This window comes from Amphiura filiformis, chromosome 18 (genome assembly GCF_039555335.1).
Source record: "Amphiura filiformis chromosome 18, Afil_fr2py, whole genome shotgun sequence".
NCBI classification, from domain to species: Eukaryota; Metazoa; Echinodermata; class Ophiuroidea; order Amphilepidida; family Amphiuridae; genus Amphiura; species Amphiura filiformis.
Window position 1 is genome coordinate 31,160,841 of NC_092645.1, and position 67,922 is coordinate 31,228,762.

Consider the following 67,922-nt stretch of genomic DNA (forward strand, 5'->3'; position numbering starts at 1 on the left):
CGATGTTCATAACACAGCTCAATACGTGCATGGCAACACGTTTAATGCACATAAAGGATAGTGTCGTAGTACAACCGAATTCTAGCTATTCACAATAAAGGGCGCCGCCAGCAGGTTTGCGATGTAATCGTGATGTATCATGGGAAAAGGTCGACATCAAGTCCGCGCAATACGAATATTACCATGCTATTACATAGGAACACGTGACAATATTTTTTAGTTTGTCAAAATAAAGGTGTTACACGCGAATCGATACTCAATAATACTGTGATTTGAAATGTGCACAATTAATTTTTTTCTCTATCGATTTGCGTGTAATACCGTTATATTGACAAACTAAAAAATATTGTCACGTGTTCCTATGTAATAGCATGGTAATATTCGTATTGCGCGGACTTGATGTCGACCTTTTCCATGATACATCACGATTACATCGCAAACCGCTGGCGGCGCCCTTATTGTTAATAGCGAGAATTAAGTGACACGCATTGACGACATTGGTAATAAATTGCAGTTTTCTTCGTTTTACCTCAGTTGTTCAGCTTAAAATCAAAACGGGACATATCTGACAGTAAAAGCTAACATTTTATGGAAACGAAATACATGTAGGCCTACTAATCTATTTTATGGAAATGTTATAATGGGCGCACCTAGACAAAATAGCTTGCTCGTGATTCTAAACACCTTCTGAACAACATATCCAAAAAGGCCAAAAAAGGACATAGTAGGAAAATGGTAATTCGCATATTTCAGGTCTCAAATGTCAAAATTGGGCAAATATAATGGATTAAACCATTTGATTGTATTCCTCTCATTATCAGGGTTCATAAAAGTATAGTTCGACCTATATCCGATGCACATTATTACATTGGCTTTTCCATTACCGTGTGCAGAAACCAGCTTTACTTTGTTGCACCTGTCTGTTGTACGGTATATGTTATTTCTGATCACGGGGAGCAAGTTGAGCACAGATTTATACGCCCGCGTCATTGACTTACATAATGGCGGCTACAAACAGAAGGATATTAGTGCCGCTTTAGGAATTACATAAGGTGCAGTTTCTAAAATTTTAAAGAGACGTCGAGAGACCGGAACTATACACCTACACCAAGGTCGGGTCGGGCCCGAAAGACAACCGCCAGACAAACAACCGTGCATCAACGGAATTGGCAAAGTCTTCAGCTAAGACCTTAATTTTGGTAGATTTTTTGACGCACATAGGCCTATATACTATCAACCAGCTTCAATCAGCACAATACTGCCCCAACAAACCCAAGACATTTTCAACATCATTATCAGCTAGATAGCCACACTAGCTCTTTGCTACAAGATATCTTTTCATTGTACACTTTATACTTCTATGCATTGTATTATCTCTCAACTTGGAACCACCTCAATACATATTTTAAACATTTTCAATTATCCTACACAATACATGGATCAAATCTCCATTTATAATTATTTTACTATATAACATTTACTTTGGAAAGTGTCTGCATTTCTATCTCTAGGTACTAAGTAATCGTTGTAAACAACTCGCACCCTTATAATTATATAGCATATAATGTATCGGACTTCATTAGTACAGTAATCCAAAAATCTTTGAAAACTTTGATGAGTTTTTGAAAGGGCGCATTTTTGTACAAATATTTATTTAGTAAAGTTGACTTTCCAAGCATTCGTCAACTAAATTGTACTGCTGGACCTCGTGCAAGTTTATAGCGGAGCTAATGTCCAGAGTAAACTCATCAGAGCTAATGTCCAGAGTAAACTCATCAGCATTAAAGTGTCTGAATGACCTAGGTTTAACAATTTTGGGAAGAGCCTTTTTATGATTATGCTTTGTGATAGTGTAAATTAGTTAATAGGCACTTATACCTACATGACAAGGAAAAGGAAATTGTTAGGCATATAATATTTGATTTTCTTATAATGTTTAGAACCATCTAAAAAGCGACGACACTATAACATTCATTCATTCAAGACGTATTAATATAAGAATGGTTTTCTTCTGCCACGTTTATGTAAGCGTGATTGTCTTGAAGGGAATTAAAAAAATTATGATGTTCGTGGTCATAATTCGGTACAGTGACCTGTGGATCAAGGTATGTATGCTCGATGTTAGTGATAATTGAATCACTCTCATCAGAAGATCTAAAATTCTTTGCTGTCGTCACGGTCATTGGGGCGACATAAGCATACTCATGTTCAATATCAATAGCGTTTTCCGCAGCATCCTTTGGGAGGTCAGTTATTATCATTAATGGTGTGATCCGCTGCCTGGCCAACATTTGCCTTCAGGGCTAATGGAGCTTGTTCATGTGCAAAAGCATTGTTCTCATATTGAGGTGTGGAATCAACTGTTTAGAAGTTGCTTGCAGTGATTGGTACGGTTCATGGCCTGATGAGTCGACATGTGGATGAGCCGATGTGTTGTCGGAAGGAACATATGTGGAGTAAGCTTCAGGAAGATTTCCTTGAAGTTCTGGGTCAGATGTGTCGATGGGTGAATGCTGCGATTAAGCAATCACTTCGATGTAGCCACCCTGGTCGGTTGGTACTGTTACACCATCACCCACATTTTCATTTCCCATGTTTTCTAATGGAATTTCATAGCCTGATGCGTCGACGTGTGGATGAGCTGATGAGTTATCAGAAGGAACATATGTGAAGTATCCAACAGGAAAATGTCCCGGATGTTCTGGGCCAGATGTGTCGATGGGTGGGTGTTGCGGTGAGTCGTCCGTAGAAGGAACATATGTACAGTAAGCTACAGGATAATGTCCTGGAAGTTCTGGGCCAGATGTGTCGATGGGTGGGTGTTGCGGTGAGTCTTCCGTAGAAGGAACATATGTGGAGTATACTACAGAAGATGCCCTGGAAGTTCTGGGCCAGATGTGTCGATGGGTGAATGCTGTGATGAGTCCTCCGTAGAAGGAACGTATGTGGAGTAAGCTACAAGAAAACGACCTTGAAGTTCTGGACCAGATATGTCGACGACTGTACGCTGCGACGAGTCATCTATAGGAGGCCTATATGTGGCGTATGGTTCATATTTAGGAGGTTCTTGAAGTTCTGGATTCTTTCGCCTGAAAATAGATGACAATAAATCTATAGGAGGCCTATATGTGGCGTATGGTTCACATTCAGGAGGTTCTTGAAGTTCTGGATTTTTTCGCCTGAAAAAAGATGATAATAAAAACATAAAACATTTATCGTTCGTAATGCGGCACACCTACACCAAGTTTGTAACGGGGAAGTGTGTAAAGGACAACCAATGGTGTATGTGAAGTGTGTGTTGGACATCTTCGGTTGACCGTCGTGGTCTTAAAACCCATTTAAGTCCATGACTATGTCTGTTTGAATAATTAAAAGATTCTTGGTTTTCATGTAATTTACCCATGACTGGCGATACTTATAACGATACTTCCCATAGCTATATCAAGCTGTCATACTGCAGTTACTGTTCATTTTCCTATGCACAATACACAGTGCTCTCACCATTGACGCGTGACCTCTACAAACAGTGTATGTTATAGGTATAGGCCATTGCCTAGTTAACGTCACTGTGTGAAAAGTAACAGGCCAATATGTTTTGTACTCTCTGAAATTCTAGAAAATATAGTTTTGTAACATGTCCTAAATTTTTAGCTAATTTAGATATTTGGAAATATTCGCACTTTGGTGATTTAGTATGGAAGGGCACGCATGGCCTGCAAATTCCCTGTGTAAATCGAATGCAACTTTTAGTGACTATCACTCACTTGTAGACCGCTCTCTTCCGAAGGGCATTAAAGCTAAACCACTTGACGGACATTTTTTGTACTTGATGTCAATCAAGAATTATGCATATATTACATGTAGGCTAAACACTGAGTAGGTGGGGCATCTGCAAATGTTCGTATCTCCCTGATATGTAAGTGGCAAATAACAGCAAAAAAGTCCCATATCTGTCCATAACTTTGGTCAGTGGAGCAAGACAGGGGATTTCAAGTGGGTGATTATTGATTGGCAAGTGCCATATTTGGGCATAAGTAAAGTCCACCATTCAATGTGAAGAATCTGCTATAGACTTTATCGATTGATTTTGCTGGAGTAATTTCCTGTTAACCAGGTTTAAGTACTGCAAAGGTCGAATCATGTTTGCTGTGCAGAATAACTGCACTATGTTGATTTTAAATGGTGTCACAAAAAAAAAAAAAAAAAGGGTTTTTTTGTTGAGGATAACGTAACAATTCCAAAACATTACCAAGCGTGTTTTTATGATTTATATTAGAGAGATTACGATGTTCCATGCACAGCACGTGGAACGTGCGTATTAACGTGCGATTAAACGGTGGCATATGTAATAACGAAAAGTTAGCTTTATTTGATTTTAGAACATGCATAACACGCCCCTTAAAATTGATTTGGTTTTTAGTGCTTCCCGAATATTATTATTACAAAAAACCTAATATTTCTGTAGTTTTAATTAATTTCTAATTGATGCTTTTAAATTAAAATTTTGTTATCTGAATTAACAAGGGAGGACAAATGGTAAAAGGAACCGCCATTCCAATGTCCGCGTGTACGAAAATAGCGTGGCCTTGGACACACACAATGGGTTAGGGCTATTGTGGTTTGGAAAACCACTCCCTGCAAGATTTCTTTGATAATGTTATGTTTCAACTAGTTTTCCTCAAGTGTGCCATTCGTTGTCGAAGGAAACAATTTACATGATAAAAAAAACTAGAATTGTAGCTGAATGGTGGAAGGTCCGACTTTCTCAACAGGCCTATATTTATTGATTTATGAGCAATCTTCTACAATCCGTAAAACAGGCAGTAACTCTTGAACAAAGCAATATTTAATTTTGTCGGAAAGGCTTCACACACCATATATTGAAAATTCAAACAATTGGGATAAATGAAACATATGTGGAAATTTATTTTTCGACATGGGTGTTTTTTTAAATTGGCCAACCTTTAAGCGCGCACTTTTCAATTTACTGTTATGCTTGCATGCACAGTGTGGCAGAATTATTGTGTAGCCACTGTGACATCCCTAATAATAAGGATTTATGTTTATGTTTATACTGCACCTTGATTTGAAAAGTATCAACAGGAGAACTAATTATTATCAGCACCATTCATACTGCAGTTACTGTCCGTTTTCCTATACACAATACACAGTGCTCTCACCATTGACGCGTGACCTCTACAAATAGTGTATGTTAGAAGTATATTGCATTTACCTAGTTAACATCACTGTGTGAAAAATAACCGGCCAATATTTAAAGTATTCTCCAAACTTCTAGCAAATATATTTCTCTAACATGACCTAAAATTACAGCTAGGTTAGATGTTCAGAAATAGTCGCACTTTCGTAAAATATGAGTGAGGGCAAGGCATAGCTAGCTCATCGCTAGCCAACTCCCCGTGTTAATTGAATGGAGATTTGACCGAAAATATTGAGCTATATTGGTAACGGACCGCTCAGTTCTGAAGGATGCCACAAAAAAACGGTACAAGCTACATTTAAAGTATTCTATGAAATTCTAGAAAATATAGTTTTGTAACATGTCCTACATTTTTAGCTAATTTAGGTGTTTGGAAATAGTCGCACTTTTGTGTTTTAGGAAGGATATGTAAACGACAGATAACACCAAAAATATGAAGAAATTATTTCCAAACCGTGTTAAGTCAACAATCATTATGTTGCTCATTTTCAAGAATGCTGGTTAACAAAAAGCAGACCATTGTCTCATTTCGTGAACAAAGGTCCACATATCATTGTTTCCTTTCGTTTCCTTTATAATCGGTTACCCAACTGAACCTGTATTATACCAGCTCATTGCGATACCGCACATATAAAACAGACACATGTGCACAACCAGAGAAGATCCGATTTAATCAGTTGAGCTGTTTCAATGAGTGTTATCTTGGTTTAATAGCTTTTAATGGGGTTTAAGTCCTGCAAAGGTCGAGGTGAATTCTACTGTAGACATGACTGCATCATGTATTGCTACTAACGTGTAACCAATTATCATACCTATATACATAAAGGGAAAAAGAAGAAAAGCAGTCAATCAATCAATCAATCAATCAACAATCAATCGATCCATCGATCGATCGATCGACAATCAATCAATCAAGTTTTGAGTTAAATTACTCCAGTGGTTTGGATATTAGAAGGTACTTGAGAATACAGGTGCTATACTACCGTCGGGATGATGCTATTGTTTTTGCGAGAGACTGTTTATCTGGTCAAAAATTTTAACCTATAATTGCTATATCGTATAGCACAAAGTTTTATAAAATAGTACACAATTTCAACCCAAGGTTAATTACTTAAAAGGTGTTCATAGTATCCAACAATATACATTATGCGTTGAACATAATACATGTCCCAATGTGGCCCTAAACTAAACTATGATTAAGTTCAAACACTCTATGGGACTGGTTGCTAGATTATACCAGTAGAAATTTGGCGAATTTGTAACAAAAAGGCTAAAAAACTTTTACGGTTTATATTTTGTGAAAAAGATATGATTTTCCAGCAAACACAAAAACGTTTTAAAAACGTTTTAAATAAGTTATATTTTGGCTTTTGGTTTAGGTAAAAACGTTTTAATAACATTAAAATGTCGGGTTATATAAAGGTCATGATAACGTTTAAAAACGTTTTGTATGAAAACACACTACAACAATATTTTAAAAAAAAAAAAAAAAATGTTATTGTAAACTATTTTTGCAAACATTTTTGCCAAATATTGTGTCAATACTTAAATAACATTATGTTAAAATATTTGAACCCAGCAAACACAGAAATGTTCTTAAAATATTTTTTTCAAAACCTTTTAATAACATTTAAATGTCGGGTTATATAAAGGTCATGAAAACGTTTTTAAAACGTTAGTGAAAATATTTTGGGCAAACATTTTTCGCAAAATATTTTTTCAATCCCAAAATAACATTTTGTTTAGAATGTTTTGTATTAAGTTTTCAAGAATGTATTTGGAATGTTATTAAAACGTTTTTATACCCTTTATATAACCCGACATTTAAACGTTTTCTGTAAAACACTTTTGTTTGCTAAGCAGTACATTATCAAAAAATGTTTTTAAGGTTATGAAAACGTTTTATACTCTTAATATACCCTCTATATAACCCGACATTTAAACGTTTTCTGACAACCTTTTATAACCTTTTGCGAATGAGGTCGAAAACGTTTTGTGTTTGCTGGGTTACTTGGTTGGGTGGTCAAATAAAGTTTATTAATTTCCAGAGCACTGAAAGCTTCATGTGGACTAATTCACTGCCTATAGGTTTGCTGTTATGTAAGGAAATGCGATAACATTGTCTTCAACTGCTAAGTGGTGCAGCCTGTTTTGTAACAATGCTATGTGATCAGCATTGGGCATGCATTGTATACGTATATGTAACTTCATGTATATCAATGATATGTCTGTAAGGAAATGTGAATAAAGGTTGTGTTTATCTGCTACATGACATGTACCCGTATGAAAACGACCTGTTATATTTCCTGCAATGCTCTTATGAATCCGGAAGCCGACCCCTGATTCACTCTTGTCCTTGGTTCCAATTTGGTAGAAATGATGACTCTGTGAATATTTCTCCTCGTCTTCGGACTTCACCCAGTCCGATGATGTCCCATTTTAAACCTTCGAGTTCTTCTGCAAACTCCAATAGTCTTTCGCCCTGCAACAGGCATCTCGCGTTATATTTTGCGATGGTCAAGTTCTATTTGTGGCCTGTTCTTACCCAGGGATATCAGAAGAAGAAGAAGAATCAGAAGAAGAAGAAGAAGAAGAAGAAGAGTTGCGCAAAGTCAATTGGGTTTAAATGCCCGGTGGTTGTTATTGTTGTGCAGCCAAGAGAAACATGCAGGTGTACAGATCATTTGTCCTCGTGGTTAGGGTTCCAATCCTGTGCATGTGTGAGTTACATAACACGTGACCTTTGGTAAATCTGGGCAACTATCTCCTTACATATGCTAGGTTTTACTTGATAAAGAGAATAGCAACATTAAAATGGATACTCCGCAGTACACGCCAGAGCAAAGGTCCTTCCTTGTTGCAGTGTACCATCGCACCCAGAGTCCAGCAGAAGTGCTTCGGGGATTCCGTTAGCAGTACCCAAATGCACGTCCCCCTTCACGTGGCGCTATTTACAAAAATGTTCCGAAGTATCAGATAACTGGAACGAGTCCTAATCTGAACCATGCGCGTATTTTTTTTTTTTTTTTTGGGGGGCTTTGGGGGCTGGGTTAAAGCAGGGGCGGCCAAATCGAAGGGGCGGCGGGAAGAAGAAGGGGCGGCCAAAAAAATGAGTAACGAAAAAAGGGCGGAAAATGTGGAAAAATTGTACTATACATGAAAATGTGTTGCTTTTAGGGCGGTAGCGCCTATAAATCCTTTTTTTTTTTTTTTTTTTTTGCTCTTCACTTTTTAAACGACCGTAAAAAAAATTGGGGCAACCTTTTCGGGCTGTTGAGGAAGGGGCGGCAAAATTGGATTTTCTTCAGCCCCCCGGGGAAGTGGCGGCCACGGTACGCCACTGTGAACAGAGAACATTGTGGTCGCCCCGATCTGGAAGGTCTGCTGCTAATACCCTAGCAGTCCGTAACACTGCAGGCGGGGCAAGCAGGAGGTTAAATTAGCTGCTGTCGAAATGGACTTGGAATACCATTTGCAACCTTTAACAGAATAATTCGTTTATGATTTGCTATTTCATCACTATCAGACGAAAAAGAGAGATCAACTTCAGCAAACAGATCACCAACGTCGCACTGTGTTATGTCAGTGGCTTCTTGCCCGTCCTCTACGTTTCCTGCAAGATTTCATCATTGGTGATGAAGCAGAGTTTGCATTAAATGTTTTCACAAGTCCTCCTGCAGACCGTGATGAACTTCAGACGCATAATTGCACAAGTTGACATTCTCAGGCAGGACAGACCTCTCATTAGACGTGGTGTGAACGCCATCTTGAGAAGAGCTGAAATCTGCATACAAAAGAATTGTGGGTATGTGGAAGACTAAGACTAAAACTGTCAATAACTGTAAACAGTAAAGAAAGTGGTGATACTTTTTTTGTGATTTGTTTGTTGTTTTGATTTTAATTGACTTCGCGCAACTGCTTTTTGTACTCGTTTCACATAAGTAGCCACCAAACCCTTATTATTGGTCACACGCCAGTGATTTTTCAGCTATAGGACGACAAGATGTTGATTAAGTTATCAACTAGAGAATTTTGACCACAGACCTCATACTTTTTAATCTAGCGGCATTTTGCAAACTGTATACTTAATTTTGATACATCCTGTATGATAAAAGGATATTAGTGCAGAACAGTCAATATATAAACAATATGAAAATGGTATTTTTAATAGTTCCGGATAAGGGTTACATGGTACAAAAATACATTATAAATTTAATACAATATGCGAATATATAGTTTGTTTTTAGGTTGCAAAACTTGATTTGACCGGCGTTCATCTACATGTTTTAATCGCCTAAGGAGCAACATATTACATACTTGTTAAGTTTTAACATGGAATTTTAAAATTGTGCGCTTTGCGCATTATTTAACATCTTTCTATTCGAACTGTGATTATGTTATTTTTTCAACGGGGCATTGTGCTTTGGACGAATTAAAATATTGTATTACACAGACTGTACTCGAACATAGTAGTTTTAATTAATTAATAATTATGCACCCTTTGATCACATACAACTTGGATAAAATGTGCCTAATTTGATGAACACAATGCATGGTTGGTTAGAATAATTTTACACGATAGTAAAATGTTAACCAAAAAATAGATAAATTCGCTCTCCCAGTGACTAATCAGGTAAAGGCGGGGCAGATGGGCCATGGTAAAAGACCTCGTTACAGTCGGTTCAGATCGGTTCCGATAAGGGTAATAAAGCTCGATTGTTGGCTACACTTGCCTGTCTGTAAAAAATACCCCAGTAAAATGCACCCACTGCACCAGTATCGCTGGCCAAATACGCCAAATCCCTTGGTCCAAGCAAGGTCACTGTGCCTGGCCGAAGTTTCTTCAGCTGTTAATGCCCAGACATGCTTGACATTAAAAATGTTGCTTAAATCAATTTAACCAACTTTGTGGGCACATTTTAAACAATTTGAATAAAATATGTCAATTATTAAACCAACGTTGGTAAAATCTTAAAATAAAATGTTTAAACCAGCAGATCTTTTAATCAGTGTCCTGTCCAATCGCAACTTTATGGTAAAAACATATCTTGTGTAGTAAAAAGGATATTCTCTTATTAATCACGTAATTATCAAGACTAATAAAAGGTTACAAAAATATAGTCATGCGAATGTGTGCTATAAACAATTTCGAGAGTCTGTATGCCCTTTTGTCCAGCTGTTTAGAGGTTTTCTTTCTTGGAGGGGGGGGGGGGTAATAGATAGTATTATTTCGATTCATGTCTTTTATTTCAATTCTATTCAAATTAAATTCACTTGCCACTAAACATGCTAAACTTATTAAGATTCAATTCCAATTCTATTCTCTGCTTCATATTTTGTATTCTCTCTTTTTTCCTTTTTTTATTGATTCGATTCAAATATATTTAGATTTTCATTCCAATTCGATTCTCCACACCATATTTTAAACCCATATTATAACATTTGCAGAGGAAGACGCCCTCACTGAATTTTTTAATTCCTTTTTTACACGATTAAATTGTACTTTATTAAACCAATATACCCTGCAAAAATCAAGACTCTAGGTGCTGTAGTTTTGTCAAAATCCGAGATTTTGAATAAAACGCCGGAACCGGCGCTTTATTATTACGATGGAATTATTAGTCGAACGCATACACGATGTTCATAGCACACAGTACGTACACGGCGGGACGGTGTCATATACACAACAAAGGGTAGTACCACAACATAACCGAAGGAGTGGTACGTATTGGCGACATGTGGGCTGGTAGTAAATTCCAATTTTCTTTGCTTTGCCGTAGTTGTTCGGCTCAAAAATAAAAGGGATATATCTGACAGTAAAAGCTAACATTTTATGACAAATAAATGCTAATCTATTTTGTTTGGAAATGTTATAATATGGCTTTAATGCAGTTCCAATTCGAAAGATCATTCAAGTTTCTTTTGGAAATCAATTTACCCTTATCATGCTTGTAGTATACTGAATTAAATTGGAATCGAAATACATTACAAAATATTGATTCCAATTCAATTATTTCCCTTGTTAAATTTAATTTGATTCGATTTCAATTCCATTTTCTCTTTCTCAAAATCATTTCGATGCAATTCCAATTCAATTTTTCAACACAAGTTATTTCGATTGAAACCCAATTAATTCTGACGATTCACAATACGATGCGCCGCCAGCGGTTGCTCTTCCGGGTCGACATCGTCGTTCTGGCCATCATTGAATTTTCACGCGAGCGTGATAATTATAATGTTGAAAACAGCACGGACGATTCCGTGTGATCAATAGACAGAAAATGGATCTACTATAATTTTAAATTACTGTTTTGCTGCGCATTCGCGTGTAACGTCGTTAATTTGACATTTAAACACACAATGACAGCATGTTCCTGTGTTGTATTCGTATAACGCGGGCTTTGAATGTCGACATTTTCCCATTATGCACTGCGTATTTTGGCATTTCCCCCAGCAAACGGTGGAGGCGCATCGTATTATGAACCAACCGAATTCTTGATTAAGTAAAATAAATTCAATACAACTCCAATTCAATGCATCGAAATGCAAAAATGACAAAAAACAATTTGAATTAAATTCGGAATCTAATGCATCGAAATAATACTAGTAGGAGAGCCAATGAGCAACTATTTTACGGATTCGACACACTTTTTTGAGTTTGACGTATAGAAACAGGATTTCGTTGAAATCGCTTTGATTAAACCAAGTATGTAAACAGAAGCTTACTTGTTCTTCCCTACTTTATCTAAATGAGGAAACAGTTTGGCAGTTAAAGAAAGAAAGGTGATCCGATATATTTGGAAAACTTTACTCTTTAAAACTGATTTATAAAATAAAATGTCGTCTTGTTTCTTGTAAATGTGACTAATATAATACCTTATGGAATTATTGACATATACGAGTGTGATACTTGTAATCTACAGTGTTTTTGTTAATGATAATCATCATGATCATGTAATAAATTAATATAAAATAAAAGACCCTATTATCCTTATTAACATATTGAAATTAAGCGTTACAAATCTGTGTATTTCCGAAGATATCATCAGAAAAACTATCGAATTAGTCTCGAATATAGTATACGACAGTCGAGAATAATTCGACAGATAAATGTAACAATTTGGAACGCCTAATTTCAATCAGCAAAAATATGAGCTTTCATCTGACACCAACATTTACATTTTGATGGGGTAAAAATCGGGATATTGAGGCTGTCAATCGGGTCACACACCCTAAGTATAAGGTAGATTTTCTCTGGGTATCTTTTGTTATCCACGAGGCGTAGCCACATCGAATAGTATGATGCATTAATGATGATGGAATGAGATACATGTGATATTCACATACATCAGTTACATACATCAAAACTATACATGATTTTGTTAATGTTTACTCTCATATTTTCTATACAAATCGGAAATGCTTGAAAATATTTCTGAGACCCTTGATTGTACCAATTTATTTTTGACATTTAACAGTCCTTGAAGAAGCCTTTATTAACATGATTAAGGTTAGCAATAACTTTTATAAACTGTTGCGATTTGGTAGTTCACAGCATCTTGCAAATGGTAGTGAGCTTTGGCAAAAATTGCATCGCTCAATTCATAGCAAGCTTGTAGAATAATCTAAATATCACAGATATAATATTGTAGGTACTGTGGTTCTTGAGTTATGGGCTGAAACAACAACACTTTTGTAAAACGTAGATAACTCATTAGCATCAATAAATTAAGCAAGTTTTCAAAGTATATGATTTGTAGTATGAACTTTTGCAAAAGATGAAAGTGTTATTTTTCAATCATTGTTCTTATCATATTAAATATTTAGAACTTTTCAAGCCGAGTAGGATATAAACAGTTTAATAAGGCCATCTTAATTAAATCCTGTGTCTCAAAGCTTGTGAGATATTGAAAACCTAATGCGAAATGCGGGTTTTTTTTATTGTATTTGTTTATGTTTATTTTTTTGTGTCAGTTCAGGATTTCGGACAAGAATTTTGTGCAAAAATTATCGAATGTTGCAAATGTTGGAATAGTAGACAAATAAAGTCACTGCTAAAAACTATTATTATTCTCTTTTATTGTTTTCGTGTCCAAAATTTGCAAAAAAGTTCTGAAACTTATGATCAAATATGAATTTTGGGTTTTATTTTTGCATTTTTCTTTTTGAAAAATAAAGACATAAAAAAATGAATTTCTTGATTTTCAAAGAGGACTATGCGCACGATTTTACTAACGCGCGCGGCAGCTTTGAGACACGGGATTTCATTTCATTTCATTTCATTTCATTTTATTTGCCAGATAAAAAACATTAAACATACAGTAAAACACATACAATGATTGCACAATATTAAAAGTATATAACATTTTCAATATACCAGCAATTAACATGAGTTATTTTCATATAGGAGTTATTAAAAGGCAAGACTCCAGTCCATGATGAGGAATCCAAGACTCCCTCGGTGTGCAAAAACAGGAGAACAAGACACAGAGCCTCTGGCAGGGATAGCCAAGAGTAACAAAAGTCACTTTCAAAGTGGCTAAACCTAAAAACTCTGCAAAAACAACACAGCAAAACAGAGATCACACCGAAGGAAACAGGATTTCTCCCCATGAACAAGAGTGGGGTAAATAAATAAACTAAACAAGAAACACTCTATAAAAATCAATTCCAGCTGAGATTTTGGAAGTGCTCTTTGGAAAAAGAGCTCTTAAATCTTAAGATTTAATTAAGATGGCCTATGAGTGCTGGATTCGAGAACATTGCACCAAAATTTGTTCGCAAAAAGTATCATATAGTAAAAACAGCGATAATATTTTCGAGTGCCGACTGATTTTGCTTGATCGCAAAATGATCTAAAGGCTTCTAAATAAAAATAACCACTTTAGAATGTTGGCAACTTTGCAAAAAAAAAATTGTGTTCTTAGACTGTTACATCTCATTCATGTGAAAATAGCGATAAACAAACTACATGTCACCTCTTCCGTGCTAAACTTTTAACTTTTATTTTGCGAGCTCGGCTCAATTTTTCCTGAAATGTAAACAGGTATTTGTAAAAATCAAACCAAGGAATTATGGATGACTGTTTAAAACTATTTTTGCTTATTCCCTCAATCATTTCAATAACTCGATTCCTTATATACATGGGCGAAAGATTATGCTAAAATGAAATATTACTCTAAAATGAAATATTAAATGGCTTTTGTTGCAATTAGTGGTAGGTTTATTTGACTGGTCTAAAAATCGATCTGATGATTCCAGTCTATTTACTTTGCATTTATATATAATTGGCTTTCTTGTTTCTCTTGATTTGTCACGTTTATATAGGAGTGATTGCCTTGGAAAGAATTTGACAAATTATGACTTTCGTGGTCATAATTTGGTACTTTCATCTTTAAATCAGTGTAAATATTCCCAATTTGAGAGCGATTTAATTCGCTCTCACCGAGAGATCTATTTTCATGTTGTGCCATCACGGTCATTGGGGCAGCATACGCATACTCATGTTCAATATCAGCGTCATTTTTCTCAGCATCCTTTGGTTCATTCATTTCTGCGGAACCTTCTGCATGTGTAATAACAGTATTCTCATAAGCGGGCAGTGGATCAACTTTGTCCTGCTGTTGAGGGCTCATTCGCAGTGCTTGGTACGGTTCGTTGTTTAGATTCATTTCTCCGATGTTCAAATCAGTGTATTCTGTATGCGACGGCAGTTCCGTTCGGTTCTCAGGATTAACTGTTGCAGGGCTCTTTGTTGCATTATCGGTGTCTTTTTTCTTCGCCCTAACAATTGAAAGAAAAGAAAAGAGGAATTGTTGTAATATTAAGTACCAAATACAATAAAAGCACCCCGGGGGTTCACTCCCATTGTGGCCTGTACACCATCCGCGATAATAAAAACGCATCAAAATGGTAGTTTTTCGTGGGTAGGCACGATACGCGCGTTTCGTGTTTAGGGTGTCAAAAACATGAAATATTGGAAAAAGGGTAGCAAAATTGTAATTGATAATACGCGGAAATGAAATTTATGGTATGAAATTTGATGCAAGGAATAAAATCCCTGTTTAGGGTGTGAAAACAGGCGCGTGTTACCTGTTTAGGGTATTGTTTTAGCCAAGGGTTAAATCCTTGTTTAGGATGCTTTTCAAAAGTTGATTCTCGCGGATGGAAAAGCACAGACGTTTAAATTAGATCTAAACAATTAACACTACAACCTAACTAACTCAAAATTTGTATACACATTAGCTGTTAGTGTGCTAAAAATGCAAAAGTTTGTGTGAACTACGTTAAGTGGGTACTACACCCCTGGTCAATTGTGTGCCTATTTTTGCATTTTTCTCAAAAATTATAGCGCATTGTGGACAAGTAAGATGTGTATATTATAGGGGCATTTCAGAACAGACAACAGTTGTGGAGTTACAGTCAAAAATGAGGGAAACCAATATTTGATCAATAAATCAATAACTACTTGCTTTGAGTTGCTGAATTTTTAGTACAGTAGTTGTAGTTCTTGCCCCTATAATATACATATCTTATTTGTCACCAATGTGCTAAAATTTGTGAGAAAAATGCAAAAATAGGCTCAAAATTGACCAGGGGCGTAGTATCCCCTTAAAGAAGTAATAATTTTTTGAAAGTCAAGTACATGTATTATTTTATATTGATTGTCTTTCACATACCATGCACCATATTCATTCACACACCTTACCTTGTTTTGAAAAGTATCCAAAGGATTAGAACTAACAGCAACATCATAAGAAGTGGTCCTACCGTGCAACCAATTATTACACCTGTAAAAAGAGAAATAAAGGGGGTGGGCATGAAAACAAATCTGTGTCAATAGAGTATTGTAAGTAAACATCTATGTTTATAGAAGGGGGAAGGATTTAGAGAATAAACGATAGGAATTTTTATTTTGCCTATCCTCTACCGTGTGATAGACGACAGGCAGGTCCAATATTTTGAGTAGTGGATGCCGACGCAGCCGGTATCCACTACGATAAAAATATTGGACCTGCCTGTCGTCTATCATAGGTAGAGGATAGGCAAAATAAAAAGTACTGTCGTTTATTCTCATTCTTAGTCAGTTAAATATTATATTAATAACTATAAACAATTTTTTAAAGCAAAAACTAAGTTACCGTCATAAAAACTCCCCTCATTATAAAATGAACGCGTACTACTAGCGCGTTCGCGTATTCCGCGCTAGTCTACGCATACAGCGCAATACATACGCGCACCTCTGCAAGCGTGTTACGCAATATCAAGATGCATGATGACGTGGGGTCGTCTACGGCCTGATAGACGACACCCGAAATCATGCGATTGTCCAATCAGAAATGTGTCTACGAACTAGACCACTCCCACTGACTAAGAATTGATTATAGCACCGCACGGGGACGCACCATTTGAATTCTGGGGCTGGAAGTTGAAGTCGGTCATAGTTGGAATAAAATTACTAATACTTTAATGCATTCTAAATAAGAAATAAAAAAATCCCACAAAAAGATTATATTAAATACCAAGTGAAGAGTTGCCATTTTGAGGTTGCTGGGGTGTGCCGAATGTAGACGGGATTAGAGGAGCCGTAGTAGTTATTAGAGTAGCCGGAGTAGTTGTTATTAGAGCTGCAAAAATATAATACATCACGAGGTGGTGTAAAAAGATATCTAGCGAATAATGAACGAAGCTATGTCGTTAGTCAAACTTAAGACAGAGAATTCAGAATCTTGGCCTGGTCAAGTAGGCTATACATATATACGTTTATGGGTTCAAAAGTCCTTGACCCGATTGGCAGCCCCATTTTACTTCATGAAGACTGAGATTAACCCAGTAAAATTTAACGCCCGAGATATTTTTTCTTTTAGATTGTGTTTACATAAACAAGTGTATGTACTACCGTATCCTATAGTTACACACGTTTTTACTTTTCATATCAAAACCGCTGCAACAATACAATTAAAAAAAACAATATTGCTTTAATAATGGTAGGCAATAAAAAACATATTGCTTTAATGGTTGGCCACAATGTAAGATAGAAAACAGAAAGAAATCTTACATTTGCATTCTGGTGGTTCCGCACTCCATGTGCAATTGTCTGGTGTATCTCCCAATACACACTGTAGAGTAGTTTCACCTATAAGATGGTAGTCTGGATCACATACAAATGTTACCCACTTTCCAAAAGAGAAATCTTGCTCAACGGTAGAACCGTGTGGTGGGGATGGGTCGTTGCATTTTCCTTTGAGTACTTGAAAAAATAAAGAGTATCCTTTTCAACAGCAGTACGAAAAGCCATAACGCATAATTATAAACTTTGTTATGAAAACGAGAAGTGTGAGAATTTATCAGTCAATTTGAGAAAGTACTATATACGATGTAGCACGAAACGTCATTGAGGTATGTTTAACATCTTATACCGAAATACTTTTGGATTTGTACATCAGAACTTTGGTAAATAATGTATTATGGACAATCCTGATGAATTTATTTTCGGGTTGACCTAACAAATATTTGCTAATTTCTACTTAAATCTGTATCTCGCCTATATTATTATTCATTCAAAACTCTCAACGATTTTGGCAACACCACCCCCACCTCATCCTCACCAACACACAAATGGAAGGAACGTTGCAACAATTACCCATACAATATAAAATAGTAAGTATCTTACAATCGTAAATAGATACTTCTTCAAATCCACCGCAGCTTTCATCAGGATTTCCCCTACATGGATGAAAGCAATCTTCATCCCAAGTCATTCCAAATCTATCATAGTATGTCCCTTCTACGCCACAGCAGCAGGTGTCGCCACTTTTAAGTCCAGCATATCTCATTGGCGTAGATTGGTTAGAGCAGAACTTCAAACATAGGTCTATTGTCATGTCACTGTCGAACGTCTCTCTGTCTTTTAGTATTTCACAATGCCCCGGAGGAAACAGATCTCTGTAGCAGCCAATATATCCAGGAACTATAAGAATGAACCGTAGCGAGGGTTCAGAACCAGAAAGTCGTAACTCACTATGATCAGCTCTCACAAAAAAGTTGGCTCCTTGCTTTGGTCTTCAAATATCAATATTTCCTCCACAATATCTTTTGTTTCTATTGAATTTTGTCATGATTAATGGACTGTATCTTCTACAGTGCCCTGGCGACTTTATGCTCATTTTGTGGGAGCAGGTGATTGTGAGTTTAGGCTTTCTGGCTCTCAACCCTTAACTTACTGTGAGTTTGTCATAATATACCGTGTGTCGAAAGTCCGGTCCGCCTATATTCCTACTTCCCCTGAAGCATAGCCTCAATATGGAAGTACCCCCTCTGTTTATTTGCCTTTGAGCTACTAGCTGCAATGAACCTTAAAGCTCATTGCAGCGAAAAAATATGTCGGCCGTTGTTCTAGAATTTTAGAGCTAATTTTTGTATGTTATGGCAGATTTAAAGGTCTGCAAACCTTGATTTTCAATGGAAAAACAACAATAACCGAGGTTTGCAGACTTTCGGAGGTTATCGACCATAAAAAGACAACAACTTCAAATAAATTGCTAAGTGACATTTATATCAATCCAAAACAATAACCAGTAACAAATTAATATCAAATTAATTGTGTAAGTTTAATTTAAAGTATGTTAAAATTGTTTCCCTATGAGGGGAGGAACAGACGATATAGATAAGGATGCTAAAGCGACCGGGATGGCAGGAGTCACATTTGTCCAGTTTTACCTGTAAATTTTTAACTAGAAGACTGCATTCAGTGTACATCGTGATACTAACACATTGATCTTGTGGAAAATGAGTCAAGAAATCCAATAACCGCAATTATATTTCCATAGATCTTGAGTTATAAAGGCCAATAACAAATCAAAACGAAAGAGTTGGGCGTTTTTCCTCTCCCGAGAAAAACCATGCAGATCGTGGCGACGGAAATAGCACCACTTATATCAAGCCTTGGGAGCTCCTTTATAGAACCACAACTATTCCTCATGTGTGTCAGCTTTATTTGTCTCAATATTTGAGTGCAAAAACTAATAGGCCATGCTGCCCTCTGACTCGCCACAATAAACGCTATTGCATGCACCCATACGACCCGTATCATGCCGTATGGACACAATGTGTTACGTGTACGCGTGTATCGGGTGGCATGCAACGTGAATCGATGATAACATCCTGATTAGATTGAAACATCATGAAGAACACAAATACTCTATCCAAGCCGGCTGACAGACTATATATCCACGCCGCGATTTGGCATGCTAACTGATGCGTGATCCTTCTGGAAGGACTACAAACTATAGTCTATTAAGTGTCATGCTATTCGGGTTTACAACTCAAGAAGTCATGAACTCGTGATCACGAAATCCTGGCTTAAAAAATTAATTCAAGTATATTGTTTGACGGAACATATCGTCGGGGTCAAGTAATGTTGTTGTTTTTTAAAATATTATAATGATTCGTATTCTTCAGTTTATTGTAAATAATTATAAACGTACCGGTACAAATCACTGCTGCATCATTATTATCAACGCAGTTATTTTCCTCGTCTGGTCCATATGCAGAGGTGCATTCCGCAAGGCTTGCTTCGACTTGTAAATAATACAGTAATAATACCATTTTAGCACTTAAAGGATGTCTCCGGTAATCACAACATCATGCATTAACAGTATGATAGAAAATTAATTATCAAGTACGAATCGCGTGGTTGTATTTGAAACAAACTCATATTGACCATAAAAACTAATTAATACAGCCGTCTCTCAACACGTGATATTCAAAATTCCCGGGCGCCGAAATTGTCCAGTGTAATGACAATGGACGTCCCAGTATACAATGAAGGCTGAAAACAATTGAGCACAAGTAACCAGGACGTCATTGCACCAGGCAATTTCGGTGCCCGGGAATTGTGAATATCGCGTGTTGAGAGACTTCTGTATTATTCCCCGGGATTAATTCGTTGTTATGCCCAATATGAATTTGTTTCAAATAAAACCGCGTGACTCGTACTTGATAATTGTTTTTTGTGTCAGTTCCTGCAGAACTGCAGAACTGACACCTTTAGTACAGATTTGACGATCACGTGACAAATCGAATCTGTGACGTCAATATTAATATCGATATCAATGTAAGGCTGTTCTAGTTAAATTACATACCCATTGGCATTTTGGCTGTTCCATTTAATTTACATACCGGGTACTCAACATTTCCCTTAGCTTTGCTCCAAAGCCAACCTATTTTCCATCCAATTGAAAGAAAAAATGAAAAATCATGCCATATGCCCTCTGACACTAATAGTAAAGACCAGCTGGCGGCTCGGTGAGTGGACTTTCGCGGTTTGTGGGTTTTGTAGACCAATATCTTAGGGAGACAGTGATCTTTACTGCATAGTGGTCCTACTGCATAGTGGTCCTACTTACTTGTTGGTGACTTATGTAGCTTGCCAATAGTGAAGCTTGCCTTCGGCAAGCTCTGTACCATGTACATGTACTGCTGGGAATGGTATTATTTTTTTACAGAATGGTCTAAACCAGGCAGGGATTGGCCTATATACATTTTCTTTAAAAATACCAGTCACTTGCTTGGGTTTATTTTACTTGGGGATCACTGGATCTTCTAAGGTACTGCGAGGGCTCTGATCAAGAGCTACATTTCCCTGTGCACTTTAATAGTCCATGAATTGATCTTGATTTGCATTGTCGTATAGAGTTAGTTTTTGTACACAACAGGGATGTTATTATTGTTTAACTAAATGAAGCATACTTTTGTCTTTATCTTTCGTTGTCCTTTATTAATTATAAATTAGGTGATTTAATTAATATAATTCTTTGTTTCAGCCACCCTGGAGTAAACAGACAAACAAAAACATGGGTCAAAATCCTTCAATTTCTGTGAAAATTGAACAAAAAGTACCCAAATCCCTACATTTTATATCTCCCTGTGTTATAGACAAATTTTATACGTCACATTTAAAAACATTTAAAATGACTTATAAATTGCCTTATGCTATAATGGGGTCTTATACATTTGTATTGTGTGAACTTTGTTTTTAAATGCCTTTGGCTTCCAGGTTAGTTTCTCGAAGCTGGTTAGGTGTATTGGGATGTAACTTGGTAGGGTGGTGGTAAGTAGCTGCCCTAAGACTTGATGCAATTTTTGGCGCAAAATATTTAACTCTTTTTTTTTGCCATTTCGAAGAACTGGTGAGGCGTATAGGGATGTAACTTGATGAGGTTGTGGTAAGCGGCAGTTTCTCGGAGCTGGTGAGGTGTATTGGGGTGTAACTTGGTAGGGTGGTGGTAAGTGGCTGCCCTAAGACTTGATGCAATTTTTGGCGCAAATTAGGTAACTAATTTGCATATTTAACTTAAAAATTGTTTTTGGGTGGTTTTTTGGCCATTTCGAAGAACTGATGAGGCGTATAGGGATGTAACTTGATGAGGTTGTGGTAAGCGGCAGTCGTAAGATCCGATGCAAATTTTGTCGCAAGATATGCAAATTAGTCACCACATTTGCCTATTTTTTTATTTGTCGAAATGCTTTTGGCCATTTTTCGGATCTGGTGAGGCATATAGAAATGTAATTTGGTGGGGTGATGGTTAAGAGCAGTATTAAGATCAGATGCTATTTTTGTCACAATATATGCAAATCAGCCACCTCATTTCCTTTTTTTCTATTTTTAAAAGCAGTAGGGCAGTAGGGTGGAGTGGCGTGAAGTGAGGAAATGTGCAGCGAGGAGTGGATGAGATTTGAGTGGAGTGAATGGCATCCCAGCAAACACAACAATGCTTTTAAAACGTGTATTTCGGTCATAACGTTTAAATAGCATTTAAATGCTGGGTTATATAAAGGTCATAATTACGTTTATGAATTTTGCCATTTTTTAACATTTAAATAACATCTGAGAATGTTTTTCAACAAGTCTTCAAAAATGTTTGTAAATGTTTATTGAAACGTTTTATACCCTTTATTTACCTGTAACAAGACATTTAAAGTTTGTTTACTTTAAAACCTGATACACATTACGTTTTTGGAAAGAACCTTCTGTTAAATCATGCATGACTCAATTACAAATCTCTACATCCCTTTCTTCTTGTCTATTGATATTTTGAATAGTGTTTATCTTTCCCTAATAGATAGCGCCCTGATCGATTCTTCCTGCATATCAATATGCTTCATTTACATTACATTACATTACATTACATTACATTACAGAGATCGGACACTAATCTCTACAATAACAAACCATAAACAATGATCACCTATATTACAGGTGATATAACAGGTCTATGTTACAGGATTAGATTAGTAAACTATGATCTATTTGCAAGTATTATAATATATTGATTGAGCAGGAAAGATGTGATACTATTTTTTTGTATAGTAGTCTAGTTGCCGGCGTCAGGTATACATAGAATGTTTTTTTTATGATGATGACATGTATGATGCAAAATCATAGGTGTTGTGCGTTTGGCAATTTGGGAGGGGTGGGGGTCAAAATGACCCCATAGGATTATAAAATCAAAATTTCAATTGCTCAAATACCTCTTTCAAATATATCAAATTATTTACATAAATAAACAAAAATAAATAAATAAATAAATAATAAATAAATAAATAAATAAATAAATAAATAAATAAATAAATAAATAAATAAATAAATAAATACATAAATAAATAAACGAAATAAATTGAACAAATTGTAGCGTAGCATTAAAATAAAAAATATAACCATAAATTTGCTGGCAGGAGGACTCGAACCAACGATATTGACATTAGCAGTCTGATGCTCTACCATTGATCTATGACAGCATGTAGTGATTAGGGTCGAGTTTTTAGCTTATACAGTGTTTGTCTGTGATAATGCCGCCTCGTGAAAGAAATAAATATAAAATCTCAATTTTTAATTTAAATTTATTTGATAATTTTCTAACCTATATTTTCTTTAGAGCAGGGTTAAATATTTCCCCTTTTATCCAATTTGACCGCTAAATAAGAATCTATATACTTCTTTTATTACTAATTTAATTCCGCGATTTTCCATTAAGCAATATCAAAGATTAATGTCAAGCATCTCATAACAGATATTTAGTTGGCTTAGTGGTTTTGCACAGTGCTTTTTAACCGGGAGGTACCGAGATCGATTCCCACCTCTGTCTGCAATTTTTTAAAGACTGGGAAATAATAACCTGACATTCGCCGCTGACATTCGTAATGCAGAAGCGGAGTTATAACTTTTTAAACTTTGCTCCTTCCGTAAAAGGGTACATTATTTTGGCACTTTTTTTTTTTTTTCACATTGCTGGTATTAAATATCAAATGGTCATAATTGGCGGTCACTTCAAATCATCCCCAACTGAACGAGGTTCAGGAAAGTCCTCTCATTGTCAATTGTTGGTTAGCCCACCACTTGAACAGGATTTAGCCAAAGCAAACAAAGACTTAAGCTTTTTACTAATGCTATACATAAGTATAAGCTTATTATCCTCTTCAAATAGGATTAAAGATTGGTGCTTGACTGGAATTACGTGCTAGTGTCATTGGTTATTGTTAAAAGGCAATAAGGTGTGTAATTGCAATATTTTCTCTGAATAGGAAAGACTCTCTACATCGAACCATGGAAATAGTAGATGAGAAGGAATCACAACGAAATCGATCGCCTGTGACTAATCCCGCTTATCTATTCTTCATTACAAAGGAAGAGGACTCAACAAATTCCTTTTGAGGACACTCATATTGCCGCCATCAGCGTGATTTGGTAGCATAACTGGAAATTCATAGCGATAAATCTTTGCGCACAAACAAATTTTGAACCGGTTGTTGTGACCTTAGTTAATGAAGCGCACTTTTAACGTTCATTTAGACTGGATTTTATAAACATTTGCAACAGATTTCTGCATCTTCAGATGCAGAGAAGTCAAAACAATAGAAATATTGGGAAATTTAATCAAAATACGTTGTATTTTCGACTAAAGACACTTTTAAAAAAGTTTTACATTTTGTAAGGATAATCGTATTTTCGCTGACCCCAAATTTAATTAAAATGTAAAGGTATAAAACAAGTTGTTCCGATTGTTTCCGAAAAATGGGAACAGATTCTATCATAAGACAAACGGAAAATCAATTATATCAAATTGCCTTCACATGTGCCCCAGACCGCCCACATAGGTAAATTTGCCCCTAAATGTTTCAAATATATGACTTTCTACTTCCGATTTTGGTAATACATCCTTCCCACAAGGCATTATTTTTGGCTATGTTATCCCATCTGTCCCATAATGCATTCATATTTCCCCGCCCTTTCCTGCTCACAAGGCCGCATTTAGTCTATAAGCATTGGTCGCTTGACTGCAGCTTTAGAATTGAAAATGTCATGTCATAGAAATGTTACGTCACCGATGACCATCGTGTTGGGATATAATCCCGAGGATTATGATATAACTATAGCGGTTGACGTGTATAGAAACGTCAATGTACATGTCGGCAATGTGTTTGGAACTTTGATGATGGTTAGTTGTGATTCCTTCTCATCTACTATTTCCATGATCGAACCATGGATGCTGAAGGTTCGCAATACTATTATTAGCTGTTATTTAGGGGAAGGTATCTTCCAACCCCAATTTCAAATGCAGTCTGTCAGTTAAAAAAACAATAAATCTTTCTACAATTCAAAACTCAACAATACCAACTCACGTCCTTTACATTGGAAAGAATCCATGGCCTTGCTACTATTTCCAGTGCCATAACCTCCTTTCCTTTCCATTGCCATTCCTGGATACCCTATTTGTCGGCAGGCCACCATAGCTGATCTTGTATTCCACCTTATATCTGATTCATCGTCTCCGTCATAGCAAACATCCCTCCATTGGTCATCGTAATATACTTGAACTCTGCCAGCATTTGGAACTTCATAGGGTGATCCTAATAACCGACTAGCTGTTATATTCGCACCTTTAAGAATGGAAACAGTGCACATTTAGTCCCTAGGGTTTCAGAAACCGCCTTTGTTTTAAATTATGCACGCGAGGTTGTGTATGCTTCCAAGCACATAGCTATCACAGGTAGATGTCTCAATTTAAGCCATATTATAACATTTCTGTAAAAATAGATTAGTATTTTGTTTTCCATAAAATGTTAGCTTTTACTGTCAGATATGTCCCCTTTAATTTTGAGCCGAACAAGTGAGGTAAAGCATAGAAAATTGGCATTTACTACTAGCGCCCATGCATGTTACTCCCGCGGTTGTAATACGGTACGATCCTCGAGATGTGTGTGTGTGTGTGTATCCCGCACGCCGTGTACGTACTTTGCATACGTGTTCGCCTAATATTTCCATCGTAATAATAAAACGCCGGTTCCATCGTTTTATTCAAAATCTCGGATTTTGACAAAACTACAGCACCTAAAGTCTTGATTTTTGCAGAGTATCTTTATTGACTAAAGTACATTACAATCGTGTAAAAACCAGAATTTAATTTTTTTTAAGGGCGTTCTCCTCAGCAAATGTTATAATATTGCTTTAAGACAGAAACGCACCGTAACCCCTAACCCTATGATGTTACGTCTTAAATGAGACATCAACCCTGTTACAGTAGCGTCCAGATTTTATATAGAGGAGGGAGGTTACGGGTGAGGGGCGAAAAATTTGAAAAGGGACTAAAATTCTAAACAAATCAGGCGGCCGGCAATCCACAAAGGAGCAACATGTATCATAGGGGAGCATCTGCTCTTTGGCTAAGTCACTGCGCTGTTATGAAATCCCTGGCTGTCTCAGCCAAATTTGTTAATCGAAATAAGATCCCAGCAAATACAGCCCTACCCCTAAACGTAACGTTATCAAAAGAACCAGAATGCCAGAATTTGCAGCAAATTTTCAAAAATGTTTTGAATGTTATTAAAACAGAGCAGAGTAAGAGGAGCATTCCAGAGGGGAGCAAGAGAGTGGAGGGATACGATATTCCACAGGAGGGAGTCTTTATAAACTGTTATGAATAATCATGGCAGTCTCAACCAAATTTGTTAATTGAAATTATATCCCAACAAATAAAGCCTTTCCGCTGAAAATACATTATCAAAATAACGAGATTTTGGAGCATATATTGTCACGTTTTACTCAAACCCTCCAAAAGTAGAGCTCAAGCTGACCAGCTACATTCGACTATATTTATATATAAATGCGTATTTATAAATACGCATGTGATCCATGGGCATGGCAAACCAAGACCAGCAAGCGTGACCAAAATCATCATGCCATTGAGCACTCTACAGAAAAGAATATGAACTCTTTAGATGAATATCATCAAATTTTTAAAAGTATTAATTGAATATCAAAATTATTACACATGGGGTATTCCGAATTTGAAATATGTTATCAAAAACAACATTTTGAAAGTATTTGCCGACGGAATGAATATATCGGCGAAAACCTTTACAATAATATCACAAAGTTGAACAAAATAAACAATTTTGCTGCACGGGTTGGTGTTGTTTACCGCCTTCAAATGTACAGGATAACCACCCTCTGTCTACAAGCTGTTATTGTAGCGCGGAGGTTGTCGTGCGTATTTATAAATACGTATTTATAAATATAGTCGAAGCATACTGCTGAGTATTCAACCAAGCAATAAACACCAGATCCATATAAATAGTGTTGAATATTTGTGTCTTAGATTTAATGGTTAAAACCTTTTTCGTTTCCGACTTCTAAAATATGTACATCTTATCTTACATATGAAAATAGTCCAATTTGGTTTGAAGTCCGAAGAAAATGATTAGGCTTACAAAACACGAGGGTATGGCTGTACACAAATCGTCATTGCAACAATAGCATCGATAAAGAAAACTGTTAGTTTGAAACGTCTGCAAGTAAGTGGAAATCTTTGGACTAGTTGTAAGAAATTACAAATACCAGTTTATCATGAACAGTCCTGATGAATATCTTCAAGAAAGTGTTTGGATTAACTGTATCGCTATTTATATAACTCAAAGATTCTTGGCATTTGATTGTCATTGATCAATTACTATTGATTATTTTGCCACTTTTAGAAAAAGGCTATTGCCCTCCAAGCCAGTGTAATAGTCAATTTTTCATTGCACTCGCTCGCAGCTACCATGGCAGCACGGACATACGCGAGCAATAGTATAGCGAGCGGTGACCACCTCAGCAAAGCATATTTTACCTCATGCAAATTACCATTGCACTCATAAACATGTAAGATGTGTATAATCTTACATCATTACAAACTTACCTCTTAACATGGAACTGTTTATTTGAAGTAAAACCAAAATCAATAAATGCTTCATTTTGTTTACACACTAAATCGACATTACTACATAAACAAAATCGAATGAGAAATATGGACACAGTAAAATTGCTGGGATCACTTTATCAAAAGACACGGTCAGAAACTTCCGGGTTTACGAGCTCAGATTTGGAAACGAGAGCAAGAGCAAAGTCCGATTCTAGACACATTGAACTGTGTGTACATTCATTTTGTAACTTCATCAACTTCGTATTTATCTTGCACATTGATTAGCGTGTGAGCCTGACCCCCTCAGGTAGGGTGTTTGGTACCAGTTGTGGGGGGGGGGGAGGCAGAGTTGCACTGCTACCACTGAGATAGTTGACATCATGGGATACACATAATACATGATAGTAATTGAACCGGATTAGCATTTAGCGGGAAAAGGTCCCATAAAAATACGTGATAACGTCGCTATCCGAACCCTTAACAATAGTAAACAAATAAACCGAACCCCTTTGCCCCAAGCATGTTGATAACAATTGTTTCACTGAAGCAAAAAAAAAAACAAGGAAGCCTTGTGCCTTCGTCGATATTGCTTGCAATTATGACTATTGAGTTTGAGTTGTGTATGTATTCTAATTTGAATGAATATTCTTTATAGCAACGTTAAATTGCCCCCACCCCCATCGATTGCAAAATTTAGAAAATCACATACAAAAATTGCAGAAAAACGACTTGTACTCCCTCCCAATCAGACCCAGCCCCCCACACACACACCACCCTACCCCAACCCCAAATGATTACACACGCTACCTACGCCACTGTTAGTATCCATTTTTGTAGCGACATTTATTTGCACATTCTACCTTTTCAAACTTAATCGTCAAAGATACGACCATTAGCAGTATGCTTGAACTACATTTATAAACACGTATGAGACTATGGAGCTATTAAAGATGGAGAGGCAATAGATTATGTAACGCATTGTAAACTTGTGCCGATTTGAAATCTGACAAGCTATTCATCGAAAGGTACCTTTTGTTTGGGACAAAGGGCTTCCGCCATTAAATCGGTAAGCTGACCCGACAGTGTATTAACGCTTTACCTAGCAGACTACTGTCAATAAGTGATCAAACGAAAGTCGCGTGAAAGCGCCTACTATAACGAAAAGTACCTTTTGTTGTCATACCACTCAAGGATGTGATTGAGTAGCCGTAAGCACAAAAGGCACACATTAGCCGCTGATGTACAGTTCGTTGTCACCCTACTGAATTTAGGTGCTTCATTCTTTATAGCAACGTTAAATTGCCCCCACCCCCATCGATTGCAAAATTTAGAAAATCACATACAAAAATTGCAGAAAAACGACTTGTACTCCCTCCCCAATCAGACCCAGCCCCCCCCCCCCACACACACACACACACCACCCTACCCCAACCCCAAATGATTACACACGCTACCTACGCCACTGTTAGTATCCATTTTTGTAGCGTCATTTATTTGCACATTCTACCTTTTCAAACTTAATCGTCAAAGATACGACCATTAGCAGTATGCTTGAACAACATTTATAAACACGTATGAGACTATGGAGCTATTAAAGATGGAGAGGCAATAGATTATGTAACGCATTGTAAACTTGTGCCGATTTGAAATCTGACAAGCTATTCATCGAAAGGTACCTTTTGTTTGGGACAAAGGGCTTCCGCCATTAAATCGGTAAGCCGACCCGACAGTGTATTAACGCTTTACCTAGCAGACTACTGTCAATAAGTGATCAAACGAAAGTCGCGTGAAAGCGCCTACTATAACGAAAAGTACCTTTTGTTGTCATACCACTCAAGGATGTGATTGAGTAGCCGTAAGCACAAAAGGCACACATTAGCCGCTGATGTACAGTTCGTTGTCACCCTACTGAATTTAGGTGCTTCATTTAAATAAATTGAATGCGCTTGCTGAATGATTATACATCAAGGCTGCCATGTATGTCTATAGTACTGTATAATGGTAATAGCTACGTATACATGTAACATATAATAAGTATACCGGTATAGGCCTATATAAAAGTTGTTTCACAAATTGACATTTTATTTTATTTTAAGAAGGAGAATGTCATAAACAGTGGCGTACTGAATGGGGCAGCTCTTCTGTGAGAGGTCTTGGGAGGGGATGAGGGAGGTAGAGGTGGAGGAGGGGATATGAAGAATGAGAGGGGGAATGGAGGAAGAGAGAAAGAATAAGTACAGAGAAAGGAAAAGAAAGGAATGACAAATAAATTTGGGCCTTATAATAATTATTATAGAAACTAAACACGGCCTCCCCCCCCCCACATAGGCCTAACACTAACAGCACTATAGGCAGCCATTCGATGATGTCAACGCCTTTATGCGTTACGTATTTAAAACGCCCAGTCAGATGTATTTTACACCTGCCAAGCACAAGTCACCCAATTTCGAAATTTGGACGTTGAATGTACACTGTCATGAATATTGATTGGCAACATTTTCCAATATGTCAGCGCTCAAATCGGACACAATAGAACAATAGACCATTCAGTGCGTTGCTATGTAACCACCTCCGCGCTGGCATAACAGCTTGTTAACAGTAAGTTCAATAACTTGATCATTTTGGATTATTCTGAAATATACATTTTGTTAATTGGACTTTTCTTTCTCATTTAACACCCTGTTCGTGAATATTGAGCAAGAATTGACCAAGATATGCGCCTCCAAACTCCAAAATGAAAAGTTGCAATTTTAACGATCCAATTGTGCCTGTTACACTGCCTCATTTCAAATATATAGTTTTAGTTTTGGTTTTGGTTTTGGTCACGTGGTTTCCTATTGTCCTGCCTAACCACTTGAATCATAAGATATCGAACTCATTGTTTCTACCTTTTGTTTAAAACCGAACATTTGTGTCAGTCAGTTTCGGTTTTGGTTTCAGTTTCTTATAAGTGGTGTGGATCGTAAAATTATTTGATTTGAAGTTACCTCCTCTAAGTATACAAAAGAAATGTTTAAATTTCGCAGTGCAATATTCACGAGCAGAGAAGTCGAACAAAGCAGTCTACATTTGAAAGCATTGACTTGAGACTACGAATTAGCCTAAGCTGATTTCACTGTGAAAATATATAGACCATCGAAATATTTCCACAGACATTACAATAGCCACTTGACAGATTATGACTTCATTGATATAAACACTATTATGCACAACTCTATTTATGTGCATGTCGCATGGCGGAAGATCAATATCATAGAAAGCTGGTTTAAACTAACTTTTATTCATTTTATTTATTGGAGAATAGAGAGAGAGATAGAAGAGATCGCCAGGGAAAGAGGGTATGTGTGTGTGTGTGAGGGGGAGGGGGTAAGGGTAAGGGAGAAAGAGAAACAGAGGGGAGAGAGCATTGGAAGTGGGAAGGGAAGGAGGGGGAGAGGGGGGCTCAAGAGTGGAGTGGAATAATAGGGAAGAGTCGATATCAAGTGTGGGGAGGGGGAGGAGGAGGTTATATATAGGTGGCGGAGGAACATAGGTAAGAGGTATGGGTTGTGCTTTCCGGGGAATAATCTAATTCATAATCAAATCATCTACATCATCATGCATCGTTTATATTTCAGACAAATAAACAAAACACCCCCCACCCCTTAATATATGCACATGATTTCTACACGTAGGCCTAGGTCTCGTATATATCCATACTTTATGTCTCAACGATGTCTATGCATAACTTATCAAACGAATCTCGGAACTCGGATGTAATTTTATGGTGTCATGGAAGTATGCCACCTACGGCAAAAAGTCGCCCGCGTTGATAGATATCGATAATGAAAATGTTAGCACAATAGGCTATTATATACGTATGGTTATAGGCCATTATACTTTTGATTATATATACCCTCTTGTGTCCTCCCAGCACAATAGTGTTATGATTGCATACCAGTTCATCTCCACATTTTAATCCCTTGATTTTTGGTTTCTGAACAATAGAGAAACTAAAACTATATATTTGAAATGAGGGACTGTGTGCTTTATTGATTGGCCCGTGGTGCTTGTGTGCAATACAACGATGCGTTCACATTGAAAATCGTTGAAAATGCAACTTTTGATTTTGGGGTTTGAGGCTTTGGAGGCGCATATCTTGGTCAATTCTTGTTCGTTTTTTACGAACAGTGTGTCAAATGAGAAAGCAAAGTCCAATTAACAAGATGTATATTTCAGAATAATCCAAAATTATCCAGTTATTGAACAGCAAGGATGAATATAACTGACGAGTTTCTTTTTGTGCCTTGTGTAGATGGTGTCACACGGTAGTAAATATGACATACTGGTTATTCTGGCCTCTGAAGTACGGCATCTCACTTTTACAATTTAGCATACCGTATTCACTCGATAGTTAGCACATGTGCCTACTATCGAGGGCTTTTGAAAACGTGCAAAAAATTTTAAAAAAATGAACAGCGCCATCCACAAAAGTGACAAAAGTGTAAAGGGTTTTGAGCAAATCATCGATAAACATAGCTAAATTATATACGAACAATTAAACCTACAAATTGGTGTCGGAGAAATAAAGTTTAATCTATGTGGTAAATTAAATATGAATAGGTTTTTAACACAAGTCAACACATACATAAATGACAGCCAGTGATAAAATTCCACTGACATCCAGGATTTGAACCTGGGACCTTCGGATCACCGGACCGATGCTCTACCAACTGAGCTAATAAGTCAGATGGAGAAGAGCAGTGATGTTATTATCTATAGGCCTTCAGTTCAATACCCGCTCTCTATTATCTTCTCATCCGAGAAGCTTTAAGAAAGAGGTTTGGAAATCATTCCGAAATTATATTCGAGACGGAGAAATAAAGTTTAATCTATGTGGTAAATTAAATATGAATAGGTTTTTAACACAAGTCAACACATACATAAATGACAGCCAGTGATTTTGTTTCTTTTTTGTTTCTTTATTATTATTTTTTTTAATTTCTTTTTTGTTTTTTATTTGCTTTATTTTGTTTATTTTTTGTTTTATTCATACTGGGGTCATTGGTTATTTATTTAACACATACCTATTTGCGAACAATTCAACCTGCAAATGTATGTCTGAACCCCATTAGCTCAGTTTGGAAAACGCCGGACTTCGAGACTCGATGAAGTTCAAATCTGTTCAGTATTTCACTATTTAGATTTTTTTTTTCTGCCATGTTTGTTTTACAGGTCTTTTTTAACTACGAATATAGGCCAACATTTGACAATTCTGGAAGGTTTTTTGTGGGCTTTTTATTTATTTATTTTTACCAATGGAACAATTACAGATCAGTTGGATTAAAAGTGTAGTGGTTACATTACTCCTTGATAAATGGATCACGCACCTTTTTTAAGGCAAATAAATACGCTCATTTCGTTTCTAATAGACATAATGATAATCGGATTACACGTAACACTTCGCTGGTGAATAATTGGGTCAACTTTATTTCACCCCTACACAGTCAACCACCTGGACAACCGATTCTTTAGAAAAAGTCGATCGAAACATGTTAAAATCAGCACAATTCAGAGATACACCTTTTTGCTATGAAATTAATTTTCTCGGTCAAATATAAAGCAATATTTTTTTTCTTCAGTAATGTCAGTTAAAAACTTGGTGCTTGGATATACATTTTTTTTTAAATCCTGGTGTTAAAATTAAGTATCAAATTGTGTCTTTTAGTGTGATATTTTTGATTTTTATAGGCCTTGAGTTCGCCCGCGAGCTTTTTACGGAATTGATTTTTTAAGTGTCTCAAACTAATATAGTTTGCTAAAGAAAGTAAGGCACATCGGTGGGTCTATATATTATAGTTTTGTCAGAATTTCCTTTTTTTATTTTACCCTTTTTCCCTTCATGCTCCGAAAATGTCAAACTCAGTACTTTTATCTCGTGAGCAACCAGCAGAAGTAGTCGATATTTTCATTGTTGTCATCCAGGGCAATTTTCCATTGAAAAGCAAATATTGCCCGACCAGCGATTTAGTAGCCCAAATCCCCAATTGGGTTTTCTGGTAAATGAGGTGAATTTTAAAAATTTGCTCCCGTGATAGCCTGCTATTTTAATTTATATGGATTCCATGATTATGAAAACCATTTTGTCTGTCTGTTTGTTTGTTTACCTAGGTTAGTCCGTATTAAGAGACGCACGCTTGAGGTCCATGGGAATATCCACGGTCCAAACCTAGAAAAATTAGCGTGTTATTATACGGGATTTTAATCTTCTGTCCCTCCTATCTCCAGGTGAATTTTGTATGACCTACCCCCCCCCCCCCCCATCGCGGGTTGCCATTTTCATTACACCTTTCAGACTTGTGTTCGGGTTTGTTTTTTATTTGACATGTAGGCGTATACCTAAATGTATAGCTATGCTATATATTATTATGTAATATCATATACATGAAGGCCTATGGGGTGTGGTGGGTGCAAAGGTGTGTGAGGTGGGTAGTGGGGGTGTATGTAGGGAAACTTTGGGGTGGTACTCAACACACTTTAACCATGGCTTCCAATGCAAGGCTTATTGTTGCCACAAATGTTTCTTTTTTCCTTAAGGTTATTTAATAGGTTTTTATAAACTTCCATGTTTAACCTGGTATTGTTTTGGCTGCTTCATTAGGGCCTATGACTTTCGGTGGGTTTCCAAAAGCAGTTTCAAACAAACACAAACAAAAGGCACCATACCCAGTCACCTTCGTGACAATTGAAACACTACGTCAAGTATTAACATCCAAGTTATTCTGTTTTTAGGCAAGCAATTTTAAATAATAGCTTGAACAGGGTTTTGTTTAAAAACAAAAACCTGTTTAAGTTAACAATGATAATGAATGGTTCTTATAAGGCACAATCTCTGATGAGGAACTCAAAGCGCGTAAAGCACGAAATTTACAAACAAACATAAAAACAATCAATTTATAAAGATTGGTTATAAGCTGGCGTTTAAATAACGAAAGTCTGGGAGCGTTACGAAGGTTATTTGGAAGTTTGTTCCAAACAGTTTGCTTGATCATAAAACATACAGCGTAATATTATGTTTTGTAAAAGAAAGTTTTGTTTAAAATATTGCCCAATTGCATGTAGGATTGTCGGGCAAAGTTGTTTTGAGGAGAAGCAAATTTCAACACATTGGTCCGATGATCACGGTGATGATGAAATCAAATAATTAATCACTCACGTGATGAAAGATCCTCATCGTGCTATAAACATGATCAGTCAGTGGCGTAGCTGCCGGGGGCAGGGGGGCAATTGCCCCTGGCAAAATTTGCCTATTTGGGCCCCCGCCCCTAGTGCAAGGAAAAAAGAGGAAAAGGAGGAGAAAGAAGAAAAGAGAGGAGAGAGGGGAGAGAGGGAGAAGAGGGGCAGAGAGATGGAGAATCCATACGATATGCAATACCATACGATTATATTCAATAAGCCTGGCAAAAATTGTCTATTTGGGCCCCGCCCCCCCCCCCCCCCCAAGTGCAGGGAAATTTGGTGGATTTGGGCCCCCGCCCCATACAGGCTTGCCCCCCTTGAAAAAATCCCAGCTACGCCGCTGTGATCAGTAGGAGCGCTATTAGGCCTGGGAATTTCGTTGCTATATTGAAGTTCTGGCAACACTGTAGCCATGCCGGTATTCCTATTAAACACAGGGATATCGATCCACAATGCTAGTATTAGCCTTAGATTTCACGCGTTGATTTTGAAAAATTTTCAGGCGGGAGTAAAAAATGGTGAAATCAAAACGGAAATTCTGACAAAACTATGATATATCGCTCACGGTGATGTGCGTTAGAAAGTTGGGAAAAATCCTTCATTAGCGAACTATATTACTTTGAAAAGCTAAAAGGTTGATCCAAAAAAAGGCTCGCGGGCAGAGTTTAAGCCTATCAAAATCGAAAATCTTACACGAAATGACTGAATTTCTCGCCTAAGTTTAACACTAGGATTTGAAAAAAAATACAGTATCAAGCACTACAATTTGACCTGACATTTACTGAAAAATGAAAATGATTGCTTTTTATTTGGCCGAGAAAATTAATTTTACATTGAAAAGGTGTATATCAAAATTTAGCTCATTTCAACACCAAATTCGATCGTTTGCATTGCCTCATTAAATGACTGAGTGAGCCTTGCATAACAAACGAATCGGTTGTCCAGGTTGCTAACTGTACATCCAAATTTCATGTATTCCTACACCCATGCTACACCTCAATGAAAGACATAGCTGGGACACAATAGAACAATAAACCTTGCAGTGCGTTGCATGCCATAGAATTTGTGTTGGGATCATATCGATCGTGGTGCAGAACTCAAAAGCGTGATCCAGCTGACATAGTGACAATCGGATTACACGTAACATTTCCCTTGCGAATTGTTACGCATAGTCGTGCTAAAAGTCGGTCGATACATGTTGAACTCAGCACAATTCAGAAATACGCGTTTTTGCTTTGAAAATTCTCGGTCAAATAAAAAACTTTTTTTTTTCAGTAATGTTGAATAAAAACATAGTTCTTGGATATACATTTGAAAAAAATCCCGGTGTTAAAATTAGGCATGAAATTGTTTTCTGTTTGATTTTGATAGGACTCAGCTTCACCTAGACTGCGGAACTTAGTCCTCAATGATATGACTATCATTTGAGGACTGAGTTCTTATGATACATCTTCCGAGGATCAATTTCAGACAATAGCTTGGGATTGTATTAGTGGGGCAGAGGTTATCTATTGAATCCTTTCATGACCACTGAAGCATAGTCAAGTCTGCCAAGGACACTCGGCACGAATTGAAAGACCATGTCACTCTCGACAAAAGAATGCATGCATGTCAAAGGTCATACCTGGTTCCCTTCATTGTAGTGCAAATGTCCTCCCATACTTCTCCAACCCACTTGGTGATCAGAATTCGTCTTTGGCTTGCTGTTATGTCATTGTTGGCGTATTTTTGGCCATTTAATAAAGCACACAATGTCACAGGCACAATTGAATCGTAGCGGGATTTTACATGTCACACAATGAGCGTGTTTATAGTGAGACAATCTTTCCGTTATTTAGCTTAACTACCGCGTAGTCTAGATTTGCAATGGTTAGTAAAATAATAAACAATATAGACTGCGTGGCAGTCCAGCTAAATACCGCATAATCTGGCTCACTATAAACACGCTCTTCGGGTTTTTTTTTAAATATTTTTCGTATTGCACAAAATCATAAACCTATAATGGATAAGATTAAAATTATAAAATGCAAAAGATTTCTTTGCGGTTAAAAAGCATGTCCATATCACGTTTAAGTCGCAGTTATTGTGTCCTTCTTGATGTAAAACGAAGTCAGTATTTTGAAATAGACTGCGGAACTCAGTCTTCAATGATAGTCATTTGATAGAAGGAACCATCATCAGAGCCTTTGAAAATATGGAATTTCTGTAGCGTGTAATGGCAAAGAGGACCACCTCAGTGACATTGAGGGCATACCCAACTACATTGTTGAATAAATAGCCCATGGCCCCAGTATGAATAGAACAAAAAAGAAAGAAAGAAGAAAAGAAAAGAAAAAAAAATAAAGCAAATAAGAAACAATACAGAAACAAAATGAAAAACAAAGCAAAAAAAGAAAAATCAAGAAAAGCTCAAACCCCAAAATAAAAATAAAGCAACGGAAAAGTTTATAACGAGCCTCGAACTCCTGCTCAGTTCGCTCTTCTTAAGATGATTCAAAGTCTTTCGCTTTACCAACTGAGCTAATTTGGTTAACACACCAATTTGTAGGTTTAATTGTTCGTATATAGCTATGTGTATCGATGATTTGCTCAAAACCCTTGACACTTTTGTCACTTTTGTGGATGGCGCTGTTCAGTTTTTTTAATTTTTGCACGTTTTCAAAAGCCCTCGATAGTAGGCACATGTGCTAACTATCGAGTGAATACGGTATTCGATACAAAATCAGCATTATATTGTCACGTAATAATTTGTATATTCTACCAAATAAATTGATAGAGCAGTTAACAAATCATGGACAAGTAATGAACATTTTAATGCAATTTTCATTAAATCAATTTTTGTTCACAATAGTTTAAAAAACAAATAATACAAAGTAAAACAAAATTATACAGTAAATATACATACTCTTAAGGGGTGGGGTATGAACCTTTGGACAGTATTTATTGTGGGACATTTATAGAGCACATCAGACATATCGAATTGCATTCTTAATACGAAGAATGTCCTTCTGATATCAAATAATTTTGATTTTTTTGAAATTCGCAATGTAATACACATTTTTATGGCAAATGATTAAAATTGATATTTTTGATATTTAACAGTACTCGAAGTAAATTTGTATAAATCTGATAATATGTACTTAAAGTGTGTGTAGGTGGGATGAAAAGCCGACGATCAATTGAAAATTTTGACCTTTCGTATTGAAGATATGGATTTTTTTCCCAAAACACAGAAAAAATTAGGTCTTTTGGGGAAAAAATCCATATCTTCAATATGAAAGGTCAAAATTTTCAATTGATCATCGGCTTTTCCTCCCAGCTACATACACTTTAAGAATATATCATTAGATTTATAAAATTTACTTCGAGGACTGTTAAATGTGAAAAATATCAAATTTTAATAATTTGTCATAAAATTTGTATTATATCGTGAATTTCAAAAAAATAAAATTATCTGATATCAGAAAGACATTCTTCGTATTCAGAATGCAATTCGATATGTCTGATGTGCTCTCATGTCCCACAAAAAATACTGTCGAAACGCTCAAAACGCTCATTCCATTCCAGATCCCTTAAGTACATACGAAATAATGTGTTATTCCCCAGAAGACGAGTGATGGATAATCTATCTACACACTATGTATTAATATTTTGACGCATCATGTGTAGATAATTGACATCTTCGTAATTGATACTTGCTAAACACCACTATAAAAAAGGCAGGCATCATTATACTTAAATATACTCAGGGGTATCGATTTTGCCGTCAAGGTTCATATATTTCTCTATTTCGATCTACAAGCATTAAGATGAATGGCAAAATAATAATACCAATTCGTCGGCTTCATTCCATACTGGTGTATAGTGAGTTTTGATCATTTTTTGGAAAAATGGCGCATATGTGTTTAATGATGTTCTCTTTCATTTTGCTAAATCTCACTGGTCAATATTAGCTAATTAATAATATTTAATCAAATAAATCTGGCGTATCGTTACAAAGTGAAATGTTGTGCTTTGCATAGTTTCAATGCGTCAATTTTAATACACATTTTATAATAATAGAAAACAAACTAAGAAATATCGGTAAAAATGAAAAACATTGCATGTCATAGTGGCGTACACCTCGATCGCTACATTCCATAGCACCGACACACCACTATGGAATGAAGCCGACGAAAAGTAACAGCGTGTGGATTAAAAGGCGACCAAGGTGGCGTAAGGTTGACGTTAGGTTACGGTATTGCGTTTTTGTGTTTTCCATAGTGACGTACAATGTATAGTTTTGTACTTATTGTTTTCCTTTCCCCAGTAATAATGTGTATTTATTTCTTTTCAAAGTTATAGAAAAATTAACATCTATTTCTACAACTCGATTTTATATTGGCATTTCTTCAAACCCGATTTTCTCGAAAATTGTTTTTATTTGCGGTGCCCCACGATACGCCACTTTGGAATACAGCCGACGAATCTGAATATTAGATCTTATAATAGTAAGTCTATTACGCTTCGATTTCACAAGCTTTCTGTATAATGCGTAAGAGTGATGGTTTTAAGAGCCAGAGATTACTGGTCAAGGATGAAACCACATGTGGTAGAGATTAATTAATGATTTACTCATAGGTAATTCATCAACAATATAGTCTTTAAATGTATTTCATTAATATTTATATCAAATAGGAACATTAATAGTCTAAATGTTTGCAAGCAAAACGTGACAATGATAGAGTCTGGAACCCTGAATAGGAAAGTTTGACCTCAGAATTAATTTTGATATCAACATTGTCCCCTCTCGACCTACGTGTCAAACAAAAAAATTGTTAAAAATTGTGTTAGCATAATATGCGGTATAATGAAATTAACCAAGCTAAAACGGTCATATAAAAAGCATAAAGATTATGCGCAATTGTCACCGTCGTCATCGGGTTTTTTTTTTGTCATCGCAACTGTTACTGTTCTTCTGCTTACTCTTTTACTTCTCCTTCTTGTTAAACTCTTCAGTATATCCTCCAATGCTACGTCTACAGCGAGATGGGAAAATATTATACTCGCGGGTTAATTGCAGACAATACGGAAATATGGTAGCATTTAAAGTGTAAACTCTTCAACAATGATCCCTATATCTGAACCACTCAGCTGCCCCAATTTGTACATAGCTGAACAATCAGTCGCAGAATGGTCTGTGTCGTCATTTGTATTTGGTTCCCATGACAGTTTTCTAAACACTCTCCTTAGACGTTCATCACATTTGCTCGTATTTAACTGGATACCATCAAGATGTAAATCCACCAGATTCTTAAGGCGACCAATATTTTCAAACACCCATTTAACACCATCAGGACCCACATCTTTGTTCTGCGCAATTTCCATGTGACTCAGGTCAGACAAGAACTGAAAGGAGAGTGACAACATTAATAAACCAGTTGAACTAAGACCACAGTTATTCAAAAGCAAATGTTGTAGTTGAAAACCCTGCTTACTGAAGCAGTTACAAAGAGCCAACACACCTAAATCACCAAGAGGATTGTCTGACATGTCCAATACGTTTAGCTGGGAGAGTTTATGAAGTGATTGTGAAAGTAGGTGCATTTCTTTCAACCTGATAGAGTTGCTTGAAAGATTCAAACTCTTTAGGTTAGAACACAAAGCTAGACCTGGTGATAGAAGTTCAATGTCACGAGGACCAAGGTTTGTTGAAGACAAGTTGATTTCTTGTAGGTGTAACATGTTTGGTAGCATGTGCACAAAATCTACCATGGCATTTTCTTCATTATTTTTAACTTTGATCTCTTTTGATTTTTTCTTTTTTGGTTTGTGCTTGGCGCCTCCACCAAGAGTATTACCCTTCAGACAGAGTCCACGTAGCAACATTTTTGTTTTCCTCAGTTTTCTAAACACAGACTTCCAGTAAGGTAAGTCTTTAGCAGCATTCTGGAAAGCCAAGTCCTGAAGAGATGAGGAAAAACTGGACAACCAGACGCTCAGTGCCTTCCAGTGATTGTCCACCAAAATACAGATGCAGCGTAGACAGTGAATTTAATTTTGGAACAAGGAGGAGCAGGAACTTTTCCACTGATGAATTGAAACATATGTAACCAAATAATGATAAAAAGTGTGGATCACGTTCGACTTTTTTTTGCAGTGGGTCTGGATGTGGTAAAATTTTGAAACGCTCTAAATTACTTGAGTGGTAAGAAAACATTCTAAATGAGTCACATGTGAAAACGCAGTTAGTTTCTAATTCTCTTATCAAGGATGGTTTGGCACCGTACCCCATTGTTGACAAATTTCCAGATTGAGGCACAGTCCAATTTTCCCTAAATTGTACAAGGCCTGTAAGCAAGGGTGAGATATCAAAAGGTGAGGGAGAAATGTTGGTAACATACAGACGATTTCCGAAATTAAGACGAGCGATGTATTCTCCAAGACTATGAAGACTTTTCTTTGCAACATGGAGATACCATTGCCTATCTGCTTCATGAAACAAAAAGCCGGTGTCATAACAGGCAAAAATGAAATGAAGCGTTCCGAAATATGATTTCAATCCTCTAATCACACGTGCAGTCATCAATGCAGTCTTGTCTAGAGAGGGCAGTAATGTGATCTTCAAATTAGCAGAATGCCTGGAATATTTCAAAAGGATGTTAATGATCACACTGATTTCATCGGTACAAGTTTTTGACAAGACAGGACCACTGCGGAGAAACATATCTTTGAATATGTCCTTCTTATCTTGGAAATGAATCATAGTAGTGCTTACCTCTGAGAAAATTCCTTTTTTGCCTGCATATAAAATGTGTTTCTCGAAACAATCAATAAAATAGTTGAATGAAACCTTCCTTTCTAATTCTCGGTTATAACAAGTGGAAATTATGTTGATTTAGATTTCCCTGCACTGTAGCCATTTAGTCAACACATCAACAAGTCTAGGACACTTGCTCTCGAATAAGAATCTTAACCCAAGCAGCCATGGAACAAATCAAATTCACAGTGTTTTCCATCTGTTACGTCACTGGAACAAATATCTACCAAATGTGATAAAATATGACTAGCAGCCAACGTGCTCAACCCACAACAGAAGAGTAAAACATACTCAAAAGATTCAACATTATCCGAGTTGACACGGTGGAGATAATCCATGAATTTTACATCGGACACATCTGCAAGGGATGTCCAATATACTGCTGCACAAAACTCCTGAAATGACATGTGAAAGAAAGAGTATTGCTTGACAAGACGCAATTTAGATCTCTTAGTTTCCTCCTTTATAAAACCAATGGAACGCGACTGCTCTATAATTACAGTTGATTTTAATTCCCCTGCTGTAAAATGCAACCGGCCTTCAAACAAACATTTCAAGGCTACTTCTCCCAGACGCCACAAAATACCTTTTTCGAATTCTTCACTATCCGTGCAATCGTCCGATTTTTCATACCATCTTTGAATGAAGTAATGAAACATTTCTTGGTAGAGGGTTGTAAAACGTGTTGGTAGCTTTTGAGCTTCTCCCCACAGTAGACAAAGCATGGTTAAAATCACAGGAACAAACGACATCGGAAGCAAATCACGAGAGCGAAATATTGTTGTAATGAATACATCAACTGATTTCTTTCTTTCCGCTGTTTTTGTCTTTGATATTGAACCTTCAAAATTGCTCTCACTGCCGGCTGATTCGGCTTCTATGTCTTTAATATCATGTTCTAGGGCTTCTGTTTTATCCTTAAATTCGCTTTTCGGAAAAACGTGTTCATGTACTTCTTTTCCAGACGCGAAGGTTTTGACCTGAAAGAACTTTCCGATAAATTCAAGCATACTTCTTTCACCGAATCCGATCACACGAACATGGGAATACTGACTGAAAACACTAACAGTATCGACTTTATGCGGCCTTGTCGTGACGACCACACAGCTATTGCACATCATTTTGTTACAAACTACATCCATTACCAAATTGCCTTGGGGTGACCTCTCTATCTTACCACTAAATTCATCTGCTCCATCTAAGATAACAGCCACCTTTTCAGTATTTTCCACAATGTACTTCTCAAGACCCCTTCTAGATACTTTAGAATCTGATGGAAGCAACTGATCAAAAATAGCATCCACGAGACTCATATCTTGATCAAAATCCCTCATTTTGAGAGAGAATAATAGGTCAAACTTTCCTACGCCAGGGGTTCTCCTACCCTTGATACCCTGAGCCCAATCAAAAGCGATTTTGCCTGCCAATGTTGTCTTGCCACTTCCCGCTTCGCCTTTTAGCAATACCCTTAATACACGCTTATCTCTGCCTTTCTTTTCTTTAAACTAAACAACTCATCATACGTTTGAAGGAGCACTTCTTCTACTTCTGTGGGCTTGGTGCTTTCTTGAAGCAAAACCAAATCCACAAATACATCATCTATATCTACCGAACTGTCTATATCAAATGGAAATAGGGTCACTTTTCCTCTCTCGTCCTCATACATTCTGATAAGTTCCTGTCTGCAAAGGTCAATGTCGAAGGCATCCATGCGAATCTATATGAAAGAAAAAATGTGACAATTTAAGTATTAAAACACTTTGAAATATTATAATGCTTTGTCATGCTAAATAGAGGTGTGGACAATATGAAATTCAAATAGCGTATTGAAATATTATTTCAACTTGTACAAAGCGCAACAGCTTGTGTGAAAGAAAGTGCTGTTTTTTAAATTGTTTGTTTGTAATTCTTCCTGGCCAATTCTAGAGAGAATTCCTTCCAGATCTCACATAACAAGTAAGCAGGACGGTGCATAAGCGAGTGGACGTGGGTATATTGTGTTATCCTTCAGTTGATAAGAATTCTGTAATATCATTGGTCAAACACCACTTGAAAAAAATCCGTATTACCAGCGTACTCCTATTAATACATGTATATAATACAGGCAGGTAATATTTCCCGTACTACCTGCGTAGTCCTCAAACGCGATATCCTAAGACTTTCGCGCATACTTCACGCGCTGCATGGTTGCACTGCAAGGAAGAAAATGGCCTACTTTATAGTAAGATTATTAAACTAAATTCCTTCAGCAAAGTTTACGAACAAGTGGGACGATAATAAATTTCAAGTCCACTAAAGTATAAAATCATTACCCCCTCTATGTTCTCACGAATGAATATGGCACCAGACCGTAGATATTTTCCTGTATTTCGTGAACGAAAAGGAGGTAATTATTAATATTATAAAGGGTGTGTTTTGTTTACTACATACTTGTTAGTACTTACCTCGCCTAGTGTTTTGAGGACTTCCTGAGCTGTGGTCTGAGAAAAGTGCTGTGCATGCATATTGCTGAGGTATGTGACTAAGTCACCGAGATCTTGGAAAAACTCATCAGTTTTAGAGTCTTCAAGTTCCAGATTTTCGTTGATTTTCATGTGGGACAGATAATTTCGAATATCAGAAACCTGCATAAGTGTATAATTTATACGAAAAATATATCATACTATGTACATTTCCGCAATTTGTTACCGAATTACTGCCACAAAAAATGATCATGAATCTATATGTGATTCGCTAAAGCAGGAAATCGAAAAAAAACCTGATTTTGCATTTTTCTAAATATAACTGGTGCCCTAGCATGACCTGCAAATGATAATACCAAACACAGCATAATATGTTTGGGTTGTCCGTACGGTCAATTTTAGCTTACTACATGCAACTGAAAGGCTGTCATACATTTTCGTACGTGAAGACGCATTATAATGCTAATTTTATTTGACGTAATAAAATGTATTGAACTTTCGTAACAATACTCGTTGAAGTACATTATAATGACGTCTTGAGTTCACGTACTTTCAGCTGTAGTGTGATTTTACCTTTTTGATGGTGTCATATATGGCCACATCTCCTTGGTGGAATTCCGAAAACTTCATCATGATCATGATTAAGCTCGCTGAGTCGAAGTCGTCTATATCTGCAACACCTTGTTGAAGACGAAGAACAAATATTTTAGCTGCTTCAATCGGATCTGCATAGAGTTGTGTTGAGTCCACGTTTGACCACGGCAATGATCCCATTGAATTAGGTGGGTATACAACACATTCGAGAGCCTTGCCCCAATCAATGCAGGCTTTGCATGATTTCTGTAGCTTTGGCTTCCCTGTTACTTTTGAACACACTTGTGGAGTAGTACAAGGATGTAAAGTTAGTTTGACGCGGTTGTGCCATATCTGAAGTGTGTTTTGGATGCATGGTACTACTTTGGAACAAACAAGCTGAACGGCTTGTTGACAGCGTTGGTAGTTGTCTATGTCATTGATGCACACCATGATCATTAATAGTTCATGGCAAATGTCTACAAAATAATGAAAATGGGATAAACATTTTACAAGCAACAACAGCATAATAATTAAAGGCTATATAGTATTTTTGATTGTTTGGAGTGGGTTTTTTTCTTTCAAACAATTCGACACACGTTTTGAAATTACTTCAGCAAGTGTGATTTGCTATAAATGCGTTTTACGCCATATGGCTTACGTTTAGTTTTGAAATCAATTGAATCAGAAACGGTACAGTGATTTTCAGGAGACTTTGAATTTAGATGTAGCTGTATTATTGACAAATTGCTAAATCTCGGCCGGTCCTTTGAACCCCTTTATCTATCATGACCCCGTGACAGGAGTGGTGATACATAAACAAAAAATATATATTTTGGTGAATTTTTATCAATTCTAATCTTTTCTAACAGGGGTTAGAAATATCAGGGGTTCCCCAAAAATGTAAATAATCATTAGAATCCAACAAACAGAAAAGAAAATGCCCATAATAGTCAAAATAGTGAAAATAGTTGGGGGTCCCAAGAATTCCCCCTTATGCGCAGTTTTTTGGATGGCACTGTCGATTTTCAACCGATTTTTTAAAGGTGTCAAAATGCTCAGGAGGATGAGCTGCTTCAATTCAGCTGGTATCCTTTTTGAAGTACAGCCTATCACTAAATATTATTAGAAACACTTTGACCAAAAATAAATATGCATGGATTTTTAGCAAAGGAAGTTGGAAGTTTTGGCAAAAATTACTTATTAATGAGCTTCTCAAGATATTAGCTTATTAACTTTATTGATTATTGATAAAAACAATAAGATACAAAGAAAATATAAATTGATATATTTTAAAAACCGTATGTCCGATTTGCTTCAAATACCAGCTTAATGTTATAGCCTACTTCGCCAAACCATTATAACACTATGGCCATGTGTCTTAACCTCGCGCTCGCCGACCTTAAGTCACATACTGATTTTTGAAATTTGTGACACTCTTTCACCTTCAAATATTTTTCAAAAGCATACATTTTCTGAAATGAAATAGAGCAAGAAATCCAACAAGAGACTAAGAAACACTGTCAGATGTAACGTTCTCATGCTACATTTATATAAATGAGACAAAACATCAACTGACAATGGTATACGGGTATGTCACTAACATTTCTTTGTTACCCCTGCATGTTACAGGGCTTTCCTGCAAAATATAACTGTACGTTATCACGTTCATAAAATGAACTATGGCTACAACCCTTCAACAACATGTTCAAAAAGTGACCGAAACAAAGTAATATTTTTCTTATTGTCTTAGAGAACATTGGCTTAAGGTTACACGAAGAAACGTATAAAAAACGTATAAAAGACGTATAAAGTTGTTCTCTAAAACCGCGTTTTCTCAGCAATCAAATATCGCAGTGAGTCAAATGTTGGTGCATGGATGTATCTTAACATTATTTTTGTGTGTTTATACAAATTTTTAGAATCCGTTTGAAAATCCTTCGTTTAAATCATTTTTACGCACCATGTTCACAAGATCAAAAACACGTTCCATGCAGTTTTTTTCAAATATTCGCTCCGTATAAAACTACGCCGAGTGATTGTTTTCTCCTTTCTTGCATTGTACTACAAATCGACCAAAGAAATAATGTTGCCATGGGGAAGAACCAAAAACAGTACCGATTAAATTTTATTAGCCCGTTTTCGAGAATCTTGTACCACAAAACACTGTTACGTTACATTATCGATATCTGGATTGTGGAACATTAATTTTGATTTCTAACTGCCTACATTATTTCTCAAAAGTATGTCGATTCCTTTACCATTTGAATTTCACTCCAAATTTAAGCTACTTTTGCAAAAATCGAGGTTTTTCGCCATCGATACCTCCGACATTTACAGCGGTGATGAGATTGTTTATCATAAGAGCCTGGTATGCACTATTCCATAATAGTCAGTTTGAGATCAATCGATTTCACAGATCACTCAGTAGCTCAATCGGTTAGCGCGCTGGACTAACGCTCGACTATATAATAGGCCTACTATAGTTTTGAGCTGGAAAACTTTGGTACGAGTTCGAGTCCCTATGTGGTACATTCCATCTATTTTATTTTATTTTTCTCGCACTTTTTTTCTTTTTTCTTGTTCGTTTCTTTCTTTCTGACTGCAGCGATTGATTGTTTTTGCCCGGTTTTTTTTTTTTTTCATTATATAATTCAGGAATTTTTAGGCTATACTAGTCTAATAGGCGCGGCCTATGAATATATTTTTACAAATTAGATTAACAAAATATTGCTTGTTGGTTTTGTTACTGTTGTTGTCGTTATTGTTGTAGGCCTATATATTGCATAATCAGGGTATAAATAGGCATACTAGGCCTATTATAGCCTATAGAAGCATTGATTTATTTCACGACAGATATCATCCAGGATAATTTTAAAATTGAAAATTTAGAAAATCCAAAGGAAAATTGCCGAAAACGGCTGCCCACAATCACCCCCCCCCCCCATCAGCCCATATGGTCCTATCATGGCCGCCCCTTCCCTACCCCTGCAACATATAGGATGACTCACGAGCCGCGGTTTTTCCGTGGCCCTAGTTCAGATTGATACACTATTGTACACGTGAGTTCATTCTTTTCTGCATGGCTGTTTCCATTATTAACTTACGCCCCTCTGGAATCAAGCCTTGAAAATCAATTGTATTTAACCTTAACATGAAATATGATGTTCTAAACTCATTCTCCTCGTCACTTCATATATGAAGAACATAACATATCATATATGAAGAACTGGAACATATATGTGCCTTTTGTCGCGCCTCCTCGTTTTCTTTGGCACATGGTAGCGGCATGGATTATGATTTTCTTTTTGCTTATATTGTACTTGTATAAATTTTGTTTGTTATTATGTAGTTTAAGATATTTTAATCTCTTTTCGGTTGTGTATATCGCCTAGAGGCATTTGCATTAGGCGCAATATTAAATCTGTCTTTATTATTATTATTATTATTATTATTATTAGGCCTATTATTATTATTATTATTATTATTATTATTATTAATATTAATATTATTATTATTATTATTATTATTATTATTATTATTATCATCATATATCCTAAAGCAGCTTACTATTTCAACTATTTACAAACCCAAAGTACGGATAATAAGGACAGCTTTACTTTGATACCAAATGTATTGATAAACACTGATCTTTTAGGAAAATAGCAACGTATTTGCACACGGAATACGAGGCCCCCAAAATGAAAACACTCACCCATTTTAGATGTTGAGTTCAAAGCACATGCTCCTATAATCAGCTCAAGTTTATTGTTTCAACTATTTTACAGAATATACACTAATTTCTAAATAAAATTCCAAATTTCAACATTTTTGCACTGCGAGGCACCAAAAATTAAATTTACCATAGAGTTTGTACATTCTAGGGAGCCGCTGCCTCCACAACCCCCTACTTTAGTAAGAGACATGATATATTCTAGATATCTTTTGAAACATTCCATAATTAGGCCCCTATTCATTTATATTTTAGCTTTAAATTGATACCAAATTTACTGTCATCTTTTTTTAGTTGCAAAGATACACTCAAATATAAAACGATCACTGTGAAAAGTGCGACTCCACCACCCTTTTCTTTTGGGGGGGGGGTATTCAGTTGAAAACACAAGGACCTTATCTAAACTCACACATTAAAATAATGTAGGGCCTAATAAGATTTAATAAATAGGCCTACTCCCCATATCATAATACGATCATCTACAAAATTCGGCACATATTGCAATAACAAAACGATGACTATGATGAGTTGGGGCCACACGTTGGTTTGAACAGGAATGTGAAATCCAACGAATGCGATCCCCTGCGATGTCGACCATGTTGACGCGATGCTGCGCACTCTATAGCTCTGTATCACGAGTTACTTTGTTAATCAACGTTAACCATTAAAATATAATATTCTTTGTCCGCACTATAATTAGAGATGTTTGTAAGCAACATTCAGGGTTGTTCAATACAGTAATAAAAAAGACTTGAAGCAGACCTGAATTTTTGTTAAACCTACCTTTTAAACTACTGGAACAAACATATCATGATGCAGTCATGTCTACAGTAGAATTCATCTCGACCTTTGCAGGACTTAACCCCATTAAAAGCTATTAAACCAAGATAACACTCATTGAAACAGCTCAACTGATTAAATCGGATCTTCTCTGGTTGTGCACAAGTGACTGTTTTCATGTGCGATATCGCAATAAAGCTGGTATTCATAGCTTCAGTTGGGTAACCGATTATAAAGGAAACGAAAGGAAACAATGTTATGTGTGGCTTTGTTCACGAAATCAGACAATGGCGTGCTTTTTGTAAACCAGCATTCTTGAAAATGAGCAACATAATGATTGTTGACTTAACACAGTTTGGAAATAATTTCTTCATATTTTTGGTGTTATCTGTCGTTTACATGTCCTTCCTAAAACACAAAAGTACGACCCTCTCCAAACACCTAAATTAGCTAAAAATTTAGGACATGTTACAAAACTATATTGTCTAGAATTTTAGAAGAGTACTTTTAATATTGGCCGGTTATTTTTCACACAGCGACGTTAACTAGGCAATGTACTATTACCTATAACATTAACTAAAACACCAAAGTACGAATATTTCCAAACATCTAAATTAGCTAAAAATTTAGGACATGTTAAAAACTATATTTTCTAGAACTTTAGAAGAGTACTTTTAATATTGGTCGGTTATTTTCACACAGCGACGTTAACTAGTCATATCCCCATACTGTTAACGTAGGGCTATTTGTAAAGGTCACGCGTCAATGGGAAAGAGCACTGTGTATTGTGTATAGGAAAACGGACAGTAACTGCAGTATGTACAACGACGTAGTACTAACTATGTTCCGAGCTACATGTATAATGTTGTAACTCATTGTAAGGCACGTGTGAAGCAAACATGGCGGACTCCAATTGTATCGAGCGCGATACAATACGGGGAATTCCCAGACATGATTAGGGACGTTCCATTAGATATCAACATGATGAAGGGGGCTAGCTGCATGAGTATTTTGTTTTTGTTTTCGCTTTTTAATTTAATTTAATAAAATATTATCGGGGGTGTTTGTTTGTTTGTTTGTTTGTTCTTCTCCTTTTTTTTTTTGTCTGAGCTAAAAAATAAAGTTGCACCACCTCAGACAAAAAAAAATGTTCCACCTGGGATCAACAAAAAAAAAGATTTGGTGAAAACAAATTTGTCCCAGTTATAGAAGAAAAATTACTACTTTATTTGATTATTTCAGTTTTTTGTCAATTGTAAATTTTCTCGCGTCATGATATCATGATATGTAATATTTTAGCTTCGAACCTGTAAATATTTAAATATTGAGTATTTTGTTTGTGAAAAGTTATTCTGTGAGCGAATTAACGTTATTCACTCAAGAAATTCACTCTATTTGAACACAGATTTGCTCCCAGGTCACACCACATTGTCAAAAAAGAAATATATACGACGAGAGCCATACGTGGTTCAGTGGGGATGAATGTGGAAATCTTTTACACATAAGTCAATGTTTTGAAGAAATTAATCCTCTTTTGAAAAATGTCCAGCTCCCCGCTATGCGCGAAAAACTCACCGGCCATGTGAACTCATTTTAACCTAAAACAGGAACTTACGGTGCTACAAAATGTAAAAATGGTAAAAATATTACTTAGGCCATGGCCTATATTAGGCCGTATAAAATTAATGTTTTGGTTCTCGTCCAGAGGATTTTCATGAATTGATGAGGGAGGGAGGTGTTTTTGTTTTTGTTTTTTTTTCAATGTAAAATTAGCATTGTCAGTAGTTTTCGGTCTTCTCCAACAGTGCTCGAGGAAACGATGAGGCCCTTTTTTTTTTTTTTTCAAATGTGAGATTCTGAGGATAAACCCCTAGAGTACCACAAAAAGACTTGGAAGTGATGCTTGTTCTCTAATAAACTTATTTATATGTATGAAGATTTCATAAATCATTCCAAAGTCTACAAAAATTGAAAAATCTAAAAAAAAAAAAAATCTGACAAATCCCAGAAATTGAGGAGGGAGGGACGAGAACCAAAATATTAATTTTACACGGCCTTAATTAAACAAACTTAATGTCACAAATCTTAAAACAAATTGTTCAAAAAAGAAAACCGTTTTACGATTTTTAAGAAAAATTGTCTCACCGAGGAGTAAAAAACAACAACAATTGTTTCGCCTATGTGTAAAATAAACAATAGCTTCACCGAGATCACGCCCCCCCTTGATATCTAATGATTGTCCCTTAGCAGCGACGCACTAAGTTCACGACAACGCCGTTGTAGTTGAAACACATTGCGGGTTCAAGTAAAGGTTAACATGGTTAATGCATTAGAGTCACGCGGTAGCCGTGACCAGCAAGTTTTAAAAAAAAAAGACTGATAAAGAAGACTACTAACAGATGCTCCCGCGAGACTATATTTACACCTAACATTAAAACACTTGATTTCTATTGTTCGATGTTATTTTTCGCTGGGTACAAAATGTATCTAAAACCATGCTAAATGTTATTTACAGTCCCAGGTGTAATATCGTGACAACTCATTAATTCCAAAAGGGCCACCAATCCTACAGTCAATCATTGTTCGTAATAAACAAATATATTTGCTTCCATTTCACGCGGTATTTCATAGCGAAAATTAGTTGCAAATCATACTGATCCAGAATTTTTGGACACTGCTACAGGTCTACCTGGTTATCACCTTCACACTACTTTTTCAGATTCACTTCCAAATATACCCTAGCAGTTTCCTGCATGGATACCCTACATACAAATTCTGAGCCACATTCGCCAAAAAATCAAGTTTTTCACCATTCTTTTGTTCATATCGGACGACGCATCCATTTATGTAATAAATGCTGTATTTCGACACAGTAATTTATAGCAGAGGCCCGTGCTCTAATGGTTAGGGCGCTTGACTCCAGATACGCTATCCCGAGTTCGAAACCCGGTGACCAACTTATTTTTTTCTTCAATGTTTTATTAAACAATTTATTGTCATTAATCAAGGATAACATAATTTTAAACATCCAGTGCTATTGTGATATTATTTTTTATTAAAGCAAGTTGTTTGATTCTCATGGAAATTGTTTATTGTGTTAAGGGCCTATTTAAAACACAGCATAATGAGATACAACACCGTCAAGGATCAAAAGAAATCTGAATAACCAAGAAACTAGATCAGGTATTATAGGGTATGCAATACGACGTTACTCATTGTTATTCTAATTTAAATATATTTTGTCCTACCACGGGCAAATTCGCATGATAATAGGACAATAAAACATGATTGTGATATGTATGAATGGTTGTTGAATCGATTCAGAGACCTGACTCTCTGTCATCTTCAGCTATCGTAGAACATGACAATTGTCATTATCGTCCCGGTAGGTTGATTACAAACACTCTGTAGGTGTGGAAAATTGTTCCGCTAGTATGGAAGGCCAGCAGGAAAAAAAATCAAATAACATTTATCAGGCCGTGTGTCTTGAACTCGCCACCCTTAGCGTTACAGGACAAATATTATGAATTTTTACACCAACCGGGTTTCTAATTAGATTATCTCCACAATCATCAACCCTAAACTGCAAAAGTATACATTTTTCATGTGTTTGGAAAGCTGAAGGCATAAGCAATTCAAATATATACATTTCAACTCATTATACAGGGTGACCAACCAGTTATACAGGGTGGAATAAAAAGATTTTGATAAAAAATGGGTCACTCAATGCATTGCTTATTACCAACTTACAGTAATAAACTGGAAGTAAACAACATTCATTTGGTTAGAGGATATGGAGAGCCAACTGACGTTGGAATAAACCAAAATCACAGCTGTTTGGTAATCTCGGAATATAGGGTGTCCCAAAGTATGTTAGATTTTTTTACAATTCAACATATTTTTAACCTAAACATTTTCCCCCTAACCCATACAGAAAAAAATATGTCCATATTTAGATTCCTCGTCAAATTTCCCTTCAGAAAATCTATACTTTGACTATGATAGGATAAGTAATTTAACTTTTACAGTAACTTTTAGATTTTGAAGACATCTGCATTACTTACTACAGTGTTTAATATGACAACGGGTATAGTTTAGTATGGAAAAGTTCGTATTTTCTAGACTAAACCAATCATAAATGATTAAAAACAATTAGTAGAATTGTTTAGCTGTAAGGCCATTAGTCTTTTAGATGCTAAATAGAGTCCAAATCCAATTTACAGCCTGTACAGAAGCATATTACGCACTAAAAATACCAATCCCATAGAGTTTGTGTGTACCACATCCCCCACCACCACATCCCCCACCACCGCCACCCTGCCCATTATGAATTCTATGAAGCACAGTGTCAGTATTAAAAATGTTCAAGTATTTCTTTTTACAGGGTTGAAAGTGCATTTTATTTAGCAATAAAATGAGACCACAAGCATGACAATAACTTCTTGCTTGACAGAGATATCATCATTTGTTTTGAGTCGACTTTGGCAAAATGTAACGTCGCCACCTTTTTTTGGTGGCGAGCTCAAGACACACGACCATCAAGCATATATAGTACGGAAGCGTCTATGTGACACAACTTGACAAGATAATTATCTTGCCATGTCGACTTATTATCAGCATTATGTCAACATGACGATATAAAATATCTCGCCAAGACCACTGAACAAACAAATCAACATGGCAAGATAAATTGTCATGCTAAGTCGACATACCAAAAATGGATATCGTCTTCGCGAAATAAATTATTATGCCAAGTCAATTTAGCAACAAATTAATGTCTACATAGCAGGATATTTTGTCACGTCCAGTTGACTTAACAAACAATATAAGTCAACATGGTAAGATTAAATTATCATACCAAGGAATAGTAATTTTTGACACCGTAGAATTTAAATTATTGAAAAGCATCCTCGGATCCCCGAAATTAAAGGGAAAATTAAATCTCAAAAGCCCGCCGACAACCGCCGCTCAATAGGGATATCCAACTATATTACCCGCAGGGCTACAAAGAACCACAAACCGCGAAATTTGGATATCCAGCTAGATTGCCCTGCAGGACTCAGGAACCACAAATCTTGAAATATGGATATTCTACAAATTAAAACCACAAACCGCGAAAAACCGCCAACAACTGCCGCTTAATAGAAATATTCAACTATATTGCCCCGCAGGGCTACAAAGAACCACAAACCGTGAAATTTGGATATCCAACTAGATTATTTGCAGGGCTATAAAGAACCATAAACCGCGAAATAGGGATGTCCAACAAGTTTTAACTATAAATTAGCCTCGATAGAGGGCAAAGCTTGAAGGATTAGGGAAATTATAACCACGAACCGCGAAAGTTGCCTTAACAAACAATATAAGTCAACATAGTAAGATAAATTACCATACCAAGTAATAGTAATTTTTGACACCGTATAATTACAATTTTTGAAAAGCATCCTCGGGATGTAGAGGAGGGGCGGCCCGAAATTAAAGGGAAAATTAAATCTCAAAAGACCGCCGACAACCACCGCTCAATAGGGATATCCAACTAGATTGTCCCGCAGGGCTACAAAGAACAACAAACCGCGAAATTTGGATATCCAGCTAGATTGCCCCGCAGGAATCAGGAACCACAAATCTTGAAATATGGATATCCTACCAATTAAAACCACAAACCGCGAAAAACCGCCAACAACTGCCGCTCAATAGAAATATCCAACTAGATTGCCCCGCAGGGCTATAAAGAACCCCACACCGCGAAATATGGATGTCCAACAAGTTTTAACTATAAATTAGCCCTCGATAAAGGGCAAGGCTTGAAGGATAAGGAACAGACCTCCAACAACCACCTCAATAGAGATATTCAACTAGATTGCCTGCGGGGCTACAAAGAACCACAAACCGCGAAATTTGGATATCCAACTAGATTGCCCCGCAGGGCTATAAAGAACCACACACCGCGAAATATGGATATCCAACAAGCTTAAACAATAAATCAGCCACGATAGAGGACAGGGTTTGAAGAATAAAGGAATACCACGAACCGCGAAAGACCGCCAACAACCGCCGCTCAATAGAGATATCCAACTAGATTGCCTGCAGGGCTACAAAGAACCACAAACGGCGACATTTGGATATCCAACTAGATTGCCCCAGGGCTACAAAGAACCACTTACATTTTAGTTATTGGTATAGCTACATATACTCGTATTTTTTATTATCATAAATCAAGGATAATATTATTCAAACTTCTATTTTTCGCTTTATTCGTCTTATGGAGTACTTCGTAACCGGATGACTTTTCAAGCTTGGAGCTACTCGGCTTCATTCATAAAGAAAGCAAATCTACCAAAAAACGTTGACAACGTAAAGAAAGCAGCAAGTTTAAAAAGCCCCACCTCGGCTCACTTTTTGAAACTTGGTCCCATTTGTAAAAGATACTGATTTAAACTTTGTCATAATTATCAACTTAAAACATTTGCAGAAGTGTTATGTATCTTTAATTTGCCGATGCGATATTAAGTTGTCAGCATTCTGGAACGATCAGAAAGGTTGTTCTTGGCCAATATCCTATATATGTTTTGTTTTATAATAATTATTAAGTTCATGATCAATGATTGAATTAAACGAATAACAAGTGGGCATGTTAATGGCAATGATGCTATTGCTGTTGATATTCAAAATGGGACCAAGTTTCAAAAAGTGAGCCGAGGTGGGGGCTTTTTAAACTTGCTGCTTTCTTTACGTTGTCAACGTTTTTTTGGTAGATACATTATAGTCACGCGGTGCAAGTTTTAACTATTAGGGCACACCGTAATTATACAACCAGAGACACTGAAATGAATACACGGGATCAATACACGTAAATGTGCTATGCACGATTGATATTCAGACGTTAAATCTTTGAATACCGGGGTGGAAAATGATGAATATCTCCCATAAATGATTTCGTATAAAGAAACCAGATGTGGTTCCTTGCACTTGAATATATATTTTGAACAGATATGATAGTCGTTAGTTTGCGCTTTGAGAGAGTAGCTTGGGTCTTGAGCTGAAAAAGTGACCAAAATTCAAGATTTTAAATAGCGCAGCGTCTCGGGCCAGACTGTATGTGGCTATCACGAACATACAGGATCGACAAGTGTCAGACCGACTGACACAAACTGGCTGTGTAGGAGACTATCGTAGAGGCAATCTATCAGCAGAACACAATGGCGAATGTATGCTCGCTGACCGTACAGAGCTCAGTCACAGGCTAATGTCATTAGCCTTAGTCGGATGTCCTTCAGCCCACTATGCATTTAAAAACTATTAAACAGGTGGGAACACGATGGCCATGCGTGGCTGTGGATTCAACCTACCATGATATCGGGGCGATGACACTGTGTAGGGTGTATCAAAAATAAAGTATACCGTTTGAAATTGCCACTAGGCCTAGATTAAAAAGTATGAGGTATTTGGTCAAAAAATTTTAGTTGATAGCTGAATCAACATCTGGCATGTGATGTGACCATTAATAAGGAATCAGTGGCTTTTATTGTGAGGCGAGTAAAACTGCAGTCGCGCGAAGTCAATTAGGCCTACAATCAAATTAAAGCAACATGAAAATCACATGTTTAACCGGTTTCTTTACAGTATAAGTAACAGTCTTAGTCTTGGCATTTCGAGATATGATAAGGAATCAAAATATGTATTGACCCGGGATTTATAGTGAGTGTCACCAGTGGCGGCGCTAGGGGGAGGGGGGGGGGCAAGGGGACATTTGTTCTCACACAGAACAATTAAGAAACACAAATATCATCATTGCTTCCCTGACTATTATGCTATTTAGTTTCCCCCAAACAATTTCCCATGATGCAGTCATGTCTACAGTAGAATTCACCACGACCTTTGCAGGACTTAAACCCCATTAAGTAACACTCATTGAAAACAGCTCAACTGATTAAATCAGATCTTCTCTGGTTAAATCCACACTACACATGTTTCTGTTTTACTTGTGCGGTATTCCAATGAGCTGGTATTATAGTTTCAGTTGGGTAACCGATTATAAAGCAACCGCAATGTAACAATACTATGTGGGCCTTTGTTCACGAAATGAGACAATGGTCTGCTTATTGTTAACCAGCATTCTTGAAAATGAGAAACATTATGGTTGTTGACTTAACACGGTTTGAAAATAATTTCTTCATATTTTTGGTGTTATCTGTCGTTTACATATCCTTCCTAAAACACAAAAGTGCGAATATTTCCAAACACCTAAATTAGCTAAAAATTTAGGACATGTTACAAAACTATATTTTCTAGAATTTCAGAGAATACTTTAAATATTGGCCGGTTATTTTTCACACAGTGACGTTAACTAGGCAATATCCCATGCGTCAATGGTGAGAGCACTGTATATTGTGTATAGGAAAACGGATAGTAATTGCAGTATGCATTGAAAAGAGCACCCCGCCTTATTAGAAAAGGCGGAAGTTCAACCAATTTTCATTTTAGGGAAATCATGTAATAGCCACTGGCTATCAGACTTTATGCATGGTGTATGGCGGTGTGAATCTTGCCTGGAAATTCCCGGTGTTATCGATGGAGTGCATAATGAGCTTACATGCCTAACTTTACAGCTAACTTCGAACATGATTATTTGTACATTTACGTTGTTGTAACGTTTTACGAGAAGTCTTAAGGTAGGTTTTAGCACAATATCTGATCTGCTTCAAAACATAACGGTTTTTACTGTACTGAAAAACACTTAACGTCGAGTTGAGAAAATGTATACCTATGTTGTGTTTATAGGGAGTGTTCATAAATACTTTGATACGGAGGTTGGAGAATATGGAGAGGTGTTTAATTTTTTAACAGTACAAAGGGGATCTGCATTTTTCAGTATTATAATATTGGAGTCAGAAAGCTTACACCTTGTTCGACTGAGAAAAGCCTGGTCCAATAGGGTTTGGGAATTCGTGGTCCAATTTAGAATTTAAGTCAGAATTTTTGTTTCAGTAAAGCAATTTTGGAAACCGGTCATCAGGACAATTTTGCAGGGGTTTCTTTTCAGCTCCATCTGCCGGGTACAAATCGACCAGAATTGCCACGTGAATCTTCTTTTTAGCATGGTATAAAAAAAAATTAAATTGGCCAAATTTCAATTTCACATTTGTGGTTGGTCCAAAATAGTGCATACTTCCAGATCTATAACTGAACCATCTAGTTCTTGATCAGCTCCAGACTGGTCCTTGTCTTAGCCACTCTGTTAGATGTCACAACCTTGTAGTTCAAATTGCTAAATCTAAAATTGTTAGTCATAAAATCGGCCATTCATCCCATCTACAGCCCGGATATGAAATGCACTCCTGTCTCACATTCGAGGAATTGCAAATAGGGCCAGCTTCTAAAGGTAGTACTACAGTAGTCGTCTTGAAATCCCACCTGACAATAAGCGCACTATGATAAAAGCTGTTATGATTTGATATATCTTGACATAAAAGAATTGAATTCGCGGCGGTTTCCGTTTAATTATTGTTCCATTAAAACCTGGTCAGGGGGGTAACCCCAACACCCCCTGACGCACCACTAGTGTTCCGTTAGGGGTCAGTAATTTGATTTACAGTCAAGTGTCTGATTTTTCGACCCCACTTACGTATTTATGAACACTCCCTTAGCCACAGAATCGATAGAATGCTTAATGGTTTCCGTTGATTCACAAAAGGAAGTGATTCAGTAGCCGTGACCGCGTTCGTTGGATTTTGCCTTCCTGTTCAGCTCAAATGCATGATGCTTGTTATAATACATTACGATATATGGAGTTGGACTATTTATAAATTTTAAGCATTGCTTGGCAATAATCACTCAACTCGGTTTGTCAAGCTTAAACAACATAACATAGTACCAATGTATAGATATGGGTCTCGTCTATCGAGTGATACCAGAATAAGTACAAACATTCCGCACATAATGTCGCTATGACGTCATAATGTGAGGGCGCCCATGCAAATTTGGGACATTCTGGCTATACAAAAAGTATAGGCAAAATTGATTAAAAAATATAAAAGGGAATTACAATTTTTATCTAAAAAGTAAAAATACAGTAGCTCTTGGAATAATTTCACATGAGCGAAATGAAAATCACTGATTTTACTGTAATGTAAAAAAAACAATGGTGGGCCTCACCAAACCACCACCCCTTTCCCTATGGTCAACTTTGACGGCCGGTCCCTACCCCCGGGTAGGGTGCTGGGGTAAACATTTTATCACTGGAATGAGCGCAAAGGATGGATCTATGATTAGCTTAGGTCGTTTGGGCGTAAACGCGTGCGTTTTTTCACGACGGATAAAAAATCTTACGGGAGTTTGGTAGTTCTTTAATAGGTTAAACAACCCGAGTTGTTTAAAAATCTTAAACAATTGTTTTAACATGAAACAATAGACATGGTACTTGTTTATCATCTGGTGATGTATTGCAATAAATCTTACCTCACCTCACCTCACGCCACCTCTGCCAGGTTACATCTACGTCTAAATAAATAGTCTTTTGAAAACCACTAACCGTTATCTAAATACAATGAATTTCAAAACGTAAGCCACATGCCATGAAATGTAGAAAAGAAAATCAAAAAAGTGCGTTGAAGTGTTTGGGGAAGACCAAACCCAAACCTAGCCTCAAACAAGACTTTTCGAATAACACACCCATGTGCCTACTATATTATCATTTTATATTGTTTCCGACATGTTTATTTTTTTAGACATTTGTCATGAAGGATTGCCAACTATGGCATGCATCAATGACATAGGCAACTACCAACGCTGTCAACAAGCCGTTCAGCTAGTTTGTTCCAAAGCAGTACCATGTATCAAAAACACACTTGAGACATGGCACAACCGCATCAAACAAACTTTGCCTCCGTGTACCACTCCACAACTATGTTCCAAAGTAACAGGGAAGCCAAAGTTACAGAAATCATGCAAAGCCTGCATTGATTGGGGCAAAGCTCTCGAGTGTGCTGTGTACCCGCCTAATTCAACGGGATCATTGCCGTGGTCAAACGTGGACTCGACACAAATCTATGCAGATCCGATTGAAGCATCTAAAATATTTGTTCTTCGTCTACAACAAGGTGTTGCCGATATAGAAGACTTCGACTCAGCGAGCTTAATCATGATCATGATGAAGTTTTCGGAATTCCATCAAGGAGATGTGGCCATATATGACACCATCAAAAGGGTAAGCAACATTATATTTGACAAGATTATTTTTTCCTACGTGATGGAGGTACGTGCGAACGCAACACGTCATTGCTCCAAACGCTGCATACCTCAGCAACAAGTGTGATTTTCGTGCAAAAAGTACCGTATACACTAGTGGAAGTTTTGGATGAGAAAACGGACATTTTGATGAGAAACGGCCAAAATGGCTAGAATTTAATTTTCTGATTCTTTTGGATGAGAAAATAATAATGTTTATTTGAGCTCAGCGGGGATTAGCAATTCTCACCAGTTTTAATAAGACAATAAAGATTGACACACACACCAGGAAGTTTCTCATCCAAAAGGATGAGAACATTTAAATTCTAGCCATTTTGGCCGTTTCTCATCAAAATGTCCGTTTTCTCATCCAAAACCTCCACTAGTGATACATATTTTTGCTACGAATGTTCACCTCACTACAATTTTATGGCGTGTAGGCCTATACGTCACATAAAACTTTTTAGTCGTTTTGTTATTAAATAACTACGCATATTGTTTAACAATATCGAGGGTTGAGAACCAGAAAGCCTTAATTCACTTTTTGCCCATGAGATTTTGGTACTAAAATAATCGGCAACACTCACAGATGCTTTAAACCATAAACCTTTAACTCAATAAATTTTCCTGCTGCAGATATAGCACAATTCTACTTAGCCACATCTCAACAGAGCAAATTACACTGTTGCACTCAATTTGGTTTAAACACTGAAATAAGGCTTTCTGGTCTGCGCAATGTCTAGTACCGCGATGCCACTATAATCGTACCCCGTAATAATCCTAATATGGACTGTTAATAATCCAAAGCAACGCCCTGGCAAGATTTATATTACCGTAATATTATATTGCTATATACATTTCAAAGAGATGACACAGTTTAAACTTCATGCCATATGAGGTTAAACATTCTGCCAAAGTACTTGACATTTGACACTAATCCATCTTAAAGTATTTTTTATTGAAGTATATACAAAACTAAGTTTACTTTCATGATTTTCATGTCAAAAAGACCTAAAAAATCAAATTCAAATCAATTAAGTTTTGAATATTATCATTATTACATTACAAACTGAGATGAGACACTAATTCAAGTCTAACCATGATTATTCCCTTTTTAAGAATATCAAGAATCCGGTTGTGTCTTGAAATGGGCTATTCCATTTAAATTCCACACTCCCCCTGTGGAAGATTTTGGAAATATCTTCCACAAGGGAAGTAAGTTTTTCAAATGTAATTAATCAGAGTTAATCATTTTGAAACCTCCCTGTATCACGGCTTTACCTATATCTTCCACAACTGGAGTGAGTATTTCAAATGGAAGTTACCCAATTGTCTATTTGATTCGAAACTTATACTCCCCCTGTAGAAGACTTTAGCTAAATCTTCCACAGGGTAGTGAGGGTATTAAATGGAATAGCCCAATGTAGCTGTACGGAAATCGCACACCAATTTGCTATATGGTGCAATTGTGCAATAGTCTGCTTTTCCGTGTGCACAAGACGTATGTATCCCTGATTCAAGATTCTTCAAATTATTTAGTTTAGTCTCACACAGAAAATAAACAGGAAAACGATAAATTACATATATATAAATACAAGCAAACCCGTTACAAGTTGTTGCTAAGGTGACTGGAAGAAAACCCTATTCTACGGACCAGACCGATGTAAAATTTTGCATTTTGGAGAATTTGCCCAAAGCATGTAAAATCAGCCGTTTTTGCTGAACATTTGTAGAAAATATGTTTGCAGAAAACCATTTCCAGATATTTCAATTTTGGTGACATTTTAGGGTAATTTAGCTTCCAGAAAACAAAAACGCCCGTCCGCCCGTAGATTTTGTTTTTGTTTTGTTTTTTGTCGGCTAATCTTACACGTATTGGTTTTAATAATGACCTTTTCGTTACAAAATTGAGGCGGTGTAAATTAACATTACAACCCCAATGTTCACACTGTATTACTCAATTCTTCCCAATTTGTCAGTAATTTGGTAACCAAGTGCAAAAATTTCACATAGTAGTTTTGATTTACATTGTGTATACTGCGCCAAAAAAAAGGATCCGAACACTTGGAAAAAACCCTAATTTTCAAACTAAACCGTATTTGGCGTAATTTATTTTTTTAATAGATGCACCATCTAATCCTGTACATTATGCATATACGTCCACATTTAGGGCACACACAATTTTGCCATTAAATCAAACACAATAGTACATAAAAATAACTCGCCAATACTCGCCCTGTGAAACAAATACAAAACACCATCGTACATAAAAACAAATTTGATAAAACGCATCCATGCAACAATACCAAACCTGTCAATCCCCTACCCGGCTAGATACCTCCCACACTCGCCTGCCCACACACCAACCCCGTACTTCAACATCTGCTCAATTCCACACTCAATCTCCGATTGGGACAACTCTTGTCTTTCTAGAAGATGACACCCCATTGAATCAAAAGTGACCTTACGCAGTAAAGCTACAAGCATTTGAATAGACAAAGGTCCAGTTTTAAAAGTGTGACAAACTGGCCTATTTATTTTTATTTAAATTTAAAACAAAGGAATAAAACAAAACTGAAACAAAAGAAAATAAAGGTTGTGAAAGAAGAAAAAACTGCAAAAACAATTACTGCTTTAAATAAAGACTAAAGAAGTTGTGTTGTCTCTTTGTTGTGCTTGTTTGAATCTTTTCACCTTGTATAGGAAAGTTTCTCTCTTTTAAAACCGAAAATGGTTTAGTTTTAAAATAAGGATTTTTTTCCATGTGTTAGGATACTTTTTTGGCGCAGTTTATATGATGGTGTACAAATATTCATCTTTACAGGTGTCAGAAATTCGGAATCATCTTTCTCACATGAAAATCAACACAAATCTGAAACTTGAAGATACAAAAACTGATGACTTTTTTCAAGATCTCGCCGATTTTATCACATCCCTTTGCAATATGCATGCCCAGCACCTTCCTCAGACCACAGCTCAGGACGTCCACAAAACATTAAACGAGGTAAGTACTGATAAATGCCTAGTAGATCTTCTATAGACGAATCCAACCAGCCAAGTGATGGCCAGAATTCAGTCGGCCATTACTGGGTCCCGTCTGCACAAAACTGGTGTTGTTACTGCCCAATTGGGTGGTTTAAATCCGCTTAAAAATCGATGTTGAATTGTATTGTGTTGTAAACTTTCACCATTTTTTTTGTCTACGTGTAACATGGGTGATGGAATGCAGTTTAATATCCCCGCCAGGGCCACATCATTTCACATTTTAGGTGGAATAGACCTAAGGGGGTACCCAGTTATGGTTGTCATTGAGGTGTAGGAATGCGTCTATATCCCACCACACTCATGACACTACTTGTGCGCCGTGTGTTATTTATATCAAATCGCTAGACTTTGCCAGGACAGATAAACAATTGAACAATTCTTATCGGGTCATGTGACTTAAGATCAATTACCTGATCCACGTGACTTGAATCGCGGAAACTCGATTCGCAAATTGGCAAAATAAAAGTGGGCCAAATGGGGGGATAGTAATCACGCATCCGCATAGCCTTTTTCGACGCCTAGCGCTTAACGTATTTAGCCAAAGGAAGCTGTCACAAACCTTTTCCTTTCCATTTGAACATCATTTTGTTAATTCATATTTTTTTATATAACATTTGTACAAGTTGTTTAATAACAATCCTTTTTAATTTTACTACCGGCAATGACAAAGCTTTATAATAATTCAACAGTTGTATGCAAGTTTCAAATATTTTCTTTTACATAGATTCGCATGGACGCCTTTGACATCGATCTTTGCAGGCAGGAACTTATCAGAAAGTATGAAGACGAGAGAGGCAAAGTGACCCTATTTCCTTTTGATATAGACAGTACGGTAGATATAGATGATGTATTTGTGGATTTGGTTTTGCTTCAAGAAAGCACCAAGCCCACAGAAGTAGAAGAAATTCTTCTTCAAACGTATGATGAGTTGTTTAGTTTAAAGAAAACGAAAGACAAAGATAAGCGTGTATTAAGGGTATTGCTTAAAGGCGATGCAGGAAGTGGCAAGACAACTTTGACGGAGAAAATCGCATTCGATTGGGCTCAGGGTGTTACGAGTAACAAAGCCTCTGATTTAAGAAAGTTTGACCTATTATTTTCTCTTAAAATGAGGGATTTTGATCAAGATATGAGTCTCGTGGATGCTATTTTTGATCAGTTGCTTCCATCAGATTCTAAAGTATCTAGAAGGGGTCTGGAGAAATACATTGTGCAAAATGCTGAAAAGGTGGCTGTCATCTTAGATGGAGCAGATGAATTTAGTGGTAAGATAGAGAAGTCACCTAAAGGCAATTTGGTAATGGATGTAGTTTGCAACAAAATGTTGTGCAATAGCTGTGTGGTCGTAACGACTAGGCCTCATAAGGTCGATACTGTTAGTGTTTTCAGTCAGTATTCCCATGTTCATGTCGTCGGATTCGGTGAAAGAAGTATGCTCGAATTTATCGGCAAGTTCTTTCAGGTCAAAACATTTAAGTCTGAAGAGGAAGTACATGAACATGTTTTTGGGAAAAGTGAATTTAAAGATAAGAAGGAAGAATTCATACACGATTTCAAGGATATGGAATCCCCGATTGAAGCTGAATCACCCGTCACTGAGCATGAAGAGGGCAAATTCGAAGATTCAATCTCAAAAACAAACACAGTGGAGAGAAAAAAATCAGTCGATGCATTCATCACAACAATATTTCGCTCTCGTGATTTGCTTCCGATGTCGTTTATTCCTGTGATTTTAACCATGCTTTGTCTACTGTGGGGAGAAGCTCAAAAGCTACCAACACGTTTCACAACTCTCTACCAAGAAATGTTTCATTACTTCATTCAAAGATGGTATGAAAAATCGGATGATTGCACGGGTACCGAAGAATTCGAAAAAGGTATTCTGTCGCAACTGGGAGAGGTTGCTTTGAAATGTTTGTTTGAAAGGCGGTTGCATTTCACAGCAGGTGAATTGAATAACGCTGTAATTCTGGAGCAGTCTCGTTCAATTGGTATTATAAAGGAGGAAACCAAACGATCTAAATTGCGACTTGTCAAGCAGTACTCTTTCTTTCACATGTCATTTCAGGAGTTTTGTGCAGCAGTATATTGGACATCCCTGGCAGGCGTGTTCGATGTGAAATTCATGGATTATCTGAGTCGTGTCAATTCGGATAATGTTGAATCTTTTGAGTATGTTTTACTCTTCTGTTGTGGTTTGAGCACTGTGGCAGCTAGTCACATTTTGTCACATTTGGTGGATATTCGTTCCAGTGACGTTACAGATGGAATGTACTGTGAATTCGATTTGTCCCTCAAGAGAACATGGTCCCTTGGGCTACGATTTCTTTTCGAAAGCCAATGTCCGAGTCTCGTTGAAGTGCTTACTAAGTGGCTTCAGTGCAAAGAAATCAAAATTACCATACATTCCAACAGTTATCACCGAGAATTCGAAAGACAAGCTTCCTTCAACTATTTTATTGATTGTTTCGAGAAACACGTTTTATCTGCAGAAAAAAGGGGAATTTCTCACAGGTAAGCACTAGCATCAAGCAATTACCAGGTATGAAGTTTCAGTCGAAAAGTAGTACCCGTGAAATCAGTGTGATCATTAACATTCTATTGAAATATTCAAGGCATTCTGCTGATTTACAGATAACATTGAAGCCCTATCTAGAAAAGACTGCATTTATGACTGCACGTGTGATCAGAGGATTGAAATCGTCTTTTGGTACGCTGCATTTGATTTTCGAGACCAGTCAAGCCGACTATGGTAAAGTTGTGTTCGGTACAGCTGCATATAGGAATTGGTATACCATTGTTGCAGGGGTAAGTCTTCACGCTATGGGAGAATACATCAGTTGTCTGAATTTTGGAAATCGTCTCCGTGTTACCAACATTTGTGACTCACCTTTTGACATTTCCTGCTTGCTTACAGGTCTTGTGCAATTCACGACAAGTACCGGTACGACTGAAAATTCTGAAAATTCCTATTCTGAAAAATTGTCAACAGATATGAACGATACCAAAGCGTCCTTTATAAGAGAATTGGAAATTAACAACTGTATCTTCAGAGTTGAATATTTTCGAATATTTTCTTGCCACTCAAGCAATTTGGAGCGTTTCAAAATCTTATCTTCACCTGTATTTCTTGTTATGGATGCCGATTCATCAGTGGAACAGTTCCTGACCCTCCTCGTTTCAAAATTAAATTCACTAAACACCCTACACCTGCATTTTTGTAGACAACTACTGAAAGGCACAGAGCTTCAGGTTGTCCAGTTTTTCTCATCTCTTCAAGACTTGGCTCTCCAGTATGCTGCCAAAGACCCTCCTTACTGGAAGTATGTTTTTAGGAAACTGAGAAAAGCAAAAATGTTGCTGCGTCAACTCTGTCTGATGGATAACAGTCTTGGTGGAAGTGAAGTAGAAAGTGCCATGTCAGATTTTGTGCATATTTTACCAAACATGACACACCTACAAGAAATCAACTTGTCTTCAACAAACCTTGGTCCTCGTGACATTGAACTTCTATCACCAGGTCTAGTTTCGTGTTCAAACCTGAAGAGTTTGAATCTGTCCAACAACTCTGTCAGGTTTAAAGAAATGCACCTACTTTCACAATCACTTCATAAACTCTCCCAGCTCAACGTATTGGACATGTCAGACAATCCAATTCGTGATTTAGGTGTGTTGGCTCTTTGTAACTGCTTCAGTAAGCAGGGTTTCCAACTACAACATTTGCTTTTGAATAACTGTGGTCTTAGTTCAACTGGCTTATTAATGTTGTCACTCTCCTTTCGGTTCTTGTCTGACCTGAGTCACATGGAAATTGCACAAAACGAAGATGTTGGTTCTGATGGTGTTAAATGGGTGTTTGAATATGTTGGTTGTCTTAAGAATCTGGTAAAGTTACATCTTGCTACCGTCCGTTTGAGTGTGAACAAATCCGATGACCGTCTCAGAAGAGTGTTTAGAAAACTTAAATGGGAGCCAAAAACAAACACTGAACATATTTACAACTGTACAAGAGTAAAGCAGCTGAATGTTTCAGATTTAGGGATTATTGTTGAAGAGTTTCCAGTTTAAGTACCGGTAACGGTTACCTCTCAAGGATATTCTTAACACAACTTGAGGTGAAGAAAACGACAAAACCAACGCCGTCGGTGACAATATCGCACATTTTATGCTAATGATGTAGCTGCTTCATTAATTCCAGCCTTGGTTTAAATATTGCAACCGCATAATCTTAATCCTATTGTTGGGTAAATTAAATATGGGTTCCATGGACTTATGGACACAAGAGAAGCTCATGTTATTAAACCTCGAGAGAGGTTTACGTTGATTCTGAAATCCAAAATAACACAATTGGGTTGCCCAGCAAAAACATTTTGTATTAGCCTACTAAATATTTCAATTTATTTTCTTTTGTAAGTAGTGCAGTTCATTTGAATAGAAAACATTATTGTGTTCGGTCTAGTTTTATTCTGGTATGGTCAAACTTTCTTGTTCGGGAGTTCCAGACTCAGTTTAGGTGCTTTGTAAACATTGCCAGCTGTATCAAAATGATTGGTACCCAGCAGTTTTAATGGTTATTGAAAAGCCTGCTTCTTATTAATGCAACATTGGATCCTCTTGAAATAGCCATAAT

At 36.7% G+C, this 67,922-nt stretch overlaps 2 protein-coding genes across 2 annotated transcripts; one reads left to right on the top strand and one right to left on the bottom strand.

The window, feature by feature from the left end:
- Window positions 1-38,180: 38,180 nt before the first annotated feature.
- Window positions 38,181-44,967, bottom strand: LOC140140121 (protein NLRC5-like). Its single transcript, XM_072161954.1, has 3 exons — window positions 44,509-44,967; window positions 43,918-44,097; window positions 38,181-43,190 (listed from the first exon to the last, which is right to left on the bottom strand). Exon 3 carries the CDS (start codon window positions 42,805-42,807, stop codon window positions 41,626-41,628), a length of 1,182 nt encoding a protein of 393 aa, XP_072018055.1. The 5' UTR covers window positions 42,808-43,190; window positions 43,918-44,097; window positions 44,509-44,967; the 3' UTR covers window positions 38,181-41,625.
- An 18,114-nt stretch (window positions 44,968-63,081) lies between these two features.
- Window positions 63,082-67,360, top strand: LOC140139095 (uncharacterized). The gene is made up of 3 exons (XM_072160876.1): window positions 63,082-63,251; window positions 64,017-65,806; window positions 66,517-67,360. Exons 1-3 carry the CDS (start codon window positions 63,102-63,104, stop codon window positions 67,358-67,360), a joined length of 2,784 nt encoding a protein of 927 aa, XP_072016977.1. The 5' UTR covers window positions 63,082-63,101.
- The last annotated feature ends 562 nt before the right edge of the window (window positions 67,361-67,922 follow it).

Bases quoted from the DNA above. Each gene is read 5' to 3' on its own strand.
- LOC140140121 (XM_072161954.1), bottom strand. From the start codon at position 42,807: ATGAGGGATTTTGATCAAGATATGAGTCTCGTGGATGCTATTTTTGAT.
- LOC140139095 (XM_072160876.1), top strand. From the start codon at position 63,102: ATGAAAATCAACACAAATCTGAAACTTGAAGATACAAAAACTGATGAC. The intron at 63,252-64,016 runs GTAAGTACTGAT...TCTTTTACATAG, and splicing joins TCCACAAAACATTAAACGAG to ATTCGCATGGACGCCTTTGA. The intron at 65,807-66,516 runs GTAAGCACTAGC...GCATTTTTGTAG, and splicing joins AAAAGGGGAATTTCTCACAG to ACAACTACTGAAAGGCACAG.